Below are 72,089 nucleotides of genomic sequence, written 5' to 3'. Positions count from 1 at the left end.
TTTACCATTTCAGACTCAGTATAAACCACAGAATATGGTATATGTTAGATGTACAAATTATGTACCTCACTTATTCAGTATTGCCATGGAAGTGTCTGGTCTCATTACTGGTTTTTAACATGATAATAATTCCAGCTGTCTGTTGGTGATCACTGCATAACTTACAAAAAATTGATATACTCATTAGTTTCTTAATAGTCATAGCGATAACTAAGCTATGCTTTAAGTCCAAAGTTATCTGTTATTTTAAATCTTTCTTAAGAAATGTGTAAATAGCTTTATAAACAGATGAGTTTTTCTATTTTTATTTTTATTTTACTCCATCATATTTTGACCTCTATTTTACTATCCTCTATGTGGTAGATTATTGAAAGGTGGCCTCCCTATAATCCTAGCACTTTGGGAGGCCGAGGTGGGTAGATTACTTGAGTTTAGAAAGTTCAAGCCAGGCTTGGCAACATTAAGGAGACCCCTGTCTCTATAAAAAAAAAAATTAGCTGGTTATGGTGGCGCAAACCTGTAGTCCCAGCTACTCAGGGGACTAAGGTGGGAGGATTACTGGAGCCTGGGAGGAGGTTGAGGCTGCAGTCAGTGAGCAGTGATTATGATCAGCAATCATATTTAGGCAGTCCTTGATAATTGTTATAATCACTAGAAACTGGTAATAGTGAGATTGCATCAGTTTTAAGCCTAAATAGAAAAATGTTTTATGATTTCCTTTTTGCTGGTCTTGGAAAAAAAATGCTACCATTTCAGCTATGCAATTTGTTACCTTAATTAGCATTCTTCTATGAATAGAGGCTAGCTTACTAGACAGTTGAAAACACATGGTCCAATGACCTTTGCTGCCCCAGCTGATGATCAGCCAACTGCCCCATATGGGAGGGAAGCCATTTGAGATCTTCCAGCCGTAGAAAGCACCCAACTGCCTGTAGACTCCCTGACTAGCCATGTTCAGATCAGGTAGGTCTGGCCGGATCAGAACTGCCTACCAGAATTGTAAGCTAAATAGATCATTGGTACAAGCCACTGTGTTTGAGGGTTCATTATTATACACCAAATGCTGACCAATAAGATATAATGCAACGATATTTTAAAAGCTTATTAGAATATTTTGGTCATTTTGTGCAACCCAAGAAGGATGAGAACTCAACATTATTTTTAATTCTTCGTAGTGTGCTTTGTAGATTTTCTTTCCTTTATCTTTATCAGAGTTGGTGTCAGGTCAGCAGGCCTCTCTCCAGAAGCCACATTTTCCCTACACTTCTCACGTGCATGTTTAATATGTAACATAATCCAGATTTATCAGAATTGTATATTTTATAAAATAAAAATAACCCTTAAGAGTTTTTTAAAAGCTCCGTTATTAAGTTTGACTTTTAAATAGTTTCTGTGTCGTTGCTTTTCTATGACTGGAGTTATTTACATGCTTTTATTTAATTTCTTTCAGGATCTTGTCCTGAGAGTATTTTCAGTATACCTGGGGTTACCTGAAAAATCACATTAAGCTATGTGATCTGTTATCTTAATTAGCATCAGATTCTTCGTATCCAGATTTTGTCAGACTATTTACTTTTATTCCAGGCACCTCAATCTCCTATGGGTAAGAGTTCAGAGTAAATTTAATTTTGTTTGCTATTGGGGCAAAGAGCCTTACTAAATTATTTTCCTCTGACTTGGAAGGAATGCTGTATAAAGCATCAGTTCTAAGACTAGTAGATGATATAGAGAAACGAGCAGGATGAGAAACAATAACTAAAAGAAATAAACGAAAATGGAATGAATGAATGAGAGAATGAATAGTCCTTCAAGAATAGATATTATTAACTCTGATGCCTTTCTTCCCCAGTTCCTTGTACCTCTGAAGTGGGCATTTGGCCCACAGTGTACTCTGATGCAGATGCTAAGAGGCACTGGTAATACCATCTGTGTTACATAACATTTTAAATGCAGGTCTCAGCAGACTCACAGCTTTTCAAATTCTGTGACAGATACTTAGGTTGACGCTAGACTGCATGATAAACCCCAGAAAGTGACAGAAACTTTATTAATATCTGAATTCAGAATTCATAAAGGAACACAGTAGGTCAGAAAGAAATTCCTAAAGTAAGAAACTTTGTCCAGGAATAGATTCGATCAGTTTGATTTGGTCAAAACTGAAGGAAGAGTTCAGAAGGAGTGAGAAGGTTAAACAGGAGAGACTAGTACAAGCATTTTTGAGAAGCTGACTGAAAAAGAAATAAACTAATGTATATATATTATATATATCCTATTTGTACATCTTAAGAGATGGGCATTGTTAAAACAAGGAGGGCATAATAAAGTCCAGAGGTTATGAGAGCAGCGACATACAAACAGTGAATAATTCTTGGCTGAATATAATTTGTCCAGAACTGTGCTTAGAACCCGAAAGTTTTTCACTTTCTGCTAATGATATAACAATATTTATTTATTTTTCTTTCATTTTGGACATGTCAGTTTGTTTGCAGTCATCATTGTGGGTAATTTCCTGATATCATAAGGCTGTCAAGGCATAAGGTAATAAATACAACTGAATATGGAAAATAAAAATTGCTAAGGAAATTTTGTAATCATTATGGCAAACCTAAGTGTTTATATGCATATTCAGGCTCTGGAAATAATTAGCCAGGCCAGATAGCTTCTGTGTAAGTGAAGAAAAGTGAACATTGCAGTGAGATGTGCTCACAGTGACCACTCTGTCCAAGTGACCCATTGTTATATTTCTGAGAAGTACTGAGAAAGGCCCTGCCAAGTTCATGTGTTCAGGTACTGAGCATCACATTTTTGGTTATGTTGCTGAATTATGTGATGTCTTCCCTCAAACTATCTATCATGAACTGACACTAGAGAGATGGAGGCTTTAAAAAAAATTAAAATCTGTTTATTGCTCCAGGCATCTTTTACTTTGTTATTCCACCGCTCTCATTTTGGGGGTTCAAATTTAGTGGTTGCTTAGCAAAGACTGTGACTAAAAATAATGATGAACCTGGGGGCAAAAGAGCTATCCTGATATCATTCTACTTTATGTTTTGATGCTATACTTAATGACGATTTGCATTTTGGTTGTAAATTCCTGGGAACGGAGGCAGCAGATAATGGACCTTGGTAATTACTAGTTTATTTATTAGTGTCTTTGATATTGCTTTGAAGTTGGTTGTAAGAATTACTTCTATTTTAAAGAAAAACATATTAGCCATAGACAGACTGCAAAGGCCAAAGAATAGATAAGTTCAGATGCATGACCCACTGTGATTCAGCATTACATCTATGATCCGGGTTGCCAGATGAGAAGTCTACATGTCCTTCTAGTTCTTTAGTACACAGTCATTAAGTGGTGACCTAGCTGGATTTTCGGCTGTCATGCCCTTATGTGTTTAAGGGTTTTTCCTCAGGCCCATAAATTTCCTACATTTTGAAATAATTCACTGTTGACCTTGACATTAATGGTGAACTTTATGGAAGAACCAATAATAGGATGAAAATTGAGTCCAGATGTAATCATATCTTGATGTATCTGTAGTTCAAATATACATGTGAATTATATCATTTACACCTAAAATAGAAAAACTATCGTTGTGATCCTCATATGGCACAGAACTAAATACACTGCTTTTGGTAAGCATTGTCTGTTTGAACATTTCTGTGTCTTTTTTTCTTAGTGTTGCATACACACCAGATTATTCATCCTTTCTAATACTCTTCACTTTTCCACAGTATATGCCTTTATTCAACCTATAAAAATCATAGGATAAGTATTTTCATTTAAAGCATATATAGAATTTTATTTTGTAAAGAAAACGAATGTTTCTCATCTATTTTTGCTCTTATTACATATTGCCTTACTATTCTATACGTATACAGTTTCTACAAATCTACTTATTTATACTTATTCTTGTTTCATGTATAACAGACCAGCAACACTGCAAGAAGAAAATATGTCTTCTAAGTCCTATCATTTTTTTTCTACATTCTTTTTTAATATCCGCTTACCCTGTCTATTTCTTGTTCCTTCTAGCTTTCTTAAAATGGTAAGGAAAATATTCAATTTAACAGATATTTTTACAGGCCTATCAAGTCTTCAAACAAATAACAAGCAGTTCAAAGTCAGTAAATTTAATTAATTACTTCCTGCAGAACGAAAAACTTAAAGAAGATAAAATGACTCTGTAACCCAAAACACCACATTAAAACAACAGCAACAAAAAAGTCACCTACTTCTATTCAAGTATTCCTTAAAACCTCACAGAGCTAGTTTTTATTTTTAGATATGTCACATATCATTTTCAAAACTTTAAGTGTTTTCTCATGCTATTTCCTCTCCCAGGATAACTTTTAACTCCATAACCTAATTTGGTGAAAGGCCAGTAAACTTTGGTTTACAAAAACAAGTGGCTAACCCATGGTCTGTAGTTTACCAACTTGGTTTTTACAAATATCTTACGAAAATATTATTTATCTTGCTTAATGATTTTTCGGAACCATCGTAAATTTTGCACTCAAGGACAATGCCTCAATTACTTCATCCTAATCCTGTCCCTGCGAGTTTTCCTTCAAAATACTCTATATCAAATCTTATGCAATACTTTAGATATAATTATTCTTTCTTCTAAAAGTTGATACATTTGCCTATACTTCTCTTTCATGTTTATCATATTGCAGAGTGATTATCTGATTATCCACAACATGTTATATGGAAATAAGTAAAACCTCATTTATTTCTATACTCCCACATGAAGCACTTCCCTTAGACCACAAAATGAGCCTAATATGTTGGCTGAGAAAAAGAATGAATGAATGACCATCAAGGAGGAAAATAAATCTCAGTAAAGTAGGGTATTTTTCCTGTTGCCTATTAATGTACTATTGTGATAACTGTTTATTTTCTAATAATGCTTTCCTCAGAATCTTTTATTCATGCATTTATGATATTTTAAGCAACTTTAGGGAAGGAATTATATCTTTCATTTATTTGTTGGTTTGTTTACTTATTTATCTTGTTGCATAATATATACAAGTGAAACTTTGAGGCTTGGATTAAACACAAAGCTATAAAATAGTGACATCTAACGGGACACACATCAGCAATTTTTAATCCCAATTGTTTCAAAAAATTGGTCATAAGAGTAAAGTATCTGCCATACACAGTGGTTCACGCCTGTAATCCCAGCACTTTGGAAGGCTGAGGTGAGTGGATCAAAGTTTGAGACCAGCCTGGCCAACATGGTGAAACCTTGTCTCTACTAAAAAAAAATACAAAAATCTAGCTGGGTATGGTGGTGTGCACCTGTAATCCCAGCTACTTGGGAGGCTGAGGCATGAGAATCACTCGAACCTAGGAGGTGGAGGTTGCAGTGAGTGGAGATCGCACCACTGTCTTCTGACCTGGGAGACAGAGTGAGACTCCATGTCAAAAAAAAAAAAAAGAATGAGAACACAGGAAGGGGAACATCACATACTGGGGTCTGTTGAGGATTGGGGGAGCTAAGGAAGGGATAGCAGGAGATGGAGAGATTCGGGAGGGATAACCTCAGGAGAAATACCTAATGTAGGTGACGGGGCTATGGAGGTTGCGAACCACCGTGGTATGTGTATACCTATGTAACAATCCTGCAAAATCTGTACATGTGCCCCAGAACTTAAAGTAAAAAAAAAAAAAAAAAATGTTCAAAGCCCCTTGAAGGGATTTATTATGGAAAAAAAATATTAAATAAATAGTTTCAAAGAGTAAAGTATCAGTGCTTAGAACACAGGGCCCATATCCATCCTCAACCTTCTTGTACCTAAAATATGGTAGGTGGACAATCAAGTTTTGATGAAAAAATGAATGAATGATGCGTATCAGTGAGTGGAGATTGGGCCAATGCCCTCCAGCCTGGGGGACAGAGTGAGACTCTATCTCAAAAATAAAAATTAAAAAAAAGTGTAAAGTATCAGTGCTTAAAGAACAAGATCTGTATCCATCTTCAACTTTCTAATACCTAAAATATTGTATGCAGTCAATCACGTTTTTATGAGAAATGAATGAATGATGTGTACCAGAATGAGCTGCAAATAAGAAATAAAATAGTCTGAATAATAAGTTTCTTATAGAGATTACCAGAAGTTTATTTTGTTTTCTTTTTTTATTGTTTTTCATATCATTTGCTTGCTTAATTAGCATGAAAATACAGTGATGGTGTAAAATCCTTTATTGCTGTATTTACAAAATGAGCATTTTACCAAAGATAAATTTCTCTTATAAATTTAGGGAGATTTAAATCTTCCTGTCATGCCATTTGAAAAATAGGCAAAGACAATATGCAGGTAATGAACAGTATTTTACAGGTACTTTCACATTTAAAAGGAAGACAGAGAAAGCAACAATTTCAGCTCTCTAACCGGTGTGTACAGACCCCTTAAGATGCAAAAGAGCTGATGCAAAATATGAATGTCTACTGCGAGTATGTTCAGTGGTTAGCATCAAAGCTTTTCTCATAGGGTGCTGGAACATTAAAAAATGTGCAACTTCAAAAGATTGGTTGTATAATTTAATACCTTATTGTGACTATGGCTAACTATTATGTATATATATTTTCAAAATATTTTAGAAATATATTTACACATGTTAACGCTTAGTATTAGATGCCTTGCATAGAGAATATGGTTGAATATGAATTTTGTCATTGATGGCAGCTGAAAACTTCACATATGTATCATTGCCCTGAAATAAAATGCTCCCTTTTAAGTGTTAGACACATCTGAAACTAGGAACTTCAAACACTGTTCATGTCTATATCATTACTGCCATGTTGGGCAGACCATTCTTTTTTTTTTTTTTTTTTTTTTTTTGAGACAGAGTTTCACTGTTGTTACCCAGGCTGGAGTGCAATGGCGCGATTTTGGCTCACCGCAACCTCCGCCTCCTGGGTTCAGGCAATTCTCCTGCCTCAGCCTCCTGAGTAGCTGGGATTACAGGCACGCGCCACCATGCCCAGCTAATTTTTTGTATTTTTAGTAGAGATAAACCAGGATGGTCTCGATCTCTTGACCTCGTGATCCACCCTCCTCGGCCTCCCAAGGTGCTGGGATTACAGCCGTGAGCCACTGCGCCCGGCTAGGGCAGACCATTCTAATAGTGCTCCACAGAGAACGCAGCCTCAGCTTACACAGTCATGTTTTTCACCATTTAATTTGCAAAGACCTTCAATACATGAGGAATGAACTGATGAGTGGTGTATATTCGCTATGATTTAATCCACTGCATGTGAATTAATATTTACTTATTTTGAAGATTTCAGGTTGAGGATATATTAGGGATGGAAAAAGGGACAGAAATTAGAAACATGGTAGAATAAAAGTGGTAGGAAGTTAAACATAAACTTTACATAATTCACAATATTTCCTAGTTGAGATGGTATCATTATTAGGCTGTTTTGAAGCAGAAACAAAGAGAGGGTAGTTTAAACAGTTAGCTTTATTTTACCATCTTTCCACTATCTCGAGGATAAAGCTGCTTTCTGAAAACCATTCTGTGCTATGTACATTTGTTAATAGAAGTAAGAAAGAAAGGAGATGGAATGGAAATCTGTAAGTTTATTTAAGTCATTTTTGAAGAAGAAAAATAAATATTTCAACGAAGAAAAATGACAAGTAACAATTAGTTTTCAATAAATTGTATCTAATTTGTACCAAATATAGAACATTTTAACCTTTACAAAGTACACAAGTTAGGTATTATTTTTCTTGCTTTTCAAAAAAGATTGAGATTAAAGAGGTGAAGATAGTATTATAATTTATTAAGGGATTTAACAAGGACTCAAGTTAACTTAAAATATAAAGTCTACGGTTTCTACACTCCAACATCCTTATCTGTAATTCATGTGTACTCTTATTTTAATTTTGCATAAGTGGAAATGTGGGTATGAAAAAAGTGGTTTGCTGAAAATCACTTTGCAATATAGAGGTAGAGTCTGGATTTGAAACCAAGAATCTAACGCTAGTCTTTATACACTGAATCATTACGTATTTTGCCTCAGTTTTGTCTTAATTCATTGCTTATTTATATTTTAAGGTATGTTTCCCCTTACCTATAATACCATTGTAATCTTTTATAGAATTGTGCCTTGAGTAGAGTGCTGGAAAGCAGAAACTTGGCTTAATTCGTATGTTTTTATAAAAATCTCTCTCACCTGCACCAGGTGCCCATAGTTGCCCAAGCCAAAAGCACTGGAGTCTTCCTTGATCCCTGTCCTCCTTTTACATTCACATCCAATCTGACAGTAGATCCTGATGACTTTACCTTCAAAATATATGATAAAAGCCATCTACTCTTCTTTACACTCTGGTCTGAGTCAACATCATTTGTCACCTTGATTACAATAGCCTCCAAACTGGAGCCTACTAACTCTCAATCTCCCCCCTTCCCTTCTACTATTTTCAGTGCAGCATCAAAGGGATTTCTTTAAAAGATAAATCAGATCATGCCACACCTATGCTCAACCTCTCTCACTGCTCCCCATCTCACTGTAATTTCCTGCGATAGTCTGTAATACGTTTCCTACTACGTATCCTTTTACCTCTATGACTTTCATTTCCTCCTGCTCCTTCTCCCCTCCCTCACTGCTCTCCCTCACACCTGCTTCCTTGCAGTTTCCCAGACATTCCAGCAGGTAACTTGCTACCTTAGGATCTTTGCAGTGGCTGCCCCTTCAGGATTCTGTATGGCTAAAATCTTCATCTGCTTCAAGTACTTGCTTAACATCTCATCCTCAGAGACACAACCTGATCATTCTATTTGAAATTGTGCCCTTCCCCATACTCTGCATCTCTGAACCTCCTTCCTCTAGTCTACTCCTTTATTTTTCCACATTACATATCTGAATCTCTCAAACTATTTGCTTCACTTATGTATTACATGTGTGTTGCACTTTCTATCTTTCCTAAATAGAATGAAATCTCAATGATGTTTGGTGTCTGTTTCATCCATTTAGATATCCTAAGTGACTAAGCATGACTTGCTTACAGAATGTGCATGTAATATGTCATCTGACTCCATTTTTTAAATTTTGGCTGCTGACATATTTTAAACCTCACATCTCCTCCTTCCCCTGTGACTCACATCTGGGCAAGCTGAAGAAAAAGCCAGGGTACCTCCAATTTTAGAACAGTGAGAAATTCAGACCATGTCAGGCCCTGCCCATGTGTGGAAACTCTCACCCAGATGTCAACTCCTAATCACAATTAAAAACTCCAGCTAGTCTCCTTTATTTTGATCCCTCAAACCATTTTGGAGGCCTTTCCAGCTGTCCTCATAGACCTTAATTATGCAATTAATAAGCTTTCATATGGCCTTGGGATGTGTGCATGGTGTCAGTCTCTGATTCCATAGATTGTATCTTTACACTGTCAATTTTTTCCTTTTGCTATGCAGCTTTTTTGTTTGATGTAGTCGCATTTACCAATTTCTGCTTTTCCTTCCTGTACATTTCAGTTCACATTCCAAAAAAATCACTGCCCAGACTAATGTCATGGAGCTTTTCCTTTATGCTTTGTTCTGGTAGTTTTACTGTTTCAAGTCTTATGTTTAAGTTTTAAGTTGATTGTGAATTAAGTTTTGCATATGGTGTGACATGAGACTTTTTATTAAAATTTCCAGTGTGGATGTTCAGTTGTCCCAATACCATTTATTAAAGAGACTGTTCTTTCCCCATTGTGTGTTCTAGAAAACTTTGTCAAATATCAATTGGCTGTAAGTAGGCTAATTTATTTCTGGGTTATCAAGTCTGCTCTATTAGTCTATGTGTCTGTTTTTATGTCAATACCATGACATTTTGATCATTGTAACTTTGTGGGATACTTTGAAGTAAGGTAGTATGATACTTTCAGCTTTGTTCTTTTTGTGCAAGATTGATTTGGCTATTTGAGATATTTTGTGATTACATATAAATTCTAGGATTTTTTTCTATTTCTATGAAATATGTCATTGAAACATGTTATTTTTCTGTGAAATATGTCATTAAATTTTTCACAGGCATTACAATGAATATGCATATTGCTTTGAATAGTATAGATATTTTAACAATATTAATTTTTCTAATTCAGGATCATGGGATTTCTTTCCATTTATCTGTCATCTTCAATTTTTTTCATCAATATCTTACAGTTCTTAGCATACAGGACTTTTACTTCCTTGGTTAAATTTATTCCTAATGTATTTAATTTTTTCATAACTATTGTACAAGGGATTGTTTTACAGATTTTGTTTCAAACAGTTCATTGTTGAAATGCTCCTGAATTTTGTATGTTGACTTTATATCTTGCCACTTTACTGAATTTGTTTTTTTAATTCTAACACTATTTTGTGGAGTCTTTAGGGTCTTCCGTATATAATGATGACTTTACAGTACAAAAGTTCTTTTCTGAGAAGAGCTTGAAGAAAGAGTGGCTCATGTAAAAGGTCAGGTAAAGCTAAAAAGAAAGAGATAAATGCAAGGATTACTACTGAGGTTACAACATCTTTTATGAAAGTTATCTTGGAGTTAAATTTTGTTTTGGTTGCTTAGTATAATCATTGAAGAAGGTGACTGTCAACTCTGATGTTTTGTCTCCAAATTTTCTTCAAACTACTCTTAAACATATTGATTTATTGATTTTCATGTGTCAAAAATTCCACCTAATTGCTGTTTTTATACTAAGAAAAATTTGTTTTTGCCATTTTCCAAGGAAAGTGGAAGAATTTGCAAAATAATGCAGCTTTACATAAGAAGTAGAGATACTTCCAGGAAGAATTTGAAATTTTGACATGAACAAAGCCATGACAAAAAAAAATGGGCTATTATATACAAAATGTTTGCTTATGAGCAATGGCTTGAGATTCCCAGCCAAGTAGAGGTCTAGGAACAATAAATGGGTGTCTAGGTTTGTGGGAGCTCTCTTTATTTTTTTTTAATTAAATGCCTAAGAAAATCCACATATGTTGATCAAAAGTCACATACAAAGTATTTACAGCAGCACTATTTACAATAACCATACACTTTAACAATACAATTTTTGTTCAACATTAAAATGGATAAGTGGTGGTATAGTTATACATATGAGAAATTAAATGAAAAACTTATTGTTATATACAACTGTATGATTGAATCTCACAACTATGGTGTTTAGTAAAAGAAGCCAGACTCCAAATATTATATACCATATGATTCTTCTAATGTGAAATTCATGAACCGCAAAGCTAATCTATAGCAATTGAAGTCCAATGATGTTTACCTTTTTAAAACGTAGAATGGGTAATGATAGGGATTTCTACTCTTGTTCTGGGTGCTAATTACATGGGTACATTCATCAAAGTGTGCACATAGAATTTATGAGCACCTTTGTATTTAATACTACAGAAGCAATTAACAACAGCAAAACCAAACCTATATATTTACTTGTGGTAAATTACAAAATAAAACAGCTTTTTTGAATGCCTGTTTTATTTGTATATCTGTCTTTGAGCTCTCTACCCTTTATATGTTGTAGATGGGGACATGCTTGTCTTACTCTTGTCATATGAAGCAATGATCCTTTCTTACAACAAATTTGTAATACTGTTATAGATGAGTGTGAACCCCATACTACCAGTAGTTCAATTTTCTCTATTCTCTCTCTAGTTCTTCCTAGCTCCCTCTGCTCTCTCATGTGCACACAAAGATGAATACATATCAGTGTAATATAACATTATAGCATTTTAGATATTTGACATTTAAAAGAGGAAAATATTTTCTTAATGCCTGATTTTAATTTTGTTATTGCATACATGTGAAAATAGTGGCATGCTCTAATGGATAGATAATTTAGAAATAATTAAAATTGGTAACCAATTTCAGAATAATACTTTCTTGCTTATACTTCAAAATTATTTTAATGTCAATCTAATCTATCTTTTCTTAAATCTCAGGTAAAGCCAAGAGGGATAAAAGTGAACATTATGTTAAAAATATGGTAGCAGAAATGGTAGCAGGAAAAGGCTGGAAGAAAGGTTTAGCATTGACAGATTATTTTGTGCCTTCTAAATTACTCTAATGACATTTAATTTTCATTCAGGATGAAGATTCTGGTCAGTTGTTTATTATTCCAATCTGGCTTCTTCTTTTAGGCTACTATTATTAACCCCTTTATTCAGATGTTATTCAAATGAGTTTTTCTATTAAAAGAAGTGAAGTGATGCAGGAATGAAGTGATTGTTAGTAAATCCTTCCCAGTTTGGCAACATGTTAATGATGGATCTGGCATTCTCAGTGTCAAAAACTCTATCGACATCTGTTACAACAGAATCAGGATAAAATGAGTAAAATGAAAACAAGTGGAGGCAGGGAAAAGAAGTTACTACAAAATATTATTTGAAATGCTTTACAGATCATTTGTCCCTAAAGACTCTCGCTTTTCATCGATTTAATCAGGAATTTGGAACTACATCTTGTCAATAACTTTCTCACACAAATACTGATATATAAACATGTGGTTGTGTAGAGAGGGAAGACAGATGCTATTACAAAGTATCTGAAATGTGTCTTTGATGGAGCCTGCTTTTGTAATGCCTCCACTTATATCTCCTCTACCAGTCACATGCTGGCCTCTTCCACACCTGAATGGCAAAGAAGATCAACAGAGTGCCTAACCCAGTGCTTGACCTGGGCATTAAAAATGGCTTAAGAAGCTACACTTTTGTTTCCCCCTATGAAGGTTCATCCACCCTGAATCTCATTCTGGAAAATATTTACTGTATAAGTGATTGCACTTATTATATAATCTAATATCACTAAAGCAATTATTTATTAGCAAATCACCTCAGTTAAGAAATTAACAGTAGTATAGACTAATGATAATTCACACAGACCCCAGAGTTAGATTGTCTGGGTTCAATTTCTGCCACTAGCTATGGGATGTTGAGTAATTTTCTTAACCTCTTTATTAGTCTGTTCTCACACTGCTTATAAAGACATACCTGAGGCTGTGTAATTTACAAAGGAAAGAGGTTTAATTGACTCAGTTCAGCATGGCTGAGGAGGCCTCACAATCATGGTGGAAGGCAAGGAGGAGCAAAGCCACATCTTACATGGTGGCAGGCAAGAAAGAAAGCATGTGCAGTGGAACTTCCCTTTATGAAACCATCAGATCTTATGAGACTTATTCACTACCACGAGAACAGGGTGGAAGAATACCTGTCCTCATAATTCAATTACCCGCTACTGAGTCCCTCCCATGACATGTGGGAATTATAGGAGCTACAATTTAAGATCTGTGTGGGAATGAAGCCATATCATATCACCTCTTTTTCCCCAGTGTCCTCATCTGTTAAATGAAGAAACAATGGTACCCACTCAGAGGTTTTATAAGAAATTAAATGGATTAAAACATGTAAATTGTTTCAGATAGTGTCTGGCACACAGTAAGAATGATTTGCTTATTTACTGTTATTATTTGTTAATACAATTTGGTTTTGAATAGAAATTCTTAAATATGACAATAATCCAAACTTAAAAAAAAGGAAAACCTTTGTAATTAGGAAAACACCAAACAGCTTATTAGATAGTTGAAACAAAAAATGTGGACAAATCTTAGGAACTCTCAAAATATATCTTCCCCCTAATGTATGTTAATTGCTTTGTTACAGATAATCAAGGACCAGCCAAATTAAACAGTCTGACTAAGGAGGGAGAGTTAATAAAAGATGATGATTCAGGTTGTGGTGATTCAGATAGGATATGTACCACAAAGCATCATGGACATAGAACTGCTAGTGGAAGTGCCCAGTCTAAAAGCTTCAACTAGGTAATCATCTCTATTCTCAGATTCCAAATTCTACATATCTGTCCAGATCTTTCTTCAGCCTCTGGGCAATACATCTTGCTGCCTCTAAGACACCTCTGGTTCTATATCCCAATGGCAGATTAAGCACAAGGTACCAAAATTCTCCATTCTCCTGAATGTCTTGTCTTTGTGTTTTCCTAAACCCAGTAACTAGGATTTTAACTCAATTGTCCACGTCAAAATGCTAGCAGCACTTTATCTTCTCTTTCTTCACCTATACTTTTATCTACCATCTTAAATCAAAGCACTATTTTCTTTCAATGAAATGATAGCAGCCTCATAACTCATCTAATTTACATTACTTCTATGACCTATTCTCATAGTGTAGTAATAAATTATCTCTAAAAAGTGAAAATTATCATGCTAACTACACTCTTAAAAACTTCAATGGCTCTCAGTTTTCCACCCACTAGGTAAAGTTTAAAGTTCAAAACATAGCTACCAGGAAGTCCTAGCTAGAGCAATCAGAAAAGAGAAAGAAATAAAGGGCATCTAAATTGGAAAGGAAAAATTCAAATTATTACTGTTTGCAGATGATATGATCTCCTATTCAAAATAAACAAAAGACTCCACCAAAAAAAAAGAACTATTAGAACTGATAAATTCGGTAAAGTTGCAGGAATACAAAATCAACATACAAAAATCAGTAGCATGTCTACATGCCAACAGTGAACAATCTGAAAAGGAAATCAGGAAAGTAATCCTATTGACAATAGCTACAAATAAAATAAAATAAAATACTTAGGAATGAAGTTAAGCAAAGGGGGAAAAAGCTCTACAATGAAAATGGCAAAACATTGATGCAAACAATTGAAGAGGACACACACTCAGAAAAAAAAAAAAGGTATTTCATGTTCATGGATTGGAAGAATCAATGTTGTTAAAATGTTCAACTACCTAAAGTAATCTATAGGTATAATATAAGACCTATCAAAATACCAATGACATTCTTCACAGAAATAGAAAAAATAAGCAAAAAAATTCATACAGAACAACAAAAGACCCAGAATAGCCTAAGCTATCCTAAACAAAAATTAAAAACCTAGAGAAAACACATTACATGACTTCAAATTAAGCTACAGAGCTTTGTCAAAATAGCCTGGTACTGACATAAAAAGCAGTAACATAGACCAATGGAACAGAACAGAAAAAATAAATCTATACATCTACAGTGAACCCATTTTCATCAAAGTTGTCAAGAACATACATTGGGGAAAGGATAGTGTCTTCAATAAATGGTTCTTGGAAAACTGGATATCTATATTCAGAAGGATGAAACCACCAATCTCTCACCATATACAAAATCACATTAAAGTAGATCACAGACTTGAAGCTAGGACCTCAACCAATGAAACTACTGTGAGAACACACTGAGGAAACTCTTCAGTACATTGGGTTGGTAAAAGATTTGTTGATAAATACCCCCAAAGCACAGGCAACCAAAGCAAAAATAGACAAATGGGATCACATCAAGTTAAAAAGCTTCTGCACTGCAAAGGAAACAATACAAAAAAAATGAAGAGACAACCCACAGAATGGGAGAAAACATTCTCAAATCATCCATCTGACAGGGAATTAATAAGCAGAATATGTAAGTAACTCAGACAACTCTACTGGAAAAATAAATCTAATAATCCAATTAAAATGGTCAAATGATCTGAAAAGACATTTCTCAAGAGAAGACATACAAATTGGCAAACAGGTATATGAAAAAGTGTTCAATGTCATTGATCATCAGAGAAATGCAAATCAAAACTACAATGAGATATCATCTTACCTCAGTCAAAATGGCTTATATGCAAAAGACAGGCTATAACAAATGCTTGAGAGGATTTAGAGAACAGGGAATCTTTGTACACTGTTGGTGGGAATGTTAATTATTACAACCACTATAGGACAGGTTACAGAATCCTCAGAAGACTAAAAATAGAACTACTATATGATCCAGCAATCCCACTGCTAGCTATCTAACTGAAAGAAAGGAAATCATTATACTGAAGAGATATCTGTACTCCCATGTTTACTGTATCACTATTCACAATAGCCAAAATGTGGAAACAACCTAAGTGTTTATCAACAGACCAATGGAAAAATAAAATGTAGTACATATACGCAATGGAGTACTATTCAGCCATTAAAAAGAATAAGACTCTGTCATTTGCAGCAACATTGCTGGAACTGGAGGAATTTATGTTAAGTGAAATAAGCCCGGCACAGAAAGACAAAATTCACATGTTCTCTCATTTATTTGTTAGCGCTAAAAAAATTAAAACAATTGAACCCATGGAGAACGGAGAGTAGAATAATTGTTTCCAGAGGCAAGGAAAAGTAGTGAAGGTAGAAAGTGGGAATAGTTAACCAGTACAAAATATAGTTAGACGGAATCTAATACTTGATAGAACAACAGGATGGCTTCACTGAGTAACAATTTATTGTACATTTAAAAATAACTAAAAGAGTATAATTGGATTGTTTGTAACACAAAGAAAGAATAAATCCTCGAGGTGATGGATACCCCATCTACCCTGATGTGATTATTATGCATGGTATGCCTGTATCAAAATATCCCATGTGCCCAAATAAATATATACACTAACTGTGTACCACAATGAATTATTTGTAATTTTCCCAGGAGCATCCTGCAGTCTTAGTTTTATGGATTCACACATACCTTTCTTCCACCTAGGATAGCTTTTTTCATCTGGGCATATTTCTGCCTATTAGAGGTCTGGATCAAGTATTTTAGGAAAGTATTTTACATTTGATTTATAACTTAAGTATAACTTAAGTATATGTGTTTTTGCACATATATGTGTGTGTACACACATATATTACATTATGTAATGTACATATGTTATGTGTCATATATACATCTTACATGTTGTATTGTTTTACTCTTTGCAATCTTAAATTCTTAAGTTAAAATTTTAAATGGTCATATGGAATTACAGAGTTACATAAACTCAAGTTATCTTTCTTCATCTTTAAATTTATTGCGTTAATATTGTTTGTTGTTTATACACAGGAATATCTTGTACATTAGGGTTGGAGACAGTGACTGCATTGGAAACAAGCACAGATGATTCAGAACTATTATAAACTTACTCTTGAAATGAAAGTGTATAATTGAGTTGAAGTGTGTACACACTGGCATTTCTCCACATTAATCTTCATATAGAATAAATAAATTGAAGGACAAGTTTTAAGTTAGATGAGGAGAAGCCTAAATATAATTTGAAACTCAACAGAATCTATAGCAATTGCTTAGAAAGTAGATCAAAAGGAAGGGTGCAGGTGGCTCAAGCCTGTAATACCAGCACTTTGGGAGGCCGAGGTGGGTGGATCACGTGGTCAAGAGATAAAAATTGTTTTTAAATAATCTGCAGGCAATGTACCCTTTCATTGACTGAATTATTTTAAATACTCATTGCCACCTCTACATACTTGGCATTCTCCACTGCCACTCAATCTTTCTCTCTTCCTGCATAATTCCATTACCTAACTTTTAGATTATTTCCACTGTAACTAACTTCTACCGGTTTTTCACATCACTGCTACTTCTTATGGAATGTTTCCCTAAACTGAACTCCCTGAATAATATTGAATTAGACGCCTGATATTATAAGCTCCCAGATTCCGGCATACTCTATATTTACATTACAAGTCATCCAGCCTCTTACGTAATAGTCCATTTCCTCGTGTACTTTTTTCCACAATAGTACAAATTCTATAAAGATGAGGACTATACATTTTTCTCAGAATTAGACAATCACTAAAGAGTGTTGAATAACTAAACTTCAATTCTACTTCTTTGTCAGGTAGCCCAGATCCTAACAAGTGTGAACTGACTGGCTGGTTTTCCTCCAGCACATCATACTCTGTTTATGAAAAGCCCACTGAGGCCATATTATGCCCACTTTTTGTGACTTGGCCATCAAACATAAGGATGCATCATCATGAGTAATACTAATCAATGCCTATGTGTCTATACCTGAGACCAATCCCAGAACACAGCAGAGAGAAAATTTGGGGCATCCCTGCTAACAAAAAGACGTTTGTTCATGTGCCCTATTCAGTCAGTAGCATGTTCCCTCTTTTCTTCAGCTGATTAAAAACTGTTCATACCAGAAGCTTTAGGTAAACTGTCTTCACCAACAAGACATATTTTCAGACTCTCCCTCATATTCCTTGTCCCTCCTGAGTGTTCTCAAAATATTATTTACCTACCCCTCTTAAAGCTCTTACCATATTTTATTAAAATTACCAGATTCTTTCCCACTTCTCTCACTATACCATACTCTCTTTCAGAGCAAGAATCTATTTTTAATTTATGTTAGAATTATAATCCTCTATTCAATATCTTTTCATAACACATGCTGAATATATGATGAATAAATTTGAAAAAGCAGAGTGGAAGATCATCCATCTATAATGTTATTTGAAGTGACCCACAGTGCACACTGGACTATTATGTAGGCAGTCATCATACTATTTTCTTTACATGTCCATAGCTTTCTCATCAAGGCATACCCCGGAACACCTTTCTTAAGACAACACTATTTTCAATAAACTCTTCTTTCATTTGCTTAAATTTCTTCCTCCCTGCATTTGTATTCCATATACACAATGGAGTACTATTCAGCCATTTAAAAGAATGTGATTCTGTAATTGCACCAACATGGATGGAACTGGGGGACATATTCCATAGCAGGAAATTCTGTTGAACTTGGTCACTGAGGTCTTGAGTTTTAAGAAGATGACTCTTGCAAAATGAAGACAAACAGCATCTCATAATAAATACACTTCTTTTTATATAATACTTCTATTCATGGTGGCCTCTTTCTACATCTATGATCAAACTTCTTGTCTCAAGATGCCATAATTATCTGAGAAGACAATCCTTTTTCAATTCTCTAGAAAGTATCCTGTAGAATGGCAATAGCATTTCTTACTTTCTTTCTTCTAAAACATTCTTACATAGAGCTCAATATGAAGTTATGACTTCAGAATTTACCCCACAGATAAATAGATTACAAGAGAAAAAAGTCCCCATTTCTTTATAATTCATAGAAAATAATTCTTTTTCTTCTGGAGCCATAAAATACTTCCCAGCAAGTTCAACATATCTTTGAGCTTAATTTCATATAAAAGACTCTGGTCTCTGTGTGTGAGATGACCCAGAAAGTTGAGATGTTATTGAAGAGTAGAACATTTTCTGGTTAGTCTCCTGTATATTTTGGAGGTTATCACTGATCTGGATCTGAGTTTTTCTCCCCCAGCAAAGAAACAAACATACTTCCTCACTGACTGACTATCATGAGTAGGGTTCTGTATCTGCCATGAGCACATCCTAATGCAATGGACTATTTAGACGTCTGATTTTTTCATTTGCAAACTCAAGGACCGCTTGGGTAAACAGCATTTATTTCATTTATTTTTTAGCATTAGAATCCAAAACAGTGTGAAAAGCAATGGTTATCACTATGTTTAACATCTATTGAGCATTTGGAATGTGCAAGCACTACACTACATGCTTTGTAGGCATTCCACAGTCTGATGTAGATGAGAACACTGAGGCACAGAAATGTGCAGCAAGAGTGATGATACCTTGTTGAAACTCAGTTGTACTCCAGAGCTTACCTAATATGCCTCCAACTCTGCAGTGCCCTCTTCAGGATATGCTATATTTCTGCAAAGTAAATGTAACTTTCTGAATAGTAATGACCACATTTTTGCTTCCATGTCCCACATGAAGTGCTTTGCATAGGGCCCATGATTTTTACTTTATTTTCATAGCATAGGTGAAAAGATTAATTATAAATTTTTAAGATAAATTTTGTCATATATTAGTACCTTGCCTATTGCAAGACAGAGCCAACAAAAAAATAGATTTCTTTAAACTTATTGAAACAATCTGTTCAAAGAAAAACATTTTAAAGAGGGTACTTATAATCAACAACAACTTCAGAAAGAATGTTATACTTATATGGGGCTGCAGAAAGAATGACGTAAAGATAACTAACATTTTCTAAATACTTCATGTGAGCCAGAATATCCATGAATTTTCTCATGTAATCATTGCAATAACTCTCAGAAGCCATTTCTACAATGATTCCCATTGTCATAAATGGTAAATTGCATTTTAGAGTTCCTAGGTATCTTTCTAGTTTACGTAGCTTTCAGGTAGTAGAGGCAGGGTTGAACCTAAACTATTTATTGTCAGAGTTTGTATTCTTCATCACTTATTATGATACAACGCTGAGAAATGCCCTTCGTCTCTTACAGTAAATAAGTTGTATTTTTCATGACCTATGATTTGTTTTCTATACTCTATAAGTTTGATAAATTCTTACGGATCTGGTTCATAAACGCCCTTCTTTGGCACTCAATATGCACACTTTCTGTCGACCACAAGAGGGCGACCGTCATGTTTTTAGGGCAGACTAATTCCAAATAAACTCAGGCAAGCACTTTTAATATTGAAATAAAATATTAAATTAGTTACTGATTCAACATATATTTGTGTGCCACATTGAGAACAAAGATAGAGACACTCTACTTCAGGAGTTTATATTTGGGAAGAGCTATGAATGTTTAACAAATCTAAATAAGTAGTGTGGACAATAAGATTTATACATTTAAAAGAAAACCGTACAAACTAAAAAATTATATTTCATGATTATAGAGCACTTTAAAAATTTCAAACTCATTGTTTCTACTTACAGGATTCTTACACCTTTATATGAGAATGTGTAATTATCTCTACCTCACAGATGAGAAATGTGAGACTTGAAATTTAGGGACTTGCCCCAGTCATTGGTTTGCTATTAACTCTGCTGTAACTTTCACTTGCACTGTCAAACCTAATTCCAAACAATTGTGTTTTTTCATCGTCACAGGAACTTAATGTGAGATGATAAAAATTGATCATCTCCACACACTTAGTGATTTGGTAAATTGTTCTTTTTCCCAATTATTTTAATATATCTACAGATAGTGTATTTTTTGTTGTCATTTGCAGAGCTAAAGTATAAAATGGCTGAATAGATCAAACACGTATGTGTGTTTTTAATTTCAGTAAAAAAATTTTAAAACCCACAACAACTCAGTTATATGCCTCAGACCTTGTTTGCCAAGTTTCTACAAGGAGAGAATTTTTATGGTCAAATTATAAAACCCTGAAAATAGGACTTTATAATGGAAATGCTGATACAACCGTAACTATGGTATTGCAATTGCATCACTATAAGAAAATTGGTTTAGATAATATACCCTTCTGGAATGAATGCCATTCTAAATGATTCTGCATCTCCATAAATCTAAGCTAACTCAGTAATTCAAAATTACTAAGATTTAAGTTTAGTACCAATAAACAATAAACTTATGGCTACTGCTATAATAACTGTTGGTCGCTACCCCCTTATTTCACAGCAGGTGGTCTGCTCCATGCTGGTAGCTGACTGAATGAAAGCAGACAACACTTTGAAACTAATTCTTGAAGTTGATGGAAGACTCCAGAGCCATTTCCACTGGTGAAATAGTGTTGTGTTTTGTGAATTTTTTTTTCTTTTTAAATTAAATGCTCTGAGACACTTGACCTTTCTGACAAAGGAAGGGCATACACAGCTTTACTCTCATTTTATGTCACAATTATGAGTCTCTAGATACTTAAAATTGTCTTGAGCAGATTGTTCTTAGTTCATAAGCTATTATTAGTATACTACCCCTAATAATGAAAGTAACTCATTTGTCAGTGAATAGATTTCTTTGAGTCAAAAATGTAAGAGAGAGCTTTATTTTGTTCATCTGTATTTGACTTTAGATGAGCAGTCCAAGAAGTCTTCTCTTATTTCTAATATCTTTACAAAACTGCATAATTTGTTTAAAAAAATGATGAGGTCTTGTAAATTAAAATGTCCAGTTTTCAATGATGTAACATTTGGAAAAGGCTTTCTTTACAGTTTTTTAAATATGGGAAATTCTGTACTTCCTTATATAGAATAGTCACTAAATACATCTTCTCATTTCCTTACTTTGAAGAAAATGGGGTACACTGAAAAGAGAAAGTAGCATTAAATATAAAAGGGAGTAGATTGGTGAAACCAAAATACGATGGCAATTACTGGAAATAGCAAAGAACATAGGTTAAAACACTGAAAGAAAATACAATATTGAATAGGAAATAAATTATTTAAGTGTCATGGATTCTCATAAAACAATTAATATAATATGAAATAATTTTACAGAAAGTTCAGTTGAAAATAATATTCTCTTTAGCTAAGATTTTTCACTTTAACTACAAACAATTAAATATTTTAATTAATTTTATATAAAAATAAAGTTTATAATGCTCATATTCTTGGACAAGGAAACATATTTTTATTTTTTGAAATTTGTTACCAGTATTTTGAATTTAATAATCATAGTAGGTTCTAACATATGGAACCACAAAGATTTTTACACTGTGTATGATAACAAGGAACTTTTTGGAAGGTTTACCAGATTCTGAGCTTTGACAGTTCACTGAGATGCACTTGTTATTGTCATATAAAGTCACACATTTGCTCACATTGCACTAAGATATATAAATAAATTGTATTTTCTTTATATTTCACATAGCATATGTTAAAAGTATCATTCTACTTAATGGGGAACTCTATTCTCTGCCACTCCTTTTGGGTAACTCAGCCCTTCATAATAATTTAGAACATCACAGTAGGAAAATGCTTAGCCTTTCAAAGTGATACTCTTTCCTTCTGCTCAATACAAAGATTATATCTGGCTGCATAGAGAAAGAGGGTTCATGTGACCATATTCTAGAAGAGGAGTGGCTCTGAGATTCACAGTACCATCTTCTTGTCCCTCTGACCTCCATAGTGATGTTCTATACCTACCTGGTCTATTTGCCCTCCTGGAATTTGAGTCTTAATTTTACAGCTATTATATTAGTGGTTTTTTTTTCTTATTTGTGGCAAAGTGGTCCTTTCTACTTCCTAGGGCCAACCTCAGGTCTCATTGGCACTCTAGACCTTTGGAAATATAACTGCAACTCTCTTTATCTTCAGAATCTGACAGCCGGTGAATTCAGGATCAATTTTCTCCTACAAGTGTCACATTTTTCTGGCAGCATTGCATTCAGGCTATTAGCTAACTTCTGTGTCCCTCTTCACTTTCCTAAGTGCATAGGGAAAATTCTGGGTCTCATCTCAGAGACTGATGTGGCAGCTGCAGTGCCTGGGAAAGCTGTGTCTATTTCCCAAGTGCCTAACTGGCCTAAGTGGCAGTATTTTTTCCTCTGTTTATGGTTGACCCCAGGTTGATACAAAGATATCCTGAGTGGGATCTCTTCCTTAAGTATTGAAATGGGTGTAAAACGTCCAAGCTGTTGATCGTCTATCTTATCAATCCATCTTGCCCATGTTCTCTCTGATCATGTTGGAGACTGTAGGAAAGTCTGTGATACAGGCACGTCTCTTCTACTGCCCCTTTTTGTCCCCTTTCCACATTAGCGGGGAGCTAGCAATAACTGGATTGTATCTCTCTTCTTGCCAGGATGGAATACTTCTGTATATCATACATTCCCCCTTCCTTAGGTGGGAAAACACTGTACTTATTCCCAGGAGTTACAATGGTAAATTGCAAGGAAGGAGAATATGGGTTACTGTTAAGGGAACAAAATAAAAGTTATTTTTTTCCTTCTTTATTTTCAGCTTCGCACCTGTAACTTCTTTTATTATCAAAGTGCCTACTGGTTGTGTTCCAATGGTACACTTGAATATAATCATTTTACTTGTTAAAATGTTAAAACCCTTTTATAGTTGTTGGTAAATAAACACTGTGCCAATTCTCCAAATACTCTCACTGTCACCCATGGGATTATCAGCTGTCTCCTGAAATGTCCAGACTTTCCCAGGAAATAGTAATAAAAGGGTTAATGCCTGGCATATTAGGAACCTCTAGTACCCAGCTCCAGCATCAAGAGAGAATTCACTCTGACTGGTCACGGCCTGCCTGGGTCATGCATGTAAAATATGGTGAATATTATCCTCAAATATTTCTGCAAATTCTTATTCTGCCTCCGAAATATTCTGGGTTGAAGTGCCAATAAGTATATTCCACCAGTTCTATAGAATTTACTTGTCCAGTCATGATCTGATTAAAATCAGCCTGAACTCCATCTTCACAGTGTGATGAGAGTCAAAAACCCTTCTCGTGAAATATTACTGTTTCTACAACTAGCATCCTTTCTTCTCTTTATCTTTGTCCTCACTCATCTACATCTCTGCATTTAACTGAGGTTTAAAATTCATTCCCTGCTCTAGTTACTCAAAATTCTTTACTTGCATTTAAATTCTATTTAGACAAAGTACATTTAATTAAGATTTATTAGTCAAAGGGTAATTTCACATTGTGTCACATAACTCAGATCCTTGGAGCTATAAGTTCTTTATTCTTTCTTATGAAGACATCTCAATTTATATTTGTGCTAAGAGAATCTGTTTATACTCAGAATGGACTTTTCAGAGAAGGTAATCAGTAATGACAAGATGTTTCTTCTAGAGACAAGTTATACCAGTTTCTGAGAAAATATTATTGTATCCGTATTGTTACACAAATGTTCTAAAATCTTATATAAGTCACATGCATGATCTTCTCTGTTTCATCTATATTTTTGGATGTAGCTAGAGTTAATTCATTCTCATCATGATTTTATCATTATTTGGATGAATTACGATTTATTCATCCTCCTCTGTGAACTTTTGTTTTTAGTGATACGCTACTACAAACAATGTTGTTATGATTATTCTTATACATGTTCCCTGAAAGGTAACATGATTTAATATATCACAGCAAGCCGTGAGAGAAAGAACTGCACAAAACCAGAAGGTCCTGGACTCTTAGATGGATGTTTTGTTGAAATGGATTTTGAGCTGTCTCCTTTGAGACGGAAGAAAGTTATTCTATATGTGAGACAAAAATTTAAATAGATACTTAGTGACTAAAAAAATGTATTGGACTTCAGACTGGCTAGCTATTTAATGATGCATTTTTCTCTTTCTCCTGAGAGCACAGAGAATAGAAACTAGACTACATTTTCCAGCCTACCTTATAGTTAAAAGTGGCCATGTAACTGAGGCCAGTTCACACTGGTGAATAAAAGGAATGCTGGCAGAAATGATGTGCACCATTTTCAGACCCAGTTCATAAAATACTTCAAAGCAAGATTCTATTTTGCTTCCTTTTTCTTCAGTGACCTTGAAAACCACATGTTGAAGGTGATGGAATTCTAAGATGGAACAAGAGCTGGGTCCTTGAATAAATGCTTGAAGGAGAGATTCATAGAGCTCAGTGTTACCCGTTCTGACAATATATGAACAATAAATAAACTTCTTTCATGTTTGAGACATTATACATGTTTTGGTTGCTTTATTATAGCATTTATTATCAAATAATATCCCCTCTATGAATCTAAATTGTCCCTTATTTAAAATAAAGATAGCATTAACAATCCAGCAAGATTATTGTGAGAAATAAACAGACCAAATGAAAAGTGTCTAATGTAATACTGAACATATCAGTGTTCAATAGATGCTTTTTCTTTAATGTGAGAAAGCTTTTGAGTATAGAAGAGAAATTAGAACTCTTTCTAGCCAACTTACCCTCTTTCAATGAGAACATTGAGATGTATAAAGGATTACTACATTTTTTAGAAAGATTTGTGTTCTGGGACCACAATTATTGAGAAGATTTGTGAACCTTTATTGCGGTATAAACTAAGAAAAATATATTGTCATCAAGGCTTTTCATTAAACTCCTCAGAGCAGTCTATATTAGGTGAAAAGAGAAAAGACTTCGTTGCACGTCTGTTTACAAGGATTGAGAAGAAACTACTTCCTGAGCCCTCGTGGTACAGTTTAACTGAAAGAGAAAAACACTGATCTTTGTTACGGTTCTTCTGCTTCTACCCGGACATTCCGCGCTTCATACTGGTGAACAGTTTTACTCCCATATGTGTTTGTGACTTTGAGCTGAGAGGAGTTGTAGTAGTGACTGAGGAGAACAAGGAGTCGTCACAGATTAATATTATCTACACACAAAGCTTAACACTGTTCCTTACCTTACTCTAGAACCAATTTTCTTTCACTCTTTACATAAATAGTGGACTCTGTAAACAGGAAAATGTTTCATGATCTTTTCAAGTCAATTTTCACATTTTCTATTTTCCTAAGCTTCAACACTGTTCCTTACTTTACTCTGGAACCAAATTCCTTTCACTTTTTACATAAATAATGGAAACTGTAAGTAGGAAAATGTTTCATGACCTTTTCAATTTTCACCTTTTCTATTTTCCTCTGTTCCTTTGTGAACCAATTGCTTTGACTTTTTTTTCCTTTTTATCTCATAGAAAAAAAAAGCTTTTATTATTCCCATTATGTAATAAAATTTTATCACTAATCTAATGACTACCACTACTTAGAATATCAATGGAGCATAGATTTGGATCAAAAGGAGTGCAGCATTTTAATGAACAATTTTTTTTCTGAAACAGAATAAATTGTTCTATTTCAATAAGAAATAGAACATGTTGTTGGGTTGAACTGTTATATTCTGTACAGCAAGAACTTCCACGTTTAATTAATTTCATCATCTGTTCTTGATCTTACAGGACGTTCTTGGGTCCTCAACCTTACAGATTTCACCTTATACTCTGTGAGCAGTTTCCAGTTTGGAGATCACAAGAAAACATTATTAATTCAATGTTGCTTAAATCTCTTTCTGCTGCATCAATTCTAGGCAAGGTTTCCTTCACCTTGAACTTAATTCTCATTTGGTTTCCATTTCTTTGAATTATCTTACTATTTGCAATATCTTTTTCTTTTCTCCAAGTGACATCATTACTATCCCAGCCTCTTCCTAAAGAAAGTTCTTTTTCCTGCATTTGCAGATTTTGTGAAGTTACATGACATGATAAGTATCTTCTTTTCATTTTAAATTTGTTCTTGCTACCACCTTATACATACATCTTATTCTTTATTGTCTACTTCCTGGAAAATAGTATCTTCGCCATTTAAATTACAAAATCTAGGTCATATTTATTTTTCCACTTTTTTTATGCCATTGGATTTAAAAGGCTAGCAAACCCTGGTTCTCATCTATTCCTGGAGAATGTCCTTGAGAAAGACGTTCTCGGGTTGCAAAGCTGACAAGTGCCTTGGAGAAGTTTATATCTCAAAGAGGTAGAGAGAAAATTTGTAATTACATATTTTGAAAGAAAATGATATAAGAAAAGGGAAGTTGGGGGCCCAGAGTCAAAAAGAAACCTCAATAAAGTTTAGTCAATATGCGAAGAAATGCTAAAGCCAGTTTGATCAAGAGCCTTTATGCAGGAAAACATGAACTTTCTGTCTGCTAGGTCAAAGGCAAACAAGATACGCTTTTTTGTCTCTTAGGTGACCTCAGTAATGTCCTCAAATAAGGGGTGTTTGTAGTCTCTTACCTGTCTAGTAAATTACTAGAATAGAAATAACCCATAATCTCTAATTTCTCCTCACCAACCCAGTGGTATTTATAAAATTCTTCACTAGATTTACAAATTTCTTTGATGAAAATAGGTTTTAAATGGAAAATGTAGAGAGAACTTGTAGGAGGGGTATGGGTAGGTCCCCCAAAAGATACTAGTATAGTAGTTCTCAAAATGAGTTTTCTATAGGAGCCAAAATTATTACTAAATTGTTTTCAGACCGCTACAGGGATAAGGGGATTTAGAGACCTACAACTTCTTCTTCTGCAGCTTGATTTTTATCATCAATTTTATTATAACAAAATCCCTAAGTTACAAAGTTTTAAAATTGCCAAAAATCTCCAATTACTTATCTTACAGCTGAGAAGAGAGAAAAGAAATAAGAAGACTTGAGGAAGCTCTAGTGACTATGATTATATATTTAAGATTACTTATACCAGGGTAAGAATTCTAGTTTGTTGACTTGCTGTGTGATCCTGGGCAGTTATTTACCCTCCGTAAGATGGAGAAAACAATATTTGTCTTATAAAGTTATCATGGATAGTAGATAAAATAACATTTAAAGCACAGTCTCTAACTCATAATAAACTTACAAGAAATGATAGAAATTGCGATAATTTTAACAATAGTTACCACTGATGTGTTAAAATATAAATTAAAGATTGTGGGGAAAAAAACCTGGTTATTGCAGAGTTAAAAATTACAACTTCAAATTTAATGATATTCTAGCTTAATTTACTAGCTTAGTAAGTTAAGATCTTACTTTTCTGCACTTTCCAGGCACTCTTAAGTATTGTGAAAAAGAACTAATCAATTTCTGTTTTCACCAACAGCATCTGGGAATAAAGATAAATCTTTATACAATAGCTTATGCAAATTTTACACACTAGATTAGAAATAACAGTAATTTAGGAAAAAATCAAAGTCATGGAGTCCAGTTTAAAAAAGTGAAATATTTCAGAATTGTGGCAAGTTGTACTTTAGGAACTTTTATCAAAATAGTCTAAAGTTGGCTAGGCAGAGTTATAACTATTAGTGTCTATTTTTAATAAATTATAAATAATACATAAAACACAACCTAACCTCTTTAGGTTTCAATGTCTTCATCTATAAAATTTAGTATTCTTCACAATTCTTCAAACTAATTTGTTATGACTCAGATATCTCTGCACATCAAGATTCAGCAATGACTGGTTTATTTTTTAAAAATCTCAAGGATCAAATTGCTATAGCTTAATTTTAAAACTGAGGTTTTAAGAATTTAAACTCATCCCTTGTAACTGTAATGCTTGTCCTCAAGATGGTTTCATTGAGTTTATAAAAAATAGATGACTTATTTTGTGTGACAATGGATTTTTTTTCTTTTCTGACCCTCAGTTCTTTGAATGTTGCATTATTCAACCCAGTATATATTATTTTATGGGTAAGTCTCAGTAATCAAAACTACTAAGGAAATTCTATAAATAAGGAGATTCTTTTGTTTTCTTAAGCAACACCTGAACCGAAAAAAAAATCATCGATGGGCTCCTTACATCTGATAAATAAATTATTTACAGTACAAATCTTTTCTTTTTCTCTGTTTTACAGTTATTGAAGGAAAATACTCTATTCCAAAAGTGTAGTTTTTGTTTCATTCTTATTTCTCATGAAAATATTAAATCCTACATCTCAAAAAAATCCAAAATTAAATGTTATTTTTAAAAATAGTCTAAAAGAGTGAATGCCTTTGCAGTGATAAAGGTGCTGTATATTCATTACCATAATATAATATTAGAAAACGGGGTAACAGATTTGATCAATCTCTAAATTATGAGCCTACACAGCAACCACTTTATATTTAACATATAGGTAAAAATTAAGCTATATAGATGGCAGCGATGTCACTGCTATCTGCTTGTTAAGGCTTAATTAACATATAGGTTTGCTGAGTTTCACTCCAGTTCTTGTTTCAATGAATGAGCGGAACAGAGAGAAAAGAGGACTTGGTGACTCATGAATTCATATTCTATGGAGCTGATGTTCTTCACAGCGACCACTAAGATTAGGTTTAAAAAAGGTTATTTGATGATTGTCTAGATATATCTTTTCAAGCAGAGTTACGGTCTTACCAATATTTAGTTGATAAATGACAAGGAAGCAAAATGGCTGTGTAGTTAATGAAGACGATATTTGAATATGAGCATAAGCACTCAACATCTTTATATACTTTCCTCTAAAGTGTTTGGGAAAATTGAAAGTTGTTTTCTTAGGCAGTGAAAAATAACAGTCTCTTAGGAACAAGGAACAACTTAATTGGGGACATTTTGTTTATTCGTAGGCACCCTCAGTGTTCAAATGAGAGTTACTCTCCTTATTGCTTGACTTGAGGGCAAGTACATTTTGTGCATCTTCATTATCCAGGGTGATGGGGTTTTTGATAAACCTAAATATTGAAGAAACCAGTCACTCACAAATTGTGTTAACTAAATGTTGAAATAGAGAGTAAAGAGAAAATAAAGAATAAAATATTTTCTTCCACATACTAGTGTTTGCTTTAATTTCCTCAGGACAAGGTTTCTTATTAGAGCCACAAAATTTCTGGCCCAGAATCCTTACAATAAGCAAGCTTCAAACATATTTAGATTTATCTGTCCTTCAGTAAAAAAAATACTATACTCAGAAAACACATGAGAACTATTGTCATACAACATTCACAGCATTTATTTTATTCACTTGTCATATATTTATTTGTATGTCTTTATGGAAATAATCTGAGTTTCTTAAGGTGGTGAAAATATTTTATTTATCTGTTTTCTAAACATCTATAGTGACTAGGAGGTGGCCATAAGATCAGTGAATCCAAGTACTCCTGCATAATCTCATTGTTTATTATTTAAAATTCTTAATATATTCAAAACAAAGCAATTTAAAGTGTATGTATTCTCATGTCCAAATACCAAATGTTGAAAGACATAGTCTTGTTCTGTTTTGTGATATAGATTCTGTAGAATGTGTTTAATATATCTGAGATTTATAATATAGGATTAATATTTACCTGTTCAATAAAAGGTGCAGTTTCAGTGTTCTCCGTGGGATTAGACCTGGGTCACAAAGTGCCCTGAGTGAATCACCTGTAATGTTTTCATGTTGCTGTTTGATTTTTCACACTTTGGATTTAACAAATTAAATATTCAAAATAAAATTTCTAAATGACTTTAGGCCTTGCTGTAAGGCAGCAATATTGCACCCCTCTCATGACTTTGGAAAGAGCTAAAATTAAAAATCAACAAGACATTTCTCTTCTCTGCTCTTCTTTCTTTGTGTTTATTTGCAGAAGTTCTGATAAGAGAAAAGGCATAATAAATAATGCATAATTAAATTTGGTTTTTGCTTTCAGTCTCCAATTAGTATTTTGTCTCATCCAGAATAATCAAATGCCCTGTTCTCTTCACAGTTGTACCACAGCAACTTGAAAAGTCACAGGAACGTGGTAGGTGTTCAGTTAATATCTGTTTAATTAGTCTGACATGGGGATGTGTTTAAATAATCTTATACTATGTCAGATGATAGTTAAATCCTCTATAAAGTGAATCCCAGTAAGTTCTTAGCTTTTAGTATAAATTCTTGCCGTTTTTTTTTTGTTTTGTTTTGTTTTTGTTTTTTTTTTTTTTTTTTTTTTTTTTTGAGACAGGGTCTCACTCTGTTGCCCAGGCTAGAATTCAGTGGCAAGATCATGGCTCACTGCAGCCTCAACCTTCCAGGGCTCAGGTGATCTTCCCACCTCAGCTTCCTGATGTAGCTGAGACTACATGTCACCACTCCTGGCTAATTTTCGTATGTTTTGTAGAGATGCGGTTTCACCATGTTGCCCAGACAGGCCTTGAATTCTGGGGCTCAAGTACTCTGTCTGTCTCAGGCCCCCAAAGTGCTGAGACTATGGGCATGAGCCACTGCACCTAGTCAAGTCCTTCACTTTTCATTCATGTTTATCAGTGAAGAATTTCGCTTGGAAGTAAAAAATTATTGATCATATCTCTTTATTACATCGTTCAGGAAACCTTGTCAAGATTCTGATTATCTGTACATGTTTCAGTTGCGACACCTTTGTAAATAACATTCTTATAAATGTAAAATAAATTTGGCCAATATTCACTGGAGATTCATTATACTCAGATTCTTAGTGCTTTCTTTGAGTGTAGTAAGAGTGATTCAGTGGATCATTACTCCCTATGGGGTCTGGGGAACAATATTAGCTCTTTATCATATATCTGTTATAGCAGACTTTGGAAAACTTACAAATTAGCTCAGAAATAACTTCTAATTATGTAGAAAATAACAACAAGCAGAGAAATGTATTCTGGGTTCATAACATTGAATGTTTGTGCATTGACATTCATAAATCCTACTTGAGGGGACAGACCTTTCTTCATGGTATAGATAAGCTCGATAGGATAATATCAATAACATCAGAATACTGTCATGATTTATGTTCATACATATTTTAAATAAAGAAGATATAGATTATAAAATTACCTGACAAATCTGGATCTCAACACTTTATGTGTAAAATTAAATATTCTATATGACAATTTCAGTCTAAAGTTCTATGGTTTGAATTTCTTGTTACATTGAGACTCATTGTTAATACTGGGGCACTAAAATAGTAAATTGAATTATATAAAACTAGTACTTCTAGAGTATGGAGTGAATTGCTGCAGGACTATTTCTGATCTTGGTCACTTAGCAGTTTATACCCATATTCTTGTAACTGTTAAAGTTTCCTTAAGAAACTGACTGCAAGAGAAATCAGCAGACGTGATTTTTTTGTGACAGTACAGCTTTTCTAGCCACAATCTCTTTGAATCTGGCACTATTCACCAAGCATAGAAATGTTCTTGCTCTTAATAAGCTTCAGTAGTCAAAACTATGGAGAAGAATTCTATAAATGTAAGGTTTTTTCCTCCTTGTTTCAACAACAGCTGAGTCAGACAGATGATCTGTACACTGTTTTATACCAAGAAATCATTTACAATGAAGATCCTTCTCTTTTTCTGTATTTTTCTTTTCTTTGGTGTCCTCATTCCACCAGGTAATATGAATATCATTGCTAGAGAAGTCAAGGGACCAGCCTTAAAGTAGGGGAGCTGGGATGTTTAAAGTAGAATTGACATCATAAAATTAGTTTATTAATAGCATAACCATGTCACATTACATTTATTCAAAGCTCTCAGATAAACATATTTGAATAATTTTCAAGCACAGCATCCTGGAAAAGGCTGTAATTCACCTTACTTACAGGAGAATATACATTCATATATAAATGGTTTGAAGAAAATAATGCTACATTGATTTCATCAATCCATGTAACGTTTATTCAACACTCAAATTTAACTGAGTTTGATCTATTAATATATTAGAAAAAACTGGGAAAGTTATGAATTATGCTTGGAAATCATTGATCCCCACATTGATATTATTTATAGCAGAGGTTAATCAGATAAAATGCCTTGCTAAAAGTTTCAAATTGTATTATATTAACGATTGAGACATGTTGCATATCTACTCACTTCCAGTTAAATTCTCCTTTCTCTTTATCTTGCTTCTTTCTCTGATTACCAAGCTATCTGTCAGTATTGAGATCAGAGGAGGAAGCTTAAAATAAACCTGTAGTAACTCATTCTTTTACTGCTACTCTGCCCTAATATTCAAACATAAATAGCCTGTTAGTTGACAATTTCTCACCAAAAGGGGACAAGTAGACAAACTTCAATTAATAATGTAAACCAAGAAGGGAAGTTAATTTAAATCAAATAATACTTTTTCTTTGTTATAAAAATTAATTAGAGCATGCTTATTAGAATTCCCTCCATATTTAGAACTTTTCTGAGGTATGAAGAATTATATAGATTTCAATAAGCACTGATAGATTTTCTTCTTAATACTGATGTTAATAGCTAGTGTTTGTTCTGCCTTTTGCCTCTATCAGTTTATTTTTTTCTAACAATAGCCATGCAAGGTAAACTTATTAATATCCAAGTCATTTATTCATTTAACTGGATATTTAAACATGTGTATGGCATGTTTATCCTTTTGTAAAACCTTTTATAATATATAGGACCATTAAATAGAGTCAAATACATTTGTGTCCTTATTTCTGAAAATATTTTTCTTTTACTTTTAAAATGATTTTTTTTACTCTACAGTGAGCTCTTACCAACCTGTTAGCACTCCTATGAAATTATTGACATATGTAGACTGAAGTTTTAAAAAATGTACTCAAAGACAAATACGTCTTCCACAATATTTGAAAAGGCACAACGTGGGACAGAGAAAAACAGCACAGGTAAAATAAAATAAGTCGAATTGTGTTTTGCACATTTTAATCAATGCTTATCTACTGAAATGAAGTAAATATTCTGAGTATATACTCTACCCCAGTCCCTGTTTACTTATATGTTCTTGCCTTTCACCTCATAGCTTTATAAAGACTGAATTTTAATGTTTAAGACAAGAAATAAATCTTATTTTAATGTTGTAGAGGCTGATTTCTTTTGACAAAATGCTGACTAGACAAATGTTCTTATTATTTACATGAAGAAAGATTCTCTAACCATTGTTTTCAGCAAAATTATTATTTTTTTAAATGTTGTTAATGCAGTTGTGCTTAGGAGTTATACTGTTGCCTCAGCTTCCCTTCTACCTGACAGCCGGCAAACTATTATTATTATTATTATTATTATTATTATTATTATTTTGAGATAGAGTTTCACTCTAATTGCCAGGCTGAAGTGCAATGGTGCTATCTTGGCTCTACAGGTGCCCACCACTATGCCTGGCTAATTTTTTGTATTTTTAGTAGACACGGGGTTTTACCATGTTGGCCAAGCTGTTGGAAAACTCCTGACCTCAGGTGATCCACCCAACTTGGCCTCCCAAAGTGCTGAGATTACAGGCCACTGCACCTGGCCATGGCAAAACTACTTTTATCAATCACCGCTGTTCAAAACCCTGAGATTTTTAAATATAAAAAGTATATCATTATATGAAAAGAGTGATGAAAGTGTTCTGTTTCTTTTAAAGTATGATTTAATTAAGATAATTCAAAAAGGCAACTGAACAAGAAAAGTCTAAACAAGGGACTGGAAACTTAGTTTAAAAAAAATATTTTTGGGGCCGGGCCTGGTGGTTTATGCCTGTAATCCTAGCACTTTGGGAGGATGAGGTGAGTGGATCAAGAGGTCAGGAGTTTGAGACTAGCCTGGCCAACATGGTGAAACCCCATCTATACTAAAAATACAAAAAAAAAAAAAAAAAAAAAAAAAACTAGCCAGGTGTGTTGATGCATGCCTGTAGTCCCAGCTACCCAGGAGGCTGATATAGGAGAATTGCTTGAGTCCAGGAAGCGGAGGTTGCAGTGAGCCAAGATTGCGCCACTGTACTCCAGCCTGGGCAATAGAGGGAGACTCCATTTAAAAAAAAAATTATTTTTGACTAAGTTTCACCGGCTGTCAGGATGATGTTGGAATGGGGCTTTTCAGTGTTCCTTCCTTTACAGAATCATTAATTTGAACAATTATTCATGCACGAAAATGCCTTCTCAAGAGCTACGGAAACCATGTGGGAGATTACAACACCTTGGTAGAGTACAGAAATTAGAAAACACACATTATGCTACCTCTCCCCCAAACCTAGATAGCACAACTTGGAGAGAGACACCATCCCTGTGGAGTAAAGAGAGGGAAATGACCGTGGAACTTTCTCTTGGACCCCAACACTTGGTGGCCTCTCCAAGTAGAACCCAGCACTGAGTAGGCCCCTATGGACTCAGACTTCAGACCAGTACCTGAAGACTGAGCTTCTAAGTCTTCTCTGGCACCAGGGTGGATCTGACAGCCTCTGGCTCTAAGCCAAACCAGCAGACTCAGAGTCTGGGCCCACTGCACCTCTAGGCCTGCCCAGTACCCCCAGTGCTAGTTCAACCACCACAGACTCAGGCTCCAGGCTCAATAATCACTCAGTTTTCAGAGTTTCTCTAGAGCTAAGCTGGCCCCAGTGTTCCTGGGCTCTTGATTTTCCCCCATCACCAAGCTAAACCCTGGGCTTGTCCAAGAACAGGTGAGCTCCATAGCCATAATCAGGTAAGAATCTGAGGACTCAGCCCCGAGGCTGGTCACTGTGAATATAGGCTCCAGGTTCACTCAGTACCTGGCCAGCTCCTGTAACCCCAGACTCACCTTCATTCCAAACCTGTGTTTTAGGACCCACAGCATTTAAAGGTTCTTCCTTCTTCGCCGTTATAGCCCTTGACCAGTCAGTTCAAGGGTAAAATTTCCTTCAGTTCTTGTATATCAGCTTAATAGAGTCAGAGAGTAGAATACAAAAATTGTTACATATGTAACTAGCAAAGGGCCTGAATCTAGAATATATTTAAAATTCTAATAAATAAATGTAAAAGGCTAGGTAATTCAGTAGAAATATGGAAAAAAGATTTACGCAACTTTAAAGAGTGGATATAAAATTTCTTTCAAGTGCTCATCCTCACTTTCAATCAAGAAAATGCTAATTCAATCCATGATAAACTACCACCATATATTCAACAGAATATTCAAAATTTGAAATCTACCCAACATATTATTAAATACGCTGCAAGAAATAGTACAAGAATGTTAAAAGCAGCCATATTCTCCCTGTAGCAAGTAACCTATATGATTATCTAAAGTGTATTAGAAAAACAAAGTGAATGCTATGTATTAATGAAAATCAGTACTGCACAACTACATCCAACCACATAGTTGAAGTACATGAATATAAATTAAGAAATCCAGAAGCAAATGAACCGTGTGGTTCTCTCTCTCTAGGAAACACACACACACACACACACACACACACACACACACAGCTCCTCAATTTATGGTGGAATTATGTCTTTATATATTTAGACATTTTCGGTTGAAAATATCATGAATTGAAATTACATTTGATACCCCCTACCTGGCAGAACAATATAGCTTAGCCTACCCTAGTTTAAACATGCTCAGAATACTTACATTAGCCTACAATTTGGCAAAATCATCTAACACAAAGTGTATTTTATAATATATTATTGAATATCTCATGAAGTGGACTTGATAATGTACTAAAAGCAACAAACAGAATTGTTGTATGGGCACTTGTAGTGTGATCTCCACTGAATGTATTTGTTTTTTGCATCATTCTGAAGATGAAAAATCGAGTCAAACCATTTTAATTCGGGGACCACCAGTATAAACAGTCACGTGCTGCAAAACAGTGTTTCAGTCAATGTCAGACTGCATATAGGACAGTGGTCCCATACTTAAAATACCATTTAACTGTTCCTTTACTATGTTTAGATACATAAATACTTACCATTAAGTGACAGTTGCCTAAAGTATTCAGTCCAGTAACATGTACACGTTTGTAGTACAGGAGCAATAGGCTATACCTTATAGCCTAGATGGTTACACAAACCATCTAGGTTTGTGTAAGTACAGTTCATGGTGTTTGCACAAGGACAGAATCACCTAATGGCACATTTCTCAAAACATATCCATATCCTTAAATGACACATGATTATATATACCTATGTACACATGTATTTGTTTGTATGTATGTATATATACATTTGTGTGTATATCTAGATTTATACATATTTTTATGTGTACATATGTTCAAAAACAGAAGTAAAAAAATGCATACTTGAGGGATACACATATTAACATAAGGCAAAGTAAGGAAGTGAGTGCTTAATTCAGGACAGTGATTACTCTTAGCCAGAAGGAGGGGGTTATGATGAGATGAGAGTGTGTGTAGCTTCTAGTAATATCTTATTTCTTGATGCAGGTAGTAATATCATGGCTATTTCATTTACAATAATACATCAAGCTCTGCATTTATATTTGTGTTCCTTCTTTCAGAAGGAAATACCCTTTTGAAATACTGTTTTGTGAACAGAACTATGCTGAGGTTACTTAATTATGAAATATACCTTTTCTATTTCAGGTTAAATATTGGGCTTGAATTATTATTACTATTATTCATATTACTATTACTATTTACCAGTAATATACAATTATTAGCAAAGATAGCTGCTTAGAGTGCTAGCTCCTAGGTTACTGAGTTCACGACACTGCAAATCCAGAGTATGGTGACAAGAGTGTCCTCTGAGAGTGGAGTCTCAAAATCCTCAATTATTTGAAATGCTTGCTGCAAACTGTGTGTGTAACAATGCTACGGTATATAAAATGATATATATGTACTTTATTTAAAAAGATGGTCAAGAAATTGGTTATAGAATAAAAAGGTTTTTGAGATGAAAGCATACTTATAGACATCAGTGATAAGAACTTACTCATTTTCATCCACCATCTGAAATATGTCCAGCAATGCATGCTCATATTAGTCTAGTAGTGGTAGATGCGTTCTTCCTAAGACAATCTCTTCCAGGATTTTTATAAAACTTTTAATTAATGAAAAAATTATTATATGGTGTTAAAACCTGGCTCTCCAGTGATCTGTGCCATTTATTGGTAGTTTTATTCTGTGGAGATACAGAGAATAAATGAATACCTGCAACTATCCATCAGAACTTCTGATAGTGACAGAAAGACCTTATATCTAGATATATATGTCATTTCTTATGATTGTGGAAGTTACAAAGTCGAAGCAATTATGTTATAAAGTGAAATTCAAAACGTTTTAAAAAGTTTCTATAGCATTGGAAACTTTTGGATGAAAGAGAAAAAAAGGCAAGCCAGCACAAGAAAATTAAGAACCTTGACGAAATATTCACTATTTCCACAGCTTGTGGGTTATTTACTATTTCCTTACTCTTATTACTCCAAAGCGTCTATTTATTTTTTTAGCAGACATCTCTTGTGCTTGACTCTAGGGTGCAGATCCAAGAGGAGATGAGATATCTAAGGAAAATAAAATTGTATATTTCAATATTTTAGAACTGCTCAAGTCAGGTTAAAAGGAACAATGGAATCTTATAAAGGAAGAGAACATTTACCACAGAACAGTACTGAGGATGAATAATAAATGAGAGGATGGAGATCATCTCACCCATATCAAATGGTTCTAGAAAATGGGCAAGACAGACAGAGGAAGGTGTTAATAAATTGCAAGCCCTCCAGAAATCCCTTATTGAGTCATGACAAAATTATTTAAAATGAATATGAATGGAACCTCTAGTTTAGGAACAGTATACTTATTGATTTCCTTGATCTCCTCTGATATGAACAAAAATAATTAAGCCAAATATTCATTTTTAAATTTCTCTTTTGTTGTCTGTGATTACTTCCATGTGTTCTTTTAAATCTCGGCAGTTCCTCCCTCGATTATTAATCCCAGTTCTTCATGTCTTCCTTCAGTCAGAAGTAAAGGGCACCATATAATCTTTAATTGGTGGAATGCATGTATAATGATTGGTGGTCAATGTAAAAATCAATGTGATGATAGTGAATTTAGGATGTCATACTGTGAAAGACCTACAACTCTCTGCTGCATTAAAAAAATGTGACACTACGGACCCAAATAATTGGATCTCAAAGGACTCAGTAGAAACTCAAGAATGGTACCCAAAAGACTCAAGTCATTGAAGAGATCCATCTACAAGAAGATGATCCAACTTAACAAAGTTTTCTCGTTATTTCATAACTTCATTAATAACCTCTAATTTCTGTGCATGCACACCTATATTAAATAAATAATTAAATAAAATATATTTCAGCCTGAAACATTTATAAACATTGTGCCTGCTTGGAAGAAAGACTCAGAATACAGAGCAGGGATTTGAACTCAGAAATAGAAGCAGGCTGGAAAAGAAAGTCCGTGATGGGACTACCAAGTTTAGTGAGATTCTGGGGGCAATTCCTTATTTAGTATGAAAAGCATATTGTGAGTCAGTGAAATATTATCAAAAATTCTTCGAGAAGTCTCTGGAGTGAAGACAGAGTTGATAAGAGATGTGATCCCTGAACTAGTAAAATTTGTTGCAAGAAATTCGAAGGACTATGAAATCCTAACTTTTTTATATTGGTTATACTTCTTGATTATACTTTTTCTCTCTGTTTTGAAATAATTATGAAAATAAAAACTACCTTTTTTCCCAAATTAATCCCAAAAGGTAGAATAGAGGGCGGCTATATCGAGGAGGAAAAAGAAGTATGGTAAATCCCTGTAGCTCATTGCAACAATAATAAGGTGGAATTATGATTAACTTTTTTGCTCTGTTTTACTTGCTTAGTGTTGTTAATATGTTTCCACATGTTATCAGATGATTCTTGCCATGCTAGTTATTGGTGACTTAGTAAATTTTAGGCTTTTTAAGTATAATGTAAGAGAATTATATTTGTGTGTATGTATGCACACACATGTAATTTCTATTATAGAAATCTCTGTCATAGCCAGGGGTTATGTGGCAAGGATGTGTTAACAAAGTCTAAAATGTGGCTTTAGGGAACGGGTCAGCTTATTACCTCATCTAGATTAAAGAATTTCCCCTTAGTCAAACATTTTGAAATTTGAACTCTAAAAATAGGTGATGATTTTGCAGAACCTGGTATGTGCTAAATATTACTTAAAGAATGTTCTATAGGCTGTTTCCTTGGCTGGCACGTTATTTATTATGTGACTTATAATCTTTGGACTAAGGCCACATGAAGAAAAAGGAGCTAGTCACTTAAATTTATATGGTAACAGGTATTTAAGTTGAGGTTACTTGTACCCAGTAGGTTTTTTAAGATGCTGTGACATGTACACATGTCAGCTTTGAGTTAATATAACCAAAGCATATTCTGTATACAGTTTCTGGGCATATAGGAAAATGCATTTAGGTTTCCAAAATAGACATGGTGTTTCTGGTATGTATAATACTATGCTCTCTGACCAGTGTCAATTTGGAGCTAAATAATCGTATTTTTGTCTTGTGATTTTGGTTTATGATCCAAACTCTGAACCCCACTTCAGGGTCTCACAGTATACTGTAATCTAATTTAATGTACCTGTGGTGGAATAGATGAAAATTATGAGTAAAGCTGCTATAATTTTATTAACATGTGCATTCATTATTATTGGTTATATACCTATGAGTAGAAAAGTTTCAACATAAACTATTTGTATTATTATCTCTAAGAGATATTGACAGTATAAGGTGATTATGCCAATTTAAGTTCCCATAAGCAGTGTACCAGAGTTCCAGCTGGTTCACATTTTTTCTAATTTTAGCTCTTCTGCTGTATGGTTAAGTGCATATCATCTTGGTCTTAATTTCCATTTTCATCTCCATTAATGATGTTGATAGCCTCTCCATAATTAGTGTTGATACTTACTGGCCATTAGATATGCTCTTTTGTGAATTTATGTTTGAGTCTTGGGCACATTTTTTTTTTAGGGGTTGGATGATTTTTTCCTATTGACTTGAAAGAGTTTCTACAGAAAGTGAGAGGAAAAAAAAAAGAAAGAAAAGAAAAGAGAAATATAACAGTTGGCCATTTTGTTGTTGTTGTTTTCTGTAAATATTTTTCCAAACTCTGAGTATCAGTTGCCTGAACTTCCAAAACATGAATTTAAGATCAGCAGTGAGTACTAGAACTCTGGAATTGGAAAGAGACAGCACACAGCTGGTGGCTCCAAGGAAAAGGAAGTGATAGAGAATTTTGGTGAGAGCCTGTTCTCTTATCCATGAACTGAGATAGACCCACGTGGGAGAATGGGAGATTTGATATCATGTGGCTCTGCTTGATTTAAGGTGAGGTAACAGATGATAAATTAGCTTTTTCTGCTTTAAGCTAGCTTTTTCTATCACAAGCCAATTGGGTCTTGTAAGCAAAAATAAGAGTTATTGCTGAAGTTCCTTATCTTTATAAAAATATATCTATCTACACTATTGTTTTCTGGTGATCTTTCTGTTACAGGATTGTTAGATTTATCTTTCTACTCTTTTCTAAAAAGTCTGCCATGCATTTTTATTGAGATAAGGAATAATGAAGATTTTTCTAATGGATAAAGTAAAATAATAATTTGTATGACAAGTAAATAGAATTCCTTCATTGTTGTAAAGGGAATTCTGTTCTCTACTTGACCAGTAAAGATAATATACACGTCATTTCACCACTTTTATTATACAGGAAAGTGATATTTTGATAGATTCAAAATAATTAGATTTCATATTATTAATTGACTAGATCATTTCTTTATTTTATAGTTAATGAAGAGAATCCAGTTTGTTTGGTATCAAACATAGAGAGAAGGAAAAAATAAAATAAGAATTTTAAAAGTAAGAGAAAAAAGACTTTTTCAACCTTAAATTTGACACAATAAAACAATTTCGAAATCTTCAGGAGTTTTAAATTAAATAACTATATTCTACTTAAATTTGAATGATATTACTTTACATTGCTTTTTCTTACACATGCCATGGTGGTTTCCTGCATCCATTCCCTGCCCCCTGTCATCTACATTAGGTATTTCTCCTAATGTTAGTCATCCCCAATCCCCCCATCCCATGCTACCCCTCCCCTAGCCCTCTCAGCCCCCAACAGGCCCTGGTATGTGATGTTCCCCTCCCTATGTCCATGTGTTCTCATTGTTCAAAACCCACTTATGAGTGAGAACATGCAGTGTCTGGTTTTCTGTTCTTGTGTCAGTTTGATGAGAATGATGGTTTCCAGCATCATCCATATCCCTATAAAGGACATGAACTCATCCTTTTTATGGCTGCATAGTATTCCATGGCATATATGTGCCACATTTTCTTTAGCCAGTATACATTGATGAGCATTTGGGTTGGTTCCAAGTCTTTGCTATTGTAAACAATGCCACAATAAACATATATCCCAGGGGAGATAAAATGTAAACTTTGGAAAATAATTTAAAATTAGCCAACAAAAGAAGAAGCATGGTTGGTGTTGAAAATATTTTATACATAGCATGTTCCATATGCTTAAAGAAATATACATGAGCTGAGCAGAGTGGCTCATGTCTACAATCCAAGCAGCTGGAGAGGCTGAGTGGGGGAGGATCACTTGAGGTCAGGAGTTTGAGACCAGCGTAGGAACACAGTGAGACTACATCACTTAAAAAAAAATGTAAATTTAGCCAGGCATGGTTGTGTGTGCCAGTAATGCTATCTACTCTAGAGGCTGAGGAAGAAGGATAGGTTGAGCCCAGGATTTGGCCACTGAAGTGAGTCATGATGATGCCACTGCGCTCCAGCCTTAGCAACAGAACAAGACCCTGACCCTAAAAAATATAAAAGTGTAAAAGAGTACAGTCAATGCAGAAAACAATAGGTACTTTAACATGGCTGACACATAGATTATGCATTTGGAACCTGTAGGAAATAAGAGAGAAAAATTAGAATTAAGGTATGTTTGGGAGTTTAGATATTTCTTATAGATAATAATGGATAGATTTTCTGGGAATATAAACAAGAAATTTAATGATCAAACAGGATTTTAATACAATCAATCTAGCAGTTTGAAGAATTCATTGGAGTGTATTGACAGAAAAACACAGAAATATAAATTTTGGTCATAAAAATTACTCCTTAAATACAGGAATAACGAGCACTGTGACAAACACAGAAATGCTGGGAAAGAGGATTGGATGAATTTAAAGTCATATGGAAAGAATCTATTCCACGTTGTATTAGTTTCTTCAGGCTACCATAAAAGTACCATAATCTGGCTGGGTTAAAACAACAAACATTTTTTCCCTAAAAGTTCTGGGGGCTAGAAGTCTGAAATCAAGATGTCAGCAAGGCCATGCTTGCTGTGAAACTTCCAGAGTTAAAATACTCAGAAGCTACCATATTCACACGTTTCTGGCATGCCATAAAATAATATTAACTACAATCATTATGCTAACATTAAAAAAAAAAAAAAAACTAGTGGAGTTTCAAGATGGCCAGGAGATTCACCCCGGAAGTGCTGCTCCCAACCAGAGAAATTGGGATTTCCACTGAACCAGCATTGTTTGAACAGATTTTCAACGAGAAAATACAGAATAGGGACAGAGAAAAGTAGCATACGCTGATGCTGAAGAAAATAAGCTGGGAACCGCACATGGGGTACATGAACACTAGGGCTAGTTCCCGCCTCAAATAGCCTCTGGGGCAGGGGTGAGAGACTATCCACTCTCACCTTGGACCTCTGGGATCCTGTCTGCCAGGGATTCCAGACCTGCATGACGTTTGAGCTGGCAGGGGAATCTTCCCAGAGATTAGACAGAGATGGAGCTTCAGCAGGCACAAAGCTAGACTTTTGAGTATGGGAGAGCTCCATTTGAGCTCTGCTATGGATGCCCATCCCAGGGCTCCCTGTCACTCTGAGAGGCTCTGGCCCTAGCTAACCAAAGAATGGGAGATTGCAGAGCCAGCTTCCCAGTGGGAATGGGGCATGTAGATCCTGCAGCCACCCCGCTCCCCTTACCTCCAACCCCCAGCCCCAGGCCTGCCAGTCCCTCCCAGGGCTCCTGTCTGGCCACCCTACAGAAATATAGACACAGCACATGCTCCACTGCCCAGCCTGGGTGCTTTGTTTCAACTGCATGCATTTTGGCAGCCTGGAACCCTTGGGATCCCACAAAACACCTGGAACCCAAACCTGAGAGTTCACAGGAGGGAGGAGCCATAAGCAAGTCTTGGTGTTTCAGGGCTGCAGCCTGCAGCTAAGGAGTACCTGGGATGTCTGCCAAGCACTGGAGCCAGGGAGAAGCTCACATGCACAAAAACTAAGATGGGTGAGTTATGCAGGTTGGCCGGCTGAATATCTCAGCATCTCAGTTGTATTAAACTAAGGTGAATCAAATGCTTAATCTTGAACCAATTACAATGTCAGCGAATTCCACTCACCATTTTGCTCATAGTAATTATCCATGAATCAAAGTAGATTTATTTATACCCAAGATAATCTAATGCACAATAGGGTATTTTATAATGGCTGCTAATTGGAGGCAACCATCAATGTCAATTATACCATCCATCAATTACCAGAATAGACTTTTTTACTGGGCAATAAACCTTTCCTAACTTTTATAGTTGTAATATTTTATATAATATAATTAATATTCAGTTTTTCATAGTTGTTTGTTTACTACGCTATTATAAATTGTAGAGCATATTTTATTATAGATTAATTTTTTCATTGCTATTATTTCTATAAATTAGTTGCTTTGGAAGCACCTATGTATGATAGTGTTTTTATTTTGGTTTCATCCAAATTGCATAGGCAATTACTTTATACAAACTTAATATTAGAAATCTTTTTCTCAAATATATTATTGATATTTTTTAAATCATGTATTTAGATACATTTTATTGTTTCTCATCATCACAGATCATCATCTAATTTCTTGTTGATGCTAAGCAAAATGAGAATTTTTTTAATGTCATAGAATGTAAGAATTGCAAAGGATTATTGAGCTTATAGATCATCTTATCCAATTTCCTACATGTTAAAGTATTATAAATAAAATTATATTTTTGTCAGATTAAAATTTATTCTATTTTCACTAATTTGAACTTATACTAATCTTCTCAACTTTTATCCTAAACTGTTATTATAAAAACAAATGTCTAGACACAGATTTTATACTCCTCACCAAAATTAATTCAAAATGGATCAGACTACTACACCATATAGCCTAGCCTAGGTGTTTCATAAGCTATCCCATCTAGGTTTCTATAACTCTATAATGTTTGCACAATTATGAAATTGACTAATGACTCATTTCTCAAAACATATCCCTGTCATTAAGAGATGTATGACTGTATGTGTATATATGTATATATGTAACTATGCACACACAAACATTTATGGAAATTGGCTCATGAGATTATGGAGACTAAGAAGTTCCATCATATGCCTTCTGCAAACTAGAGAACCAAGAAAGTTAGGGTTGAAACTTAGTCGAAGTCTGAAGGCCTGTGAACTAAGTGGAGTGAGTACTGGTGTACGTTCCAGAGTTCAAAGCCCTAGAATCAGGAACTCCAACGTCCCAGAGCAGGAGAAGATGGATACCCCAGTTTATGAAGAGTGACAGAAAATTAACCCTTCTCTGCCTTTTTGTTCTACCTGGGCCCTTAAGAATTGGATGCTTCCTCCTTACATTGGTGAGGACAGAACTTCTTTACTCATTTTGCTAATTCAAACACCAATCTTTTCTGTAAACAATCTCACAGACATAGCCAGAAATAATGTTCACCAACTGTTTGAACATTCTTTACTAGTCAAGTTGACACACAAACCTAACAATTATACCAAAATGTGAAATCAATAACTGAACTATGAGTTTTAGTGTTCAATTACATTTGTTGAAAAAAATGTGACATGGTGATGTAAAGAAATTGTCTTCCTCCTATCAACTAATGCTGCATTTTCAATTTTTTTTCTCTCCCAGAAAGGAAATATAGATAAATCAAGTTCCCCATTTTGATTTAATTCAAAAGGATTTCTTTGTATTTTATAATATGAAGCATTTGTTGTAAAGGATAACAATTACTAGGGAAATAAGTTCATATCTCTTGATTTTACTTTTCTCACCAGTAATATGAATGTATTTCATTAGAAACTGTAAGCAGCCTTAAATTCTTTATTAATATATGCTGCAGATTCTATGACTCTGAAACATTTTTCTAAGGTATTACAGAATGAGTGACTTAGGTTTCCTAGACTAATATGTGGCCCCTTTCAGCAGCATTAGCATTTGATGATCTTGTTAGAAAAGGAAATTTTAGTCCCTATTCCAGACATACTAAATCAGAAATACTGGGAATTGGACCTGACAATCTGATTTTAGCAAGCTTTCTAGGGGATTCTGATGCAGCTAAAGTTTAGAAACCACTGTCCTAAAAATTGTCTTAACTATGTGGTAGGAAATAATTGATTAATTGTTTTTCATTATAACATCAGCTTCTGGATATTGGGCAAAACTTCCATCTCTTTCTCACATATCTGAAATAATAGGTTTTTTATAAGCATGCAATTTAGATCAGATATGAAACTTTCAGTTCCATAAACAGAATTTAAAATATTGAACCTGAAATTTTGAAATTAGATAATTATAGAAAATGTATAAATCATACTTAAAGACCGGTAAAGCATATTCCCCACACTTATTGGTAAATCCAGAATTTACTGATTATTTAAATAATTGCATATTATATTAATTGAAATAAAGTCACTTAATCTCCCTGATTCTCATTATTTTATCTGCAAAACAAAACTGATCTCAATGCAGGCATTTTCCATAAAATTTTATTATTAAGTCGTTGAAAAATTTAATACTAAGGCATAATAATATTTAATATTAAATATAACATAGAATAGAGAAGAAGATTACTAGAACATTTAGCAATCCAAATATATATCTCCTATAAATAAGTCTCTTAAAGACTATGTGTTTATGAAAGTCTAGTTAAGGTTACACAGCAGGTTTTACTTTTATGAGAAAGATTTAATAACACTTTTTGAGTCCACGTTCTTTGAGGGTGGCACTATTCAACCAAGCATATAAATGTTCCTGCTCTTGATAAGCCTCAGTAGTTAAAAGTACTTCCCAGGAGAATCTATAAATAAAAGGGATCTCTGTTTCCTTATTTCAAAACAACTGACTTGAAAAGGAAGGTCTATTGACGCTTTTTTTTAAGAAGCTCTCTACCATGAAGATTCAACTTTTTTTCTGTATTCTGCTCTTTTGGGTCACAATTTTACCAGGTAACATGCAAATATTTATGGGGATTTATGCTATCGAATTTGAGAAGACATAAGTTGTTTCTTGGTAAAAGTACAATAATGATATAGGGATTAAAATATCATTTTACAAAAATATAATGTGGTATTTTGGATTAGACTCCAGAACAGGTAATATAAAACACTAGTGAAAAACAGACAAAAACAATAAGTGTGAAAACTGGTCAAATTTGAATGAAGTGTAGTTTATTAAATAATATTACATTAATATTAATTTCTTAATCTTAATAAACATTACCCAGATTATGCAACATATAGCATAAGGGGAAACTGGCTTCTACCAACTTTGCTGCCCTTCTGTAAATCTAAAATAATATTATAACAAAAAGTGGTGTGAGAGAAATGGTGGGAGATATTACTTTGCTGAAACTGATGATCAGAGACTTCAGGCAGAAGTTGGACTTGAACAATGTATTTGAGAGCAGAAATAATAATTTTTGACTTATCACAGTATCTCTAGACCAGCAGTTCTCACTGAGGAGAGAGTTTGTGCTCAAGGGAACATCAGGCAATGTCTAGAGACCTTTTAGCTCATCACGACTTGTACTACTGGCATAATATTCATTGTAGATAGAGGCCAGGATGCTGCTAGATAGCCTGCAATGAACAGAACAGCCACTTAGAGCAAAAGATTGTCCTATGCAACAGGTTAATATTGCTTAGAGTGAGATGCTGTGCCCTTGAGCTTGGCATTCAATTGACAGCGAGTATGTTTAATTGATACTATTCGAATGAGGAGCTGAATGCTTGTGAAGGAGATTAGCAACCCAAGGACACAAGCTGGAGAATACAGGTAGAGGGCAGAATGAGGAGAAAGAAGACAATAATGTTTTAGAAAAGTGAAATAAGACAAAGAATGAAAGAGAAGGGGTAGGGTCTTTTCAAGGTGGAATCTTGGACAACAGTGCAAAATGTGACAGAACTCTTGCCAAAAGTGAGTATAATGCAGGTGTCTGTCACTGGCAATCACATATGGGTTTGTATAATAGTAATAACTCCTCCGAAAATATAGAATAGGTAGTGATCTTTAGAAGTGAATGTTTAAACTGTGCAGATTAACTATATGTTCTTCTCTGCTTTGTTTAAGTTGCTTCATACTCTAAATTGCTTCGTTTACATTTGGAAGAAAGCAAACAATAAGAGTAGGACTTGGCTTTATTGCCACTGTACCAGTGATGTAGATAATGTATCTCTGAGTCTATGTCTTAGCTAACAGGCAGTACTACTCACTATTACTTGTCAGCTGTTGGAAATGCAGACAGACTGCCTAGGCAAAAAGGCCTGGCCTTTGAGAAGACTGATTGGGACACCAAGCACTAATTAATGTGAGGAAATGGTGGCATAATTTATTTGCTTTTATATATGAAAACATTTAAGTCTGTCCTTTGGTCAGCGACCTGCAAAACATAGAATTCTGTCAAACTAGTTCTCCTTAACCTTAACACATGATTAGGGTGATTACTTATGGAAAATTGATTTGCATACACAAAAGAAGTCTACAAGACAAAGGACTTCTGAAAATGCATCAGCCAGGGTACAATTTAAAATATAAACTAAAAAAAAAAAAATTGATTTGGAATAGATCACATAGTCGATCAAACCAATGTCCCCAAACCCCTAAATATATTCAATTCTAGATAAGAAAGCTCGTGAGAGTTCATCTTTAAGCTAAAAAACACAACATATGCATTTTCTTTCAGCTTTGACTGTTACAGAGTTATTCTGATATTTTGTGAAATGTTGTGTATCTTATGATGTGCAAATTTTAGTTACAGTTTTGCTCTCCTGGACATGTCTTCTTGTGACCCTGGCTGCAAATCTCTCACTCATTCTTTCATAATTGATGAGAAAAAATAAATTCAGAAAAGGAGTTAACAAACTTTTTCTAGAAATAAGTGAGACAACCAGTAGTTTAGGCTTTGTGAACTCAATGATCTCAACTGCATTATTTTAATGCAAAAGCAGATACAGACAATGTGTTAGCAATTGGGTGTGTCTGTGCCACTACAGTTATTTCCACACATAGGTGGCAGGCTGGATTTGGCCCCCTGACAATAGTTTATTGATTTATAGGCAAAGGGTTTAATAGCATGAAGAGTAATTGGGAGAAATTCTTTGTAAGTTTTTAGAATTTTAGAAACTTTTAGATGGAAAAAGAAAAAGGTAACACTAGTAATTTTAGAAATCATGCAATGGCCACAATGTCTGCACTTTTTTTTTCTTTATCAATGTTGTTATTAGACACAGGCCTGAATTAGATAATTTCTTCGGGGAAATAAACCTCAGATATTGAGGGGAGTTGCAGGAATTTAGACAAATTCTCTAGTATTGCCTAACTCTCAACATTTTAGAGAAACAAAATCAAGCTACCATAAAATCACTTGAAGAAGTATTCATAAAGCACAACATTCAAACTAAATAATCTTAATGAAAGCAGAAAACAGGCAGCCCAAATGCAATTAGATGACTGTGGAGAGACAGCCTGACAAAGCATAAATTATGATCAGTTTTTTCCCATTGACTTTGGGAACCATCCCTGGGTGACTGCCCAGTTTCTTGTAAGGCAGAAAATAGAAACACCTAACTTTGGTCCAAGACCCTTTTTATTTCTACAATGTGTCTTCCACCAAGATAATGTATCTCTGAGTTTATGTATCTCTTGCACCAAGGTACATTGTAGAAATAAAAAGTTTAAATTCACTTAAACTTTCCTCAGTAGGTAGGTGGACATTTTCACTCTATAATCTTTTGTTTCATAGACTTTCTCCTTTTGAAACATGGATATGTCATAGCTAGGTGGCTAATTTTAGTCATTCTTCCCTTACAGCCAAAAAGAAATATCCTGAATACGGTAGCTTGGATTTGAGGAGAGAGTGCAGAGAGGGTAATGGTCGATGTAAAAATCAGTGTCATGAAAATGAAATTAGGATTGCTTACTGCATAAGACCTGGAACTCATTGCTGCTTGCAGCAGTAACGATGACAGAAGAAAAGAGTCACAAGCTCCAAGAAGAGAAGACCAATGTTACTAAGTTTTCCCAGCTCACCCTTCAAGACCTTGTGTACACAAGAACTAATAAAAATTAATGTTGAACCATTCAGAAGTGGTCAAATGTCATGCTCATACCTGGTGCCTTTACATTATATTTTCTCCTGATTTCTTGGTACCAGAAGTAGCAGGACTTGTTTTATGCAAGTTCCTCAAGTTTTCTGTGTATCGTGTTTCACAAGTCCCACAAGTTTAATGTGCCTCATGTTAGTTACCATAAGTAATGTGGGAAACTCTAGGTCAAAGAATTGGTTAAACATATTTCTAAGACACAAGCTTCCAGTAGAAATGTGCTGTTATTTCATTAGATACTGTTGCACAGATTCCACCATGAAAATATATAATTCCACTGGGCTTGGGAGACTGGACATTGAGAGGGCAGATCTTTATTGTGAGAGAGAGAGTTGAAGTGAAAGAATCACGAGTATAAGAATGGAACAGTAGAGAAAAATCACAACGAGCTCCAACTTCTATTCATATTTATTATTTAGTAAAGAAACATGTGTGTCAAGAAATAAGGGAGGGACTGAAAAGAGAAGAGAAGAATTTCAGAAAGAAGAGGAGAGGAGACTGTGAATAACTAAATATTTAGACCAAGGAAGTAGAAAACTAAGACTAATAGTTTAATCCAGCTCTTCAATCCTGAGAGACGACTCTGAAGAGACACATGACAAAAGGAAGCAGCAGTAACCTTCATTTTTCAATTTTACTCTGCCTCAGTTTCTCTCCTACTGCCTCTGAGGATCCACAGTATTCCTCCCTAAAACATCTCAGTGATACATCTGTACCATTTGGTTCCCATTCAGAAGAGCTAATTCTGTTATTTTTTGAGTTTAGGAATACAATTTAACAATCCACATTAATTCAAAATTCTTAAGAAACATCATCAATACCACAACATAATAATAAAACCGAATCCTTTCTTTCTACCCCTCAAAATAAAATCAAATAATCTTTTGGCAAATTAATCAATGAAAAATGAAATGTATTAAATCATACATATGGGTCAAAATTAGACTCAAAAGAAAGACGATAAACCAAAAAAATCCAAGGACTTTCTACTCTCTTGGTATTTTTATTTTGGCCTCTCTGTGGATCCATTCTATTTTTCAAATGTAAATATGAGATCTAAGTGTGCTCATACTAAGCATTATCTACAACAAGCTATGAAGGGGGAAATAATTTTTCTCTTAGATAAAATTTAAATAGTCTTTGATTGTTCAGTGTGTTTTCTTGCAATGTAAATATCTTCAAAGGTATTTTTACAATATTCGTTTATAACAGGGTTTCTTGGCCTTGGCACTGTTGATATTTTGGTCCGTCCAGGTAATTTTTTGTTGTGGGAGCTATTCTGCTCATTATATGTTTTTCAGCATCCTTAACTCCTACCCACTAAATGCAAATAGCAACCTGTCTCCCAATTGTGGTAATAAAAAATATCTAACTATATTGCCAAATATCCTATATGGGGGAGGGGAAAATTTTACACTTGACTGAGAACTACTGATTTATAAAGTCAACCACCCATTCTCAAAAAAATTTAAAAATGAAAATGGAAACAATAAAAAAAACCAGTGAGATTTTTAGGTGACCAATTACATTTTCTGTGTTTTATGAGAAATAGCTATCTATTTAAATTTTTTATATATTATTACATATGGGCTAGAGGTTATAGATATATTGGTGGCTCCAGAGAGAATAATTGGCCTAACTTTTGGATAATGAATATATTAGCTATGTCAAGAAAGAGATTAGCAAAATAAATCTTTAAAATGAAAGTTATGAAAGTTTGATTTGTATTTATTTTACTTAAATAGAGACTGAGCCATCTCCCCATCAAGACCTCTAATGCAGAATTGAGAGACCTAAAAGACTATTAATGTGGGAAAAATAAGAGTTGAGCTTACTAGGAGCCACCGAGAAGATGAGAGGTTTTCTGGAAAACACCTGACGCATCTCTGCACATAAACCAGGCTGTGCTCAAACTACTGGTGCAGGCTCTATCTTTCGGTGCTTGACAGAGAGCACCAAAACCATCTCAGTTTCTAAGATGGTCTCTACTTGTGTTCAACACATTTAAGCCATCAGCCTCTGCCTTCAGCTCAAGGGACAAATGAAATAAACTTGAAGGAGAATGTGAACCTACAATGCATCAACCTCAAAATTAATATTTTCTTCCTGAGGAAATCTTTTAAGTGTTTTCTGTGTGAAAAAAAGACCGAAAACTCTGGGAACACCTTTGATGAAGTTCTTCACTCTGCTTCCTTAAGAAGATAAAGGTGTTACTAATTATTCTGCTTCCGATTTACATGTGACTAAGTTTGTAATTTATTAACAAAAGGAAGGAAAAAAAAGCAAATGCTTAAAAAAGAAAAGATTTCTGCTGATTTACTTGCTGATACATTGTATTTTTTATTGTGTAAACTCACAAAAGAACTAGATAATCTTAAACTAATTTGTTCTAAAAAAAAAACCTGAAAGTTTTATATTTTTCCCTCCTATGGCCCACAATATAAATTTTTATAACACTATATATTTTCCTGCGCTTTCAGTTTCTTGTGAGTCTTGAGCAATGACTCTGATGAAATAGACACCACCAAATGTTGGAAATTTTTTTTGCTGTTATTTGGTAGTTCAATACCCATATGAATCAATTAAAAGCATTATATTGAAATTAGATTTATCACCATCAAATTCCCACATGAACTAGGAAAACAGAAATTAGAGTTCTACCTGATATCACATATTCAAACCCAACCTATTTCCATATTTATTTTACCTCAATGTCCTTGGGCAGGAACAAAATCTAATTCCAATTAGCAATTTACTTATTCAGGCAATGTTTTGTAAATGGCTTACTTCCTCTCAGGCTCAATGTCATGGGATTTGGATTTGGAGACTGAAAAATTATAGCTCCTGGCTTAAGGAACTGATGGACTACAAACTGATTTTTAAGTAATATCTAATTTGATAGAGTTCACAAATGAATAAGGCTTGGAATATTGTTCCAAAAATATCAGTGTCAATGTATAACATGGATAATACTTAGGTTAGACACTACATTCAATCTATTATCCCTCATTCATTTACCAATTCAATAAATATCTATTGAACACCTACTATGTGTCACAGTTCAATATGACTGGGACACATAAAAAAACAAAGCTAACAATGTTGCCTGTTTATATGGAGCTCAATATAGTGAGTGGATACAAATATAAACAGTTAATACAATAAATAAATTATCTATTATAGTAGAAGGTAATAAGTGTTAGAGAAAAGGAGATAAAGTAGAGTGTAGTGGCCCATAATCCTGGGCTACAGTAATTTTAAATATAATTTTTCATAGAACCCTGTTGTAAAGATTGACAGAAGTGTTTGTAAGAGCACACCTGAAATATATAGAGAACATCTGGGAGTAAGGAATTGCTGGAAAAGAGTAACTCAGGAGGAGAGTCCTGGGAGAGGAAGTAGAAGAGAAAATATCTTGACGAACTGATTATCCAGGAGCTAGAAAAGATCTTGACCTTCATTCTGAGAGGAATTTAAAGGGTTATAGCCAGAGGAGAGACATAATTCGAATTTTTTTAAAAGCTCTCTGAAGTTCTTTAACAAGTTCAAAAGTTATTAAAATAAGCAGTAAATAATATAGGTGATAAATTATAGTAGCTAATACAAACAATGAGGAATGGTAGAATTCTGGATCTGTTAAAGGTAGAGTTAGCCAGAGTTCATGAGAGATTACATTTTGGCCATGAAGAGAGAGGGGTCAAGAATGACTCCAGGATTTCTTGTCTGAGCAGCTGGAAACATTGAGTTGTGCCATTGACTAAAATGGGGAGGATATTAGGTGTAACAAGTTTTGGTTGGACGATTGCTTCAATTTTAGACATGTAAAGTTAGTCATATCAAATAGATTTGGCAAGTGGTTACAAGAAGAGACAGAAAACGAGAGTGGAGACAATAATCTTTTGAGTTGGCAAGACGGGGTAACATCTAATGCAGAGATTGAGAGATTAGTTCCTCATTAGAGCATGAACATGCTTTTTTTCATTCATAAGCAGAATGTGTAGAATACACAGAGGTAGATGCTGACTTGGGGGTTAATTTGGTGCTGAAAGTCTGTGAAGAGTCTCAGAAATCTCCAACTGGATCATTGAAGTGAAGGAAGTAAGATCATTAGCTGACAGTGAAGATGAGAAGGATGTTTTGGAATTGTGAGAAGAGCTGAGAATTTGTAAAAGAGTTTTCAAGGAAAATGTAAGTTGAGTAGACTTTAGGTATTCTTCACAACTGTCCTGTTTCTGGCATCTTTCTCCTGTCATTTGTTGATGATTTCATTTCTTCTTATATATTTGGACACATATGACTTTGCCATTTTTGTGAGTCGAATTTTCTTAAAAATTTTACCACCTTATATGGTTCTCATTAGTAAACACAAACATACTCAAGTCTCTTTCATCTTACAAAAAACCTCCTTTATTTTGTTTTTTTCTTCAAGCCACTTTCTAATCTGCCTTATTCTCTTCTTCACGAAATTTCTCGTAATGAATCTTAGACTCATAGTCTCCACTTCATTAACTCTTTTACACTCTTCTCATCATACATTCACTCACATCAATTAACTGAAGCTTTTCTTGTTCATGTTGTAAATGTTTTCCTAAAGCAAACTCAAAGGTTTATTTTAGTTATCTTGCTAGACTTATAAATACATGCTAGAATCGACTGCTATTGTGACAATTATTAATTGAATTATCTGTTTTTGATAGTCTTCTAAATGCCAATGGTCTCCAATGTTTTGTCTCTGAATCTGTTTTCCTCTTGTTTTTATGTGCTTTCTCTATAATGTTAACGCCAATGACTTCTCCTATCAAAAGACGTTTTCTCAATCTCCCTCTTAAACCACAAAACTGTATTTACTACCACTTAGGGAACTTACTGGATAGCCTCCAAATTCTTTAATCTTGATTTGTCCAAAATTAGCTCATGTTACACACAAGGGCTAAAATCTGTCCATTGTCTTTTATTCTATTTGACTATCAAACGTATGTCCGAGAGGCCAAAACATTGTCATTTCATTATCAGTCATACAGTCTTACAAGCTAAAACACTTCTGGTCATTGTTACTCTACGTCCCAGTCTCTTTATCCCCAAATCCAAAACTTATCAGTTGTGCTACTTCTCATTCAGAAATATCTTCTAGGTTCACTTTTTCTTTATTAAGTCCCACTAATTTAATTATCTTATTCATCATTTCCTTATGTAGACTATTTTACTAAACTTCCACATAGATTTCCTGTTACAAAAATGTATCTACTTCCTCCCTTAAAAGAGAAAAAAATAATGGAAGGTGCTTAAAATCTCATCAGTTTTACCACTTCATTCATGATAATATACAACACCTTAGCTTGGCAGGGCCTTTTGCCACCTGTGCCCAGTTTGACTTTCTAAAGTTCACATTCATATAATTTCAATCATGCTAAATGGTCATAGGATTCTGCATAGATCACACATTCTTTAAAACACAATATCTATATTTAGGATATATCTTTTTGCTTGTGAGACCTTCGCTACACTTTCAGAAATATATGCTTTTATCTTTTGAAGATCCAGCCATCTGTCATCTCCTCAGTGAAGCAGTGAAACATGTATTTATTGCTTTTGGGTCCAACAAACCTAGCTTTGTTTCCTACTTCCTCTCCTACTCCCTCTGAAACCTTATGCAGACTTAATTTCAGTTGTCCTTTTACATGAAATGAGAAGAGTTACTGGAGGAGTAAATCAGATACTAAATATAACTGGCTTAGAAAAGAACCTGAAACCTAGGGAACAGTTAATGAAACATAGCGATTAGTAGTGGCTGTGGTAGTAGCAGTTAAAGTAGTAATAGTCAAAATACACGATTGCAGGAAGAGTTTACACCTCTTTATTTTGTGATTTAAGGACATTTTGCTTATATTTCAGAATTGTCTTTAGTAGTGATGCATTTTTTTTCTCATCTATGTCATCTTTTCCCAACAAATAGTAATTGTCTTTGAGGGTAAAGAGCTTAAATATTTTATTTATTTTCATCCCCACCTAGCACAGGACCAAGCACAACATATTTGCTGATTAAATGTGTATTATATGAATCTCAGAGAGCATTCTCTTCATTTAACAGTAGAAGTGAGAGAAAAATCTGTAAATTAACAAAAGATTATCTTAATCTACCATAAATCTACAAATGACTCATTTATAGTGACGACAAAAACTTCATAAAATTATGGGCCAAACAATGTTTCCTCATTTGTTTTCTCATTTGATTGCCACACAACCCTCTGAAGTATTATGAAATGCATTTTTCAGTTAAGGAAACTGCAAAAAATGGTTAAGTCATTCACTAAGTTGAGAGGACATAATTGATGAATAGCTTGTAATAAAGCATAGAAAGTTTTTTACTATATTATATAAATTAGGTTCCTATCTATAATAATATATGTATTCACTCAGTCTCTTTTTTAGTTATTTAGCATATTTATTGTATATATTGTTTTAAGAATTTTCAGCACATAGCAATACTATGTGCTGAAATAAATCAGAGAATGAGGCATACAGTGAGCCTGAAAACTGTAACTTTAAGACCAGAAGTTTGTGCTTATCTATAGCAAAAATGATAGCAGGGATTACATACTAGTAACAATGTGATGGTGGGGCATATAGTGAGTAACTGCTCCACTTAGGGTAAGGTTTTATAAGGTTTTAGTATGAATCCAAAAGACAAAGACAAAGTGAGCGAGAATAACCTGATTTTTGAAGGCTTATTAATTTTTCAACACTATAAGAGCAGCTTGCATATTTTATCTCTTTATACCTTTTGAAATTTCACTAAAGCCTCAGTTTAATGAGGAAACTGAAATCCAGCGATCTAAATAATTTGTCCTATATAGCAAAATGATAAATAATATATCCAAACATGAAACTTCCATCCAGCAAGACCAAACATCCTCCAAAACATAATTCCTTTTACTTTCAACACTGCCTCCCTCTGCTTTCAACTCTGCACTTACAGATAACATTTCCAGGAGCATCATGAGGTGGGTGACCAGTCACCCTCAGAGATGTTATTTGCTAGGAGATAGAGAGATATACGCCAGACATTTTTCTTGGGAGAGTGAAAAACTGCCCAGAGGGCTTGGAAAAACTAACACTGAATCATGGAAAACACTGAGCTTTTAACCCTTACTTTTCTAAGAGATTTGTCCCTATCTATGTGCTTGCAGAATTGTGTTGATGTCCACAGCACATCTCCACTCTATTTTTAGTACCTAACTCTTGATGTGACTCCAAGAAATCTTTTAGAATACATTCTTATAACTGAGGCCCCAAACTAGCATTTGGATTTCTTTCTTTTTATGAAAAGCAGTTATAATGGGCTCAATTTCTCCAGTGATGTACAAAATACGCAGAAGTGTGAGTGAAAGCGATACTATCCATCTTTCTCTAAACAATTTGTTTTTACATTGTATGTATCAACCAGTTTCATCTCACATAGATACTCAAGCACTTATGGATGACATTTCCATAGCATTCAACACTTTAAAATTGTTTTTATACATAATGCATAATCAATTTTCAAAACAAAACAAAAAGATGTTAGTTTCATTCGTAATTTACACATGCCAAACCTTTGATCTGATAGTGAGCCATAATTTGTGAATAAATAATAAACATTAGAATCAATTTTGCAATGCATGCTTCTTGTTTTTTGTTTTTTTGATGTCTACCTATTGATGACTTTTTTTTATTATTGCATTTTAGGTTTTGGGGTACATGTGCAGAACATGCAAGGTAGTTGCATAGGTACACACGTGGCAGTGTGTTTTGCTGCCTTCCTCCCCTTCACCCACACTTGGCATTTCTCCCCATGCTATCCCTTCCCAGCTCCCCCCCACCACTGTGCCACTCCTATTCCCCCCAATGGACCCCAGTGTGTAGTAATCCCTTCCCTGTGTCCATGTGTTCTCATTGTTCTTCACCCGCCTATGAGTGAGAATATGCAGTATTTCATTTTCTGTTCTTGTGTCAGTTTGCTGAGAATGATGTTCTCCAGATTCATCCATGTCCCTACAAAGGACACGAACTCATCATTTTTGATTGCTGCATAATATTACATGGTGTATATGTGCCACATTTTCCCAGTCCAGTCTATCATCGATGGGCATTTGGGTTGGTTCCAGGTCTTTGCTATTGTAAACAGTGCTGCAATGAACATTCGTGTGCATGTGTCCTTGTGGTAGACCGATTTATAGTCCTTTGGATATATACCCAGTAATGGGATTGCTGGGTCAAATGGAATTTCTATTTTGAGGTCCTTGAAGAATCGCCACACTGTCTTCCACAATGGTTGAACTGATTTACACTCCCACCAGCAGTGTAAAAGTGTTCCTATTTCTCCACATCCTCTCCAGCATCTGTTGTCTCCAGATTTTTTAATGATCGTCATTCTAACTGGCATGAGATGGTATCTCAATGTGGTTTTGATTTGCATCTCTCTAATGACCAGTGATGATGAGCATTTTTTCTTTTGTTTGTTGGCCTCATGGATGTCTTCTTTTGTAAAGTGTTTGTTCATATCCTTTGCCCATTTTTGAATGGGCTTGTTTGTTTTTTTTCCTGTAAATCTGTTTGAGTTCTTTGTTAATTCTGGATATCAGCCCTTTGTCAGATGGGTAAACTGCAAAAGTTTTTTCCCATTCTGTTGGTTGCCGATTCCTTTTTGGTTCTGTATTGTTCTACAGATTTCCTCATAACTCAAAACATTCTTATTCTTTAAAATAATTAGAAAGTCAGAACAAAATTGGTACATTTTAAATGCACCTATTATTTCTATAAGTCTATAACTTTTTCTGATTTGAATATATCTTAAAAACCAGCATAGATTTTGTGAGTTGAAAATATAAAATGGCTCAGGAATATTGATTGGCTTTAAAAAGTTTCTAGCAACAGTTATAAAAATTAAATGCAATTATGTATCATTCTCTCCTGACTTTAAATTATATCAACTATCTCTGCAATGACTTCAGATTTCAACAAAACTCACCAGTGGTGGGGATTCTGTCATCATAAATTAGTTTATCATTCACCAGAAAATTATGTATGTATATTTACATGTCAAAGTCCACCTGACAGTCTCTTCCACCTTACATTTCATTATTTTCTACCAACTTCATTAAGGGCAACAAGTAAGTGCTTTAAAGATTTTCTCTAGTCTTTCTCTAGTTCTTGACCTAATGCCTGGTGAATACTAGATACAAAATTCCGACCATTTTTAGTTGAAATGAAATATCTTTCTAAATTTCAATTAGATTCTGTGTAGACAATTAGGTTCTATGGGTGGATATTACATAATTCAAATCTGAATTCAATTCAATTCATTCTCTAAATTTTAACAAAAGTATTTTGCCTCATTCTTTCCTGTCACATATACACACACATAACAAAATTTAATATTCAAGTATACTTCTGATAATTATGTTTATCATATTGTATTATCCAGATAGGTAGAAAGACTGACCAAAGATAGGTAGATAGATTAATAAAATTGAAAAGTAAAATTATGCCTGACTTCAAAGTCTCTTTTCTATTCTAAAGGCATTATCAGAGTACAGTTGAATGCTTAGGAACAATAAAACTTTAAAGTAACAAAATAATTTGCCTCCATTTACTATAGTTTAATATATGAACATAAAACTGTAATTTTTCTTTTTTTTTTAATTTTTTATGGGATTTTAGGTTTTGGGGTACATGAGCAGAGCATGCAAGACAGTTGCGTAGGTACACACATGGCAGTGTGCTTTGCTTTCTTTTTCCCCTTCACCCACATTTGGTATTTCTCCCCAGGCTATCCTTCCCCACCTCCCCCTCCCACTGGCCCTCCCCTTTTCCCACCAATAGACCCCAGTGTTTAGTACTCCCCTTTCTGTGTCCATGTGTTCTCATTTTTCATCACCCACCTATGAGTGAGAATATGCGGTGTTTCATTTTCTGTTCTTCTGTCAGTTTCCTGAGGATGATGTTCTCCAGATTCATCCATGTCCCTACAAAGGACACAAACTCATCATTTCTGATTGCTGCATAATATTCCATGGTGTATATGTGCCACATTTTTCCAATCCAGTCTATTATCAATGGGCATTTGGGTTGATTCCAGGTCTTTGCTATTGTAAACAGTGCTGCAATGAACATTCGTGTACATGTGTCCTTATAGTAGAAGGATTTATAGTCTTTTGGATATATACCGAGTAGTGGGATTGCTGGGTCAAACGGAATTTCTATTTCTAAGGCCTTGAGGAATCGCCACACTGTCTTCCACAATGGTTGAATTAATTTACACTCCCACCAACAGTGTAAAAGTGTTCCTTTTTCTCCACCTCCTCTCCAGCATCTGTTGTCTCCAGATTTTTTAATGATCGCCATTCTAACTGGCGTGAGATGGTATCTCAATGTGGTTTTGATTTGCATTTCTCTGATGACCAGTGACAATGAGCATTTTTTCATATGATTGTTGGCCTCATATATGTCTTCTTTCGTAAAGTGTCTGTTCATATCCTTTGCCCACTTTTGAATGGGCTTGTTTGGTTTTTTTCCTGTAAATCTGTTTGAGTTCTTTGTAAATGCTGGATATCAGACCTTTGTCAGATGGGTAAACTGCAAAATTTTTTTCCCATTCTGTTGGTTGCGAATCCACTCTAGTGACTGTTTCTTTTGCCGTGCAGAAGCTGTGGAGTTTCATTAGGTCCCATTTGTCTATTTTGGCTTTTGTTGCCAATGCTTTGGGTGTTTTGTTCATGAAGTCCTTGCCTACTCCTATGTCCTGGATAGTTTTGCCTAGATTTCCTTCTAGGGTTTTTATGGTGCCAGGTCTTATGTTGAAGTCTTTAATCCATCTGGAGTTAATTTTAGTGTGAGGTGTCAGGAAGGGGTCCAGTTTCTGCTTTCTGCACATGGCTAGCCAGTTTTCCCAACACCATTTATTAAACAAGTCCTTTCCCCATTGCTTGTTTTTGTCAGGTTTATCAAAGATTGTATAGTTGTAGATATGTTGTGTTGCCTCCGGTGCCTCTGTTTTGTTCCATTGGTCTGTATCTCTGTTTTGGTACCAGTACCATGCTCTTTTGATTACTGTAGCCTTGTAGTATAGTTTGAAATCCGGTAGTGTGATGCCCCCCGCTGTGTTCTTTTTGCTTAGAATTGACTTGGCTATGCGGGCTCTCTTTTGGTTCCATATGAAGTTCATGATGGTTTTTTCCAGTTCTGTGAAGATAGTCAATGGTAGCTTGATGGGGATAGCATTGATTCTGTAAATTACTTTGGGCAGTATAGCCATTTTCACGATAATAATTCTTCCTAACCATGAACATGGAATGTTTCTCCAATTGTTTGTGTCCTCTCTGATTTCGTTGAGGAGTGGTTTGTAGTTCTCCTTGAAGAGGTCCCTTACGTTCCTTGTGAGTTGTATTCCAAGGTATTTTATTCTTTTTGTAGCAATTGTGAATGGCAGTTCGTTCTTGATTTGGCTTTCTTTAAGTCTGTTATTGGTGTAGACGAGTGCTTGTGACTTTTGCACATTGAAAAACTTATTCATTATGATCAAGTAGGATTCATCCCGGGGATGCAAGGCTGGTTCAACATACGCAAGTCTATCAACGTAATTCACCACATAAACAGAACCAAAAACAAAAACCACATGATTATCTCAATCGACGCAGAGAAGGCATTTGACAAAATTCAACAGCCCTTTATGCTAAAAACCCTCAATAAACTCCATATCGATGGAACGTATCTCAAAGTAATAAAAGCCATTTATGAAAAACCAACAGCCAATATCATACTGAATGGGCAAAAACTGGAAGCACTCCCTTTGAAATCTGGCACTAGACAAGGATGCCCTCTTTCACCACTCCTATTCAATATAGTACTGGAAGTTCTAGCCAGAGCAATCAGGTAAGAAAAAGAAATAAAGGGTATTCAAATAGGAAAGGTGGAAGCCAAATTGTCTCTATTTGCAGACGACATGATAGTATACCTAGAAGACCCCATCGCCTCAGCCCAAAAACTCCTGAAACTGATAAGCAACTTCAGCAAAGTCTCAGGATATAAAAACTGTAATTTTTCAATCTCAGAACATCTTTCTTTTCACTCTCTAAGATGATTCACAAGAAACTATAATAGAATATGAATGTGAGACTCCTCTTTTTCCCAGATATGTAGTATACATCATGTTTCTCTATGTATAACTAAAGTACTTTATCTTTTAGTTTTCTCAGTCAATTGCCCTATCAGCAAATTTAGTACATTAAAAGTCTTACCTACTTTTTCTCCATGATTACTATTTGTGAGCCCACTATGTAAAAATATGAAAGAGGTAAATAATCAAAATAAATTATTATAGAAGGGCATATATATTTAGCTTTAAGAACAAAGGTATCATGACAAATGTTTGACAAAAATACATATAATTAGCACTAAACTGTGTGCTACTTGCCCATTGTTTCTGTAGACTGAGCCAGCTAAAGTTTAGAATCGATGGACACTGCAAGATAAGGTCATACACATTTTTACAAGTAAAATGGTAGTGGCTCAGTCATTTTCTTAAATGACTCTTAAATTCTGCTACAAAACAAATCTATGTTCCATTCTCTCCATCTTGAACACACATGATGTCACAATGAGAACAGTTTTTGTCTTTCTTTAGCAAGTTAATCCCTAAATTAATAATAGACTAATAACTTTAGATATTTTTCTTAATTGCAGCCAGAAGCAGTTTTGAACCACAGCAACCGAAGTATAGATTTGAGAGATGTGAAAGAGTGAGAGGAATATGTAAAACATTTTGCGATGATGTTGAGTATGATTATGGATACTGCATTAAATGGAGAAGTCAGTGCTGCGTATAAACTCTGGAAAAAAGAATTACTATTGAGCATCAAGTCTGGAACATAGATGCATGTTTTTCGCTCAAGAGTAGGTAAAAATGGAAAATGTGGCACATATACACCATGGAATATTATGCAGCAATCAAAAATGATGAGTTCGTGTCCTTTGTAGGGACATGGATGAATCTGGAGAAGACCATTCTCAGCAAACTGACACAAGAACAGAAAATGAAATACCACATATTCTCACTCATAAGTGGGTGATGAACAATGAGAACACTTAGACACAGGGAAGGGAGTACCACACACTGGGGTCTATTGGGGGAATAGGGGAGGGACAGTGCGGGGCAGGGGAGCTGGGGAGGGATAGCCTGGAGAGAAATGCCAAGTGTGGGTGAAGGGGCAGAAGGCAGCAAAACACACTGTCATGTGTGTACCTATGCAACTATGTTACATGTTCTGCACATGTACCCCAAAACCTAAAACGCAATAAAAATAAATAATAAAAAACATGTTTGCAATATTTAATGAAAATATGCACTTTAAAATTCTAAATATATCTATTTACATACAATTAATTTTGTCTCTACTTATTCATTGGGGATTTTTGTATTTCAAATGGATAAACACATTAAAGAGACAAGAAAATATATTCTAATTATGTTTATAATCTCGTTATTTCCACTTTGACACTCAGATATTAATATTACTTACCTGAGTTACTCTGCTCCCTCTCTAAATATGTGTATGTGTCCCTATTGCCAGATTTACTGTGAGGATCATGGTTATCTTCATATATCCTGGTTTCCACCAAAACCCCTCTAAGCCATTTGCTCTTTTTTTCTTTCTTTCTTTTTTTTTTTTTTTTTTTTTTGAGACTCTCGCTCTGACACATGTCACCCAGGCTGGAAGGCAGTGGTGCGACCTCGGCTCACTGCAACCTCCGCCTCCACCTCGTGGGTTCAAATGGTTTTCCTGCCTCAGCCTGCCGAGTAGCTGTTATTACAGTCACCTGCCACCAGACCTGGATAAATTTTTTATTTTCAGTACAGACGGGATTTCACAGTGTTAGGATGGTCTCGATTTCCTGACCTCGTGGTCCACCCACCTCAGCCTTCCAAAGTGTTGAGATTACAGGCATGAGCCACCGTTCCCAGCCCTATCTACTCTTCATTAACAGAAAATGTGTTTCTTCTCTTTCAAATATGGTAGCTATCAATTTTGACCTGTCTGATGTGTTTTTCCATATCTTTAATGAATTAGGGTGCTTGTGAGATGACACAGTTTATCAGTGCTCTCTCTGTAGGGCGATTAAGCACTATTCATAATACGGCAAAGGGATAAATAGCGAGATCTGAGAGATAAAACCCCTTTTAGCAGTGTGATTATTTTTCAAAGAACATTTCATAAGAAAGTTTAGGAATAGGTACCTTTTTCCCAGCAAAGTAGGACTGGTGTCCGGCTAACTCAATTTTATGCCCTCAGAGAATGTTTCTAATGAAGGAATTTCGATTTGGTTGGGACAAGAATTACAATTGCATAACTACAGGGAGTTTTTGCAAAATGAAGCTCAGTTAGCTGATGAGTAAACCTGACCCAAAACTCAGCACAACTCCTGTACCTAAGATCCATCAGGAAATCTAGTTGAGTTAGTTTTATCTCAGAATAATTTTGGAAATATTTCTAGGCGTGTATTAATTTTCAGAAAGAGCTCTCATTGACTGTCCAGCTGATGTTCATGTGGAAAACTTGGGAAATGTCACAGTGATCTTAGGAAAGATGAAGATATAGGAAAGGCAGAGATTATGTAATAGCAAAAATGAGGACTTTCTTGGCCACCCTGGGGACAATATTATTTACCCAAAAATCCTCACTAAGGAAGGATGTCTTTTTTGTTTCCAACAGTTGTGCTGTGGAGGTCAGAGATGGGGTGATGTTATCTAGTTTAACAAGATATTATTGTTGTTGTGACATGCACCATGCACTTATAATTGTCTAGCTTACTCTAACTGAAACATTTGTTAATTTTTTTATTTCGATGTAGAGATATAAAATTCAATCTAAACAGGTCAAGCAGTAAATTTCTGGATAGAAGGTCTACAGAAAAAAAATCTTACTAATTTTGTGAAAAGACAATAATTTTTCTTACTACTTGCCCTTTGATGATAACACATTTAACCAAGCATAGAAATCTTTTTATTCTTAATAAGCCCCAGAGAGGCAAAACTTTTCTGTTCCCTCATTTCAGCACCTTGCATGTGAAGAAATGTCTTTTAATGCCTTTCTACTAATAAATTTTCTACCATGAAGATTCTTCTTTATTCTTTTTTTTTTAATTATTATGTTCTCTTTTTAGATCAGAATTCCACAAGGTAATATAAACTTTTATGCAGGGATATTGGATTGCTGAATTAGAGAAGGAATCACTTGTTTATTTCTTGACAAAATAATCCTAATACTCTATGAATTAGAAGATTGTTACATTAATTACATCACTATTATTTAGTTACAGTTATTTAGACTCTAATCTTGCTGACACTGTAAAGTGTTGGGGAAAATATTTGAATATAGCTTTCAGCACCATAAATTTAGCCATGGTAATAGGGTATAGCTAGAGTAAGAACTGTTTACCTCTTCCTTATCTTTACCCTTATTGTCAATGAACTAATTCCTATTAAGAAAAACACCACCTTATTATTGTCTTCTGGGTACTGCAGGAATATCATGTCCATTGACCTTTCTTTGAGAATAACTTATACTACTTTACCAACTATAAGGGAACTGAATATAGAATGCAGTAATGCAATAGCTTACGTAAGAGCTATCTTTTGGTGAGAGTTCTTTTTTTTTTTTTCTTGAGACAGAGTCTCGCTCTGTTGCCAGGCTGGAGTGCAGTGGTGTGATCTTGGCTCACTGCAACCTCTGCCTCCTGGGCTCAAGCAATTCTCCTGCCTCAGCCTCCTGAGTATCTGGGACTACAGGCGTGCGCCACCATGCCCAGCTAATTTTTGTATTTTTAGTAGAGATGGGGTTTCATCATATTGGCTAGGATGGTCTTCATCTATTGACCTCGTGATCTGCCCACCTCAGCCTCCCAAAGTGCTGTAACAGGAGTGAATCACTGTGCCTGGCCGAGATTTCTTTACCTAAAAAATATGTCATCAAATCAATTACTGGATATCCTGAATTAATGCCCAAGTACTAATTATCTGAAAATACATATAAGTGTTGAAGTAATTTTTATTTGAAATTTTGCTGGAATTGATGACTCACTTTCTGATGTGTTCCCTAATATACCACAAGCTTCTTGAAAAATCCCTGGCACATGGTGTACACTTAATAGATAGCTGTTAAACAAATGTTGCCCAGAGATGTATTGATTTTCCTCCTCCAGCTCATCCTGATTTTCTTTTTCTTAATCAGCAAAAACGTAATTCAATACTGATTCAAGTTCCTCACCTTTGCTTAAATCTTTTTTCATTTTTATTCTCTTTGTTAATGATTTGTAGTTACAAACAAAACAAAACTAGGCAAGTTATTTTATCACTTGGGATCTCATTTTTTTAACCTGTAATGTGAAAAGGTTGGATTGGATTTTCTATGGTTCTTGTTATGTTTATCTATGACTCTTTAATATTTAAAATAATGTTTCTATATAGCAGTGATAAAAGAAAACTATAGTTCATAGACAGAACTTGGCCCTTCTTTCATATTACCTTTGAATTAAGAATGTTATTTGCAGATAAACACTTATAACCGATTTGATAAGAAACAGTAACTACGAACCTCATGCAAAATGTTGAATAGTAATTCTCCTTGATATATCTGTATTCAAAAAGATAATGTGCACCATCAGTATTAAAATATATTGATTGTCAATTGAAAATTTGTGGAAATTTTTTTCTCTCATCGATTTAAATCTTTAATAATATCCTCAGTTTTTCTTTGTTTTACTTTTATTTTTTATGTATCTTTTATTTTTCTATAGTTATTGGGGAACACGTGGTATTTGGTTACATAAGTAAGTTCTTTAGTGACTTGTGAGATTTTGGTGCACCCTTCACCTGAGCAGTATATACTGCACCATATTTGTAGTCTTTTATCCCTCGCCCCTTCCCACTCTTTCCACAAAGTCCATTGTATCATTCTTATGCCTTTATGCCCTCAAAGCTTGGTTCCCACATATCAGTGAGAAAATAGGATGTTTGGTTTTCCATTCCTGAGTTACTTCACTTCTTCACTTAGTAGAGGACCTCTAAGATCATGTAGGCATTTAGGCTTACTATGACATATACAACATTTAGTTACATTTCCTGTGGAAACTACTGGTTATGAATCTTAATGATTACATTACCTTACCATGCATAAACAGAAAAGAAACACATGGAAAAGAAGACAAAGAATGAAGCTTTCACGTTTGAGAGGAGACAGGTCTTAGTCTGTTTTCTTGAAAAAGCAGTCTGCATCAAGGGTGCCATCTGCTTCTGAGGATATACTTCTTTTGTAAGCTTTACCTTGAGGTCTCCAAAAGATGTTCAATTTCAAGAGCCTAAAGGGACCCTCTTGAGTTGAAAAATGTGGATGTATTATTCAACATCCTCAAATTTTCTTGCAGTGTGAATAGTAAGAAGAACTTGATGTGGTCTCTTCCGAAAGCTCTCAAGGCTAATCTTTGTTTTTTTCCAAAAGACCCGCTTTCCATGTTCTAGACTGTGAAGAGTCTGGTTGTCATCAGTTGATAGGTCACAAAGATTTTCTTTTACCTAGTGAAAATAACGCTTTTGTGTAATTATGAAGCATTACAATATTAAGTTATGTAAGAGTTCAGAAGAATGAGAGATACATGAGATTTTATTTTTAAGGGCATAGACCTTTTTGTAACTGTTTCATAAGGGATCAATCTATTTTTTCCTGGTAGAAGTGAATTTGATCGTTATCAATTACTAGAATTTTTGACTAGAGCAATCAAGTTGATTCAGTTAGTGTTGACTAATGCCATTGTGCTTGTGATACCCTATTTAACTATCCAGTGAAACAAGTACCTCCATCATTGGAGATTTCTGCAGAAGGGACTCATGAAGAAAACATATTTTCTAATGACCTTTTATCTACTATTATAGCATCAGTCTTTCTGTATGGGAAAGCTTCTACATAATTAGAAAACCAGCACTGAAAGTGGAAATAGAATGAAATACATCTGTAAGTGTCCAAATAATTCATGATATGCCAGAAATGTACCTCTGAGATTTTTATTGTCTTATTATATGAGTTTGACATACCAAACATTGGTTATAAATCATTTTGGCCATTTTTAGCAGTAACTCTACCAATTTTTTTTTATAATTTGAATTATCTTATCTCTTCCATAGTAAGTCAAAGTCTGCAAAAATTTTAATGATGTTAACTTAAAAAACTTGGGAAGGACCAGGCAGCCATCCAGGTTCTCCTTGAATCCACTCTTAAAATTGAATTTACGTTCTTTGAAATGCCAGTTTTGTTATCCAATCGGTGCAAAACAGTTTATTGAATATGTTATAATAAGTAAATTAAGTTAGGTTAATCCTATAGAGTTTATTTAACTTGCGTATCTTAACAATTTCAGTACCAGCTGACTTAGCATAAAACTATAACAAAGCATGTTTTTCGTATTTAATGAATTCTTGTTTTGCTTGATGTTGAGTTGGCAGTTTTATAAACCAATTTATTTCTTCATTAGAGTTCTGGAAATTCTTAGTGCAATTATCAGAAAGTAAGGTTATCAGAAACCCATACTTGTTAGAGACATTTATAGAATCTTCTCAGAGATGAAACACTTTTAGGTTTACAGTTGCCTGAAATAGCTTTCAGAAAAGTACCAGAGTAAAATAATTAGCTCTCTGTGACTGACAATACTAAAAATTTCCATGGTTATAGATCTGATGAGAATTTCCTAAAACACAATTGGCAAGGAAATTGTTGTTTTTGTGACATACAATATTCTAAGATAATAATTGTCACTTATAGCATTATACCAGAACTTTCAGATTTCTAAAAATTTCATATAATTTATGAAACACATATTAATAACATATCTATACAATTTAACTCAATATAGGTTCAGTATCAATTATTATTTCACAACGCTTTCCATGACATTTAAAATACTAAACAAGCCTAATGAGTTTAACAACTTTGAAAGAGAGAAGAAACTTTTGTGGTATTCCAGTGATCCACTGGAAACTCTCAAAGTTAGTTCAAAGTCAAAGATGTTAATTGAGTATTTGATTTTGGAAATCCAAAAATGTCATAGATTTATAAGACTTGGTTAAAATAGAATAACAGTTTACTGTGAACAATAATTATTCAGTTAAGAAGAGTGAGAATTAAAGACTTTAAAGGCAAATATAAAAATTTACATGGTTGTAGAAAAGTCTCAGATCTTTTAATAGACAAGACTAAGTTTTTTTAAGGAATCAAAGTCTGAAAAAAATAATAGGAAGCTGCAGCCATGAGAAAGGATTAGTTCATTTCCTTTGCAGGGAAATGGATGAAGCTGGAAAGCATTCATTTAGTTACATTTCCTGTGGAAACTACTGGTTATGAATCTTAATGATTACATTACCTTACCATGCATAAACAGAAAAGAAACACATGGAAAAGAAGACAAAGGATGAAGCTTTCACGTTTGAGAGGAGACAGGTCTTAGTCTGTTTTCTTGAAAAAGCAGTCTGCATCAAGGGTGCCATCTGCTTCTGAGGATATACTTCTTTTGTAAGCTTTACCTTGAGGTCTCCAAAAGATGTTCAATTTCAAGAGCCTAAAGGGACCCTCTTGAGTTGAAAAATGTGGATGTATTATTCAACATCCTCAAATTTTCTTGCAGTGTGAATAGTAAGAAGAACTTGATGTTTCAAGCTAACACAGAAACAGAAAAGCAAACACTACATGTTCTCACTCATAAGTGGGTTAAACAGTGAGAACACGTGGATACAGGGAGGGGAACATCACACACCAGTGTCTGTCTCAGGGTTCAGGGCTAGGGGAGGGGGAGCATTAGGACAAATAGCTAATGCATGTGAGGCCTAAAACCTAGATGACAGATTGATAGGTGAAGCAAACCACCATGGTACATGTATAACTATGTAACAAACCTGTACGTTCTGCACAGGTATCCCAGAACTTAAAGTAAAAGAAAAAGTAAGAAAAATATAACATGAAGCATAGCAGATCATCTTGATAAAAATTGATTTTTATTATAGGCCAATTATCTAATAGGTAAATAAAACCTTTTACAATTTTCTATTAAAAGCTGACTAATACTCCAATAAAACCATGTTTTCTTCCACAGAGAGTCAAATTCGATGTTTTTATTAGTGTACTTTTGATACTAATGCTCAATTTTAGAAAAGACTTATCAATAGTTCTTTTCTAATCCTAGCTTGTTCACACATACAATTTATCTTACAAAACTCCTATTATGCAAATTTTCTACAGCTTGCTTCTGTCTATTCAGTTTAGTCCCATATTTTCTCTTTCTCATTGGGAACAACCAGTTGTACTTTTTTTACAACACATGCACATGTATGATAAAATTTACTTTTTTTCTTAACACAATCAAACACTTTCCCATACCTTATAGCTTTGCTTACCAAAAGCACATCCTACCTTCTCATATATTGGCATATAAAGTTTTTTCCCTTCACCCATTTTTTGATAGAGTTGTTTGGTTTTTTTTTTTCTTGTAAATTTGTTTCAGTTATTTGTAGATTCTGGATATTAGGCCTTTGTCCGATGGATGGATTGCAAAACTTTTTTCCCATTCTGTTGGTTGCTGGTTCACTCTAATGATGCTTTTTTGTTTGTTTGTTTTTTTTTTTTTTTTTTTTTTGCTGTGCAGAAGCGCTTTAGTTTAATTAGATTCCATTTGCCTATTTTGGATTTTGCTGCCATTGCTTTTGGTGTTTTAGTCATGAAGTCCTTAACAGACATTTCTCAAAAAAAGACATCTGTGCAGCCAATGAACATATGAAAAAAAGACTGTCACTGGTCATTAGAGAAATGAAAATCAAAACCACATTGAGATACCATCTCACGCCAGTTAGAATGGCAATCATTAAAAAGTCAAGAGACAATAAATGCTGGAGAGGATGTGGAGAAATAGGAACACTTTTACACTGTTGGTGGGAGTGTAAATTTGATTAACCACTGTGGAAGACAGTGTGTCTATTCCTCAATGATCTAGACATAGAAATACCATTTGACCCAGCAATCCCATTACTGGGTATATACCCAAAGGATTATATATCGTCCTATTATAAAGACACATGCACATGTATGTTTATTGTGACACTGTTTGCAATAGCAAATATTTGGAACCAACCCACATGCCATTCACTTGATAGTCTGGGTAAAGAAAATTTGGCACATGTACACCATGAAATACTATGCAGCCATAAAAAGGGATGAGTTCATGTCATTTGCAGGGACATAGATCAAGCTGAAAACCATTATTCTCAGCTAACTAACACAAGAACAGAAAACCAAACACTGCATGTTCTCACTCATAAGTGGGTTTTAAACAATGAGAACATATGGAACAAAATACACTGGGGCCTGTTGGGGGGGTCGGGGGTAGAAGAGAGATGAGCGGGGGGATGAGCGGGCTAGGGGAGGGATAACATTGGGAGAAATACCTAATGTAGATGTTAGGGTGATGGATAAAGCAAATCATCATGGCACATGTATATCTATGTAACAAACCTGCATGTTCTGCACATGTACCCCAGAACTTAAAGTTTTACAAAAAAAAAGTTGTTACTATTATAATTTCTAACAACTTTATTTACATATATTCATTAGATTCTTAGTCTTTAATGACTTTAATTTCTAACAAACACTGGGAAGCAAGCAACTGTAAACTATATGTCACACTAGCATCTACAGAGCAGATTTTCAAATCTGTGAATTATAATTTCTAGGAGCAGGTGGTTTCTCATAACATCATTTTTCAGTGTGGCA

The 72,089-nt window shown here is 34.5% G+C and overlaps 2 protein-coding genes across 3 annotated transcripts; both read left to right on the top strand.

Moving 5' to 3' along the window:
* Positions 1 to 32,386: 32,386 nt before the first annotated feature.
* On the top strand, positions 32,387 to 38,976 carry DEFB112 (defensin beta 112). The gene is given in 3 exon segments (XM_035294660.3): positions 32,387 to 32,444; positions 38,749 to 38,885; positions 38,887 to 38,976. Coding segments are annotated over 3 exon segments (285 nt in total).
* Positions 38,977 to 46,918: 7,942 nt separating this feature from the next.
* Positions 46,919 to 63,113, top strand: LOC100396019 (defensin beta 110). Of its 2 annotated transcripts, none has more exons than XM_078370526.1 (2): positions 46,919 to 47,094; positions 62,971 to 63,113. In XM_078370526.1, exons 1-2 carry the CDS (start codon positions 47,040 to 47,042, stop codon positions 63,111 to 63,113), a joined length of 198 nt encoding a protein of 65 aa, XP_078226652.1. In that variant the 5' UTR covers positions 46,919 to 47,039. The 2 variants fall into 2 exon arrangements, with proteins under 2 accessions (XP_078226652.1, XP_002746683.1); XM_002746637.5 differs by lacking the exon at positions 62,971 to 63,113 and adding an exon at positions 49,958 to 50,230.
* Positions 63,114 to 72,089: the final 8,976 nt, after the last annotated feature.

Source organism: Callithrix jacchus, chromosome 4, assembly GCF_049354715.1.
Source record: "Callithrix jacchus isolate 240 chromosome 4, calJac240_pri, whole genome shotgun sequence".
Lineage (NCBI taxonomy): Eukaryota > Metazoa > Chordata > Mammalia > Primates > Cebidae > Callithrix > Callithrix jacchus.
This window is presented reverse-complemented; position numbering and strand designations above follow the sequence as displayed.

What these genes read in the sequence shown, in the direction of transcription:
- LOC100396019 (XM_002746637.5), top strand. Translation starts at nt 47,040, where the DNA reads ATGAAGATTCAACTTTTTTTCTGTATTCTGCTCTTTTGGGTCACAATT. An exon ending in TTGGGTCACAATTTTACCAG is followed by an intron (nt 47,095 to 49,957) that starts GTAACATGCAAA and finishes CTTCCCTTACAG; the next exon opens with CCAAAAAGAAATATCCTGAA.